This window comes from Anomaloglossus baeobatrachus, chromosome 3 (genome assembly GCF_048569485.1).
Source record: "Anomaloglossus baeobatrachus isolate aAnoBae1 chromosome 3, aAnoBae1.hap1, whole genome shotgun sequence".
Taxonomy (NCBI): Eukaryota; Metazoa; Chordata; class Amphibia; order Anura; family Aromobatidae; genus Anomaloglossus; species Anomaloglossus baeobatrachus.
Window position 1 is genome coordinate 655415392 of NC_134355.1, and position 72089 is coordinate 655487480.

The 72089-nt window shown below is 47.5% G+C and overlaps 1 protein-coding gene across 2 annotated transcripts; it reads right to left on the reverse strand.

The window, feature by feature from the left end:
* Positions 1-11126: 11126 nt before the first annotated feature.
* On the reverse strand, positions 11127-58994 carry ANKRD66 (ankyrin repeat domain 66). 2 transcript variants are annotated; one of them, XM_075338811.1, is made up of 4 exons: positions 58931-58994; positions 30542-30700; positions 15338-15566; positions 11127-11873 (listed from the first exon to the last, which is right to left on the reverse strand). In XM_075338811.1, exons 1-4 carry the CDS (start codon positions 58944-58946, stop codon positions 11627-11629), a joined length of 651 nt encoding a protein of 216 aa, XP_075194926.1. In that variant the 5' UTR covers positions 58947-58994; the 3' UTR covers positions 11127-11626. The 2 variants fall into 2 exon arrangements, with proteins under 2 accessions (XP_075194926.1, XP_075194925.1); XM_075338810.1 differs by having other exon boundaries at positions 15338-15569.
* Positions 58995-72089: the final 13095 nt, after the last annotated feature.

The following is a 72089-nucleotide window of genomic DNA, read 5'->3' on the forward strand; positions in this document are numbered from 1 at the left end:
ACTCCGGGCAGGTTTCGCAGAACCGTTTTACCTCCCCAAAGACTCCGGGCCAATAGAACCTTTGCAATATTCGCTCCTGCGTTTTCTTGACCCCTAGGTGGCCACTCATCAGGTGTTTATGAGCCAAGTCGAGGACCCGCCGACGATGCGGCTGGGGTACCACCAACTGCTCTACCCCCACGCCCCGTATTTCATCTACCCGGTAGAGTAAATCCTGCTTAAGAGCGAAATGGGGGTACCTTACCTGGGCACCGGGCAGCTGTGCCACCCCGTCAATTACTGTCACCCGACTCCGGGCATGTATTAATGTAGGGTCCTGGAGTTGGGCAGTCCCAAACGTATCCGGGGACGCCTCCAACTCCGGGATGGGTTCGACCGTCTCAGCCTCTCCTGCCAATACCTCTAGGGGCGACCTATCGGGTTCACATTCTGTCCCTATCATGGGGACCCCTACGGCAGGTGTCCCGGATTCAGGATTGTAGGGCTCAGGTCCCGGACTGACCAATATCTGAGGAGACTTAGGGGGTCCCTTCCATAAAGTCCAAAAATAGGGCAGATCCCTTCCTAGGATCACGTCATAAGGAAGAGTGTTAAGAAGTCCCACCTCATGTTGCACCTGACCGCAAGGTGCTGTGATGGTGACAATCCCCGTGGGATAGTCTCGGCGGTCCCCATGTATGCAAACCACCCCCACGGTACGTCCTGTGGCCTTTACTTTAGCCCTCAAGGTGGATCGCACAAGGGTCACTAAGCTTCCGGAATCCAACAATCCTGTAACCGGACATCCATTCACCTGTATTTGGCACAAGTGGGGCTCCGTCTCTGGGGAGACCAGGTCAGCGGTACACACCACCTGAGCATACATTGAACCCCGCCGGGTAACCCCACAATCCATGGGCTCCGTGGTGAGTGGACACTGGGCTTCCATATGTCCCACCCGCTGGCACCGCCAACATCTAATGGGGACGGAAACCCCCTTGACGGGTTGTCGTTTAGGGTACAGAACCTTCCGGACCTCAGGATTGGCGGCCGCGGCCTCAGGCGGGACGGTAAGGGACTCCTGCACTGTTGTCGGCGGTGGGTCCTTGGCCCTAGGCTTGGAGGGGCCGGACCGACGGGCGGTACGCAGAGTCTCAGTGTCCCGTATCAAGTCCTGCGTAGCCACATGCCGCTCTACCAGGGACACTAATTGGTCCAGGGTACTCGGGTCACCCTGTCCTACCCACCGTTGAACGGTGACGGGTAAAGTGCGCACAAAACGATCCACTACTACCCTTTCCACCATCTGCGCCGGGCTCAGAGTGTCAGGCTGCAACCATTTTTTTACAAGATGCAACAAGTCATAGGCCTGGGAGCGTACGGGTTTGGCTTCCTCATAGAACCACTGATTTACCCGCTGAGCCCGTACATAGGTATTCACCCCCAACCGTGCCAGTATTTCGGCTTTTAGGGTCACATAGTCAATGGCGTCCTCGGTACAGAGGTCCAGGTACGCTTTTTGGGGTTCCCCCGTCAGAAAGGGCAACAATACCTCAGCCCACTGGGGGGTCGGCAGCTTTTCCCGCTCGGCCACCCGCTCAAACACCGCCAGGAACGCTTCCACATCATCCCCCGGGGTCATCTTTTGCAACGCTTGTCTCACCGCTTTCCGGACGCTGCCGTCATCACCCGGTCCCGGGGTTGTTGCTGCCGGTCCAGCACGGATCGACTTGGCCAGGAGAACCATCTGTTCTTGATGTCTTTGTTCCTGCAATTGTAAGGCTTGCTGCTGACGTGCATTGGCCTGAACCAGCTGTTCTTGGTGCGATTTCAAGGATTGGAGCAGGTGTGCATTGGTCTGTTGCTGCTGTGCATTAGCCTGTTGCTGCTGTGCATTAGCCTGAGCCAAATGCTTTAGTATGTCCTCCATGGCGTCGCTGGGTTTGGGCCGTAGTATAGCCGCTTGAATCCAGGACATGTGCTACCGGGTCACCAGAAAAGGAAGCTACACCTCACCGGCCGGGATGCCCGCCGATTCTCCACCATATGTGAGGTAGCACGGTCGGCTGCGCAGCAGAAGACACGGGATCCAGGCATTAAGTTTCACAGCACACGGTTTAATGTCCAAACAAGAATCCACACCAATATACATGTGCCTCTCCAGCAGAGAACTCAGGGAGTTGTGTTCACTCCCTCACACACGACACACCTGCCCTTGTTCCTGTTTCCATTTAACCCTTCCTTCAGCCTGTAGGGAAACAGCATTAACCCTAGAGTGGATTTACTTTCTATCATGGAGTGAGCACAACCGGGGCGAGACATACCGGCCGTCATAGATAACCCCGGTCACAGTCTCACAAAGTCTATGGGAAACCCGAATAGTTGCCGAATAGCAACTATTTGGGCTTCCCATAGACTTACATTGCGCATAGAATATTCGCATAGCGGCGACCTATTCGTCGAATATTCGAGAAGCCAAATATTTGTGATATTCGATCATCCCTATACCTGATGTGTTCTCCTGGCTTTCAAACCCCCGGCTTGTATCTTGACCTCAGCTCTATTCTCTCCCTTTGTAACTGACAAGAATTCCTGACTCCTGACCTTTGGCTTATTTGAAGACTCCTCCATTAGTGTATTTAGTGACACCTAGTGTTACCTAGCGACACCTAGAGCATCACAGTATCTATCATTCTTCATGCCATTATACGCTATACGCATTATAGAAATATAAAAATCACAGGATGGATAGACATGTTACTGATCTGCAAATGGTGAAAAATGGAAGCTACATTTTCAAAACATCTGGATATATTCAGTCTCGAGTAAGAGCTACATATGCAGAAATCCCGGCACTTACAGCCTGGCTGCTATCATTAAGGTTATTAATGGTTGTCTTAGGAAGTTTTCTGCTGCGCTGAATACACTTGGGCAAATCATCAAGATCAGCTGCTGGCAGCTTACGTTACAATCACCGACCAAGGATGTCCCAGATGTGTTTGATGGGAGAGAAGTCCAGAGAAGCTGCTGCCACAAGAGAATAATTAGGCCACTCAGGTAGCTCACAGCAAGACGATCAACATGTGGCCAATTGTTGCTTGATCAAATCAATGTATTTCTGATATGTTAATGCGATTGGGATAAAGACTGTAGAGTCTGGCTACAGTACATTATGCCACTCGACACCATAATTCCGGGAGTAGGACTGATGTGATGTTCCCTTATAAAATCCTCTTCATGGCGTTACCCATGTGGTCTCCAAACCAATCTCTGGTTATCATTGCATCAAAGACAAAATCAGGACTCATCACTGAAGAGGATAAACCTCCATTCCAGCTTTCATTGTTTTGCTAAGGGCTATGGTAGATTTGAAAATGGTGGTGTAAGGTCAAGTAAACACAGGTCAACTGGCTCATTGCCCAATAATGAGCTACATTCAAGATTATGGAAGATTATGGTGTCGGGTGGCATATTGGATGGTAGCCAAGCCCTCTAGTTTTCATTCCAGGTAAACTTAACAGTTCTGCATTACATTTGGTGGTGGAACCAGCGGTATGGCCATTTCTCCAAGATGCCTCAGGAGATGTTTTTCAACATTGTGCCACATTCTTCCCATGATACTGTGAGCAGCCTGTATGGCCTAAACATGCTCCTGTGGCTACAGCGTCTCCAGACTTGTCTCTTATCCAGATTGTCATTGGTTGGTGATCACATAAAAGCTGCCCAAGTGCATTCAGCACAGCGGGATATTCATAGTTACCGGTACATAGTTTGAAAATAGACCTATCTCCATCTAGTTCAACCTTTCTCCACCAATTATACATTTCGTCACTCATTTATAACCGACAATGTTGTGTGTACTGAGGAAATCATCCAGTCATTTTTTTAAAAGCTGTTATAGCATGTGCCATTACTACCTCTAGTGGTAGGGCATTTCACAGTCTGACTGCTCTAAAGGGCCATTTTCACGCTGCGACATCGCTAACGATATATCGTCAGAGTCACGGTGTTTGTGACGCACATCCGGCGTCGTTAGCAACATTGCAGCGTGTAACACCTATGTGCAACCTTAAACGATCGCAAAAGAGGCAGCAATCATTGGTTGTGATACGTCGTTCATTTACCAAAAAATCGTTGTCTGGTCAGTAGCGAGTTTGTCGTTCCTGCGGCAGCACAAATCGCTATTTATGACACAGCAGGAACGAGGAACAACCTCATACCTGTGGCCGCCTGCAATGAGGAAGGAAGGAGGTGGGCGGGATGTTCGTTCCGGTCATCTCCGCCCCTCCGCTTCTATTGGACGGCTGCCGTGTTATGTCGCTGTGACGCCACACGAACCGCCCCCTTAGAAAGGAGGCGGGTCGCCGGCCAGAGCGACGTCGAAGAGAAGGTAAGTCCGTGTGACGGGTTTAAGTGATGTTGTGCGCCACGGGCAGCGATTGGCCCGACAGACGGAAGCGGGTACGCTCGCTAGCGAGTTCGCAGCGTGTAAAGCACCCTTAACTGTAAAGAACCTTTTCCTATTTATCTGCTGGAATATTTCTTCCACTTGCAGTGTATGTCCCCTGGTTTTTAGTATTGTCTTTGGAAGGAATAAAGGGTGCTTTACACACTGCGACATCGCTAGTGTTTGCTAGTGATGTCGAGCGCGATAGCACCTGCCCCCGTCGTATGTGCGATATGTGGTGATCGCTGCCGTAGCGAACATAATCGCTACGGCAGCGTCACACGCGCACACCTGGTCAGCGACGTCGCTGTGACCGCCGAACTATCCCTCCTTCAAGGGGGAGGTCACTGCGGCATCACTAAGCGACCGGCCAATAGAAGCGGAGGGGCGGAGATGAGCAGGATGTAACATCCCGCCCACCTCCTTACTTCCGCATTGCCAGTGGACGCAGGTAAGGAGATGTTCGTCGTTCCTGCGGTGTCACACATAGCAATGTATGGTGCTGCAGAAACGAGGAACAACATCGCTAGTGCCCAAACAACGATATTTTGTTTTAGAACAACCTCTCCAAAACCAACGATTTTTACCACTTTCGGGATCATTGGAGGTCGCTCATACTTGTCACACGCTACGATGTCGCTAACGGCGCCGGATGTGTGTCACAAGCACCGTGACCCCGACGATATATTTTTAGCGATGTTGCAGCGTGTAAAGCACCCTTTAGTCATGTGCCAGTCCTTTGCACTGACCACACATGTATTTATATATATATATATATATATATATATATATATGTATATATATATATGTATATAGTGCCTACAATTAGTCTTCAACCCCCTGCAGATTTAGCAGGTTTGATAAGATGCAAATAAGTTAGAGCCTGCAAACTTCAAACAAGAGCAGGATTTATTAACGGATGCATAAATCTTACAAGCCAACAAGTTATGTTGCTCAGTTAAATTTTAATACATTTTCAACATAAAAGTGTGGGTCAATTATTATTCAACCCCTAGGTTTAATATTTTGTGGAATAACCCTTGTTTGCAATTACAGCTAATAATCGTCTTTTATAAGACCTGATCAGGCCGGCACAGGTCTCTGGAGTTATCTTGGCCCTTTCCTCCATGCAGATCTTCTCCAAGTTATCTAGGTTCTTTGGGTGTCTCATGTGCACTTTAATCTTGAGCTCCTTCCACAAGTTTTCAATTGGGTTAAGGTCAGGAGACTGACTAGGCCACTGCAACACCTTGATTTTGTCCCTCTTGAACCAGGCCTTGGTTTTCTTGGCTGTGTGCTTTGGGTCGTTGTCTTGTTGGAAGATGAAATGACGACCCATCTTAAGATCCTTGATGGAGGAGCGGAGGTTCTTGGCCAAAATCTCCAGGTAGGCCGTGCTATCCATCTTCCCATGGATGCAGACCAGATGGCCAGGCCCCTTGGCTGAGAAACAGCCCCACAGCATGATGCTGCCACCACCATGCTTGACTGTAGGGATGGTATTCTTGGGGTCGTATGCAGTGCCATCCAGTCTCCAAACGTCACGTGTGTGGTTGGCACCAAAGATCTCGATCTTGGTCTCATCAGACCAGAGAACCTTGAACCAGTCTGTCTCAGAGTCCTCCAAGTGATCATGAGCAAACTGTAGACGAGCCTTGACATGACGCTTTGAAAGTAAAGGTACCTTACGGGCTCGTCTGGAACGGAGACCATTGCGGTGGAGTACGTTACTTATCATATTGACTGAAACCAATGTCCCCACTGCCATGAGATCTTCCCAGAGCTCCTTCCTTGTTGTCCTTGGGTTAGCCTTGACTCTTCGGACAAGCCTGGCCTCGGCACGGGAGGAAACTTTCAAAGGCTGTCCAGGCCATGGAAGGCTAACAGTAGTTCCATAAGCCTTCCACTTCTGGATGATGCTCCCAACAGTGGAGACAGGTAGGCCCAACTCCTTGGAAAGGGTTTTGTACCCCCTGCCAGCCTTGTGACCCTCCACGATCTTGTCTCTGATGGCCTTGGAATGCTCCTTTGTCTTTCCCATGTTGACCATGTATGAGTGCTGTTCACAAGTTTGGGGAGGGTCTTAATTAGTCAGAAAAGGCTGGAAAAAGAGATAATTAATCCAAACATGTGAAGCTCATTGTTCTTTGTGCCTGAAATACTTCTTAATACTTTAGGGGAACCAAACAGAATTCTGGTGGTTTGAGGGGTTGAATAATAAATGACACTCTGAATAAACTTTTCACAATTTAAAAAAAAAAGAAATAACATTTTTTTTTTGCTGCAGTGCATTTCACACTTCCAGGCTGATCTACAGTCCAAATGTCACAATACCAAGTTAATTCTGAATGTGTAAACCTGCTAAATCTGCAGGGGGTTGAAGACTACTTGTAGGCACTGTATATATATATGAGATCTTCTCTGAGACATATTTTTTCTAAGCTAAACAAATCCAACTTTTCCCCCTCTCGTGCTATGGGCGGCCTCCATTCTTTGCAGTAATCTAGTTGCTGCCTTTGAACTGACTAACTTGTGAAAATCCTTTTTTAAAATGTGGAGCCCAAAAATGGATCCCATATTCCAGATGTGGCCTTACAAATGATTTATAGAGGGGTAACAATACGTTGGGATCACGGGATCTAATCTCTATTTTTATACACTCTAAAATCTTGTGTGCTGTAGCAGCTGCTGTCTGGCATTGAGTGCTGCTGCTCAGCTTATTTGTAATGAGAATACCCAAGTCCTTCTCCTGTTCTGTAGTCCCGAGTTTACTTCTACTTTTAATGTATACACAGCTATAGGATTACTCTGTCCTAGGTGCATTACTTTACATTTATCAACATTAAATCTCATTTGCCAAGTATCTGCCCATTCCGACATCTTATCCAGATCATTTTGTAATATTATACTATCAAGGTCAGTTTATAATATTCTACATAGTTTGGTGTCGTCAGCAAAGCAAAACATTAAAAAGAATCGGTCCTAGCACAGATCCCTGCGGCACCCCACTGCTGACTATAGCATATTTAGAGAATGATCCATTTATGACTACTCTTTGTTTCCTATCTTTTACCCAATTCCTTACCCATCTCCTTATAGTTTCCTTGTTTCAGGAACTTCAGTATAGAGCTATTATGTGGTACAGTATCAAATGCCTTTAAAAAGTCTAAATAAATCACATCGGCTGCATTACCAATATTTAGATTTTTTCCCTCATAGAAACCCAAACATGTTGGTTAGACACGACTTATCTTTCATGAATCTATACTGGTTATCAGTTAATATATTATTTTCTCTAATATATCGCTGCATGTCATCTCTTAAAATGCCCTCAAAAACCTTACACACCACTGATGTCAGACTTACCAGACGGTAGATGCCTGGATCCACCCTCTCAGCTTTCTTAAATATTTGTACTACATCAGCTATTTTCCAATCTTGAGGTAACAATCCCTGTTACAAAAGAGTCTAAGAAGATAACATACAGCGGTCTGTCAATTACTGAGCTCAACTCCCTCAATATCCATGGATGAATGCCACCTGGCCCGGGCGATTTATCAATGCTTAATTTTCTCAAAGGCAGGCATACTTTTTCTTGTGTTAAATTAGTTATATCAGGGGGAACTTTGATTTTTGCTTTCTTGCATGATCCCTGGAACAGTCAGTTCCTTGGTGAACACCAATGAAAAGTACACATTTAATATCTCAGCCTTTTCTTTGTCCTCTGTAATAATCCTGTTATAATCATTTATGGGGCCCATACCATCCTTATTTTTTTGCTTTTGGTATTGATGTATTTATAAAAACTTGAGGGATTTATTTTAATTTGCCAGATGAACATTGATAACCTTATTAATAGCAGCCAAGGCTGAAAGTATGGGGATTTCTGCACATGGCGCTAGTACTCCAAACTGAATAAATTGATGTCTTCATTTTTTTGATCATCTACTTATCAATAACATGTCTAGCAGTCATGTGGTTTCCATAAGTACATGACTATTCCTTCTTGGTGCTGTATGTTGAATGTTGACCAGTGTATATGTAGTAAATAGAAAATAGCCCAATGCTGGAAGGATAAATATCTCTTATCCCTCAGAGATATTATCTAAAGGGTTAATCACAACTATTTCTATGAGTGCATGTTTTCATTTGCCCTTAAAGAGGTGGTAATAATAATAATAATGATATGTATTCACTTATATAGCGCTATTAATTCCACAGCGTTTTATATACATTGGCAGGTATTCTAAATTCCACAGGATAGGTGATAAGTACTAGACCAGATCTCGGCAATCTCTATCACTCCCATAAATAATCAGAGTATAACAGCACGTGCTTGACTGGAGACCTATTCAAGCTGGGGTAGAAGGCTCCTGTTCTGTTGATCGACGAGGGTCTCAATTGTCAGATCTCCAGTGATATTTGTTTTCAATTATCATTTCCAAATAGAAGCTATGGCTTCTGACGTTAATTTTATCCCCTTTATATTGTTACGTGATCAATTCTTCTGGTTATGGACATTGTGGAGGCCTCCGAGATTTTCTACTTCTGTATTAGATATTGAATTAAACATGTACTTTGTTATTGTACTTTTTATCTTAAATAAAAATTAATATTTAAAAATAAAACAAAATTAATTATCATCAATGAGTGTATCCAGGACTGCCATGTACTTATCTCCCATTACACATGTGGAAAAGTGATAATTACAATAAGAGCGATAATAATCTATACACCCCTGAGATCCAGAATAACAACAGCTTGACACTTAAGGTACATAAGGAATACAGGACACTCAGGGTGCACGATAATGATGCTGACACTGGGGGTACAGGATAATGATGCCGATACTCTGGGTACAGGATAATGATGCTGACACTGGGGGTACAGGATAATGACACTGACACTGGGGGTACAGGATAATGACGCTGACACTCACTTTACACGATGCGACATAGCTAGCATCGGCTAGCGTTGCCGAGCGCGATAGCACCCGCCCCCGTCGCACATGCGATATGTGGTGATTGCTGCCGTAGTGAACATTATCGCTACGGCAGCTTCACATGCACATACCTGCTCCTTCAAGGGGGAGGTGCGTTTGGTGTCACACCGACGTCACCGCGACATCACTAATCGGCCGGCCACTAGAAGTGGAGGGGCGGGGATGAGCGAGACATAACATCCCGCTCACCTTCTCCTTTCGGCTTTGCCGTCGGGACGCAGGTATGTCGTAGGTAGGTAGGATGTTTGGCGCTCCTGCGGGTTTACACACAGCGATGTGTGGAGCTGCAGGAACGACAAACAACATCGTACCTGCGGTCGACCCGACATTATGAAAATGACCGACGCTACACAGATCAACGATTTTCGACGCATTTGCGATCGTTTATCGTCGCACAAAGGATTTACACGTTGCGATGTCGTTACCGGCGCCGGATGTGAGTCACTAACAACGTGACCCTGACGATATTTCGGATGCGATGTCGCAACGTGTAAAATACCCCTCAAGGTACAGGATAATGACACTGGGGGTACAGGATAATGACGCTGGGGGTACAGGATAATGATGCTGACACTCAGGTTACAGGATAATGACACTGACACTGGGGGTAAAGAATAATAATGCCGATACTCGGGGTACAGGATAATGACGCTGACACTGGGGGTACAGGATAATGACACTGACACTGTGGGTACAGAATAATAATGCCGATACTCGGGGTACAGGATAATGACACTGACACTGGGGGTACAGGATAATGACACTGACACTGGGGGTACAGGATAATGACACTGACACTGGGGGTACAGGATAATGACACTGACACTGGGGGTACAGGATAATGACACTGACACTGGGGGTACAGGATAATGACACTGACACTGGGGGAACAGGATAATGACACTGACACTGGGGGTACAGGATAATGACGCTGACACTGGGGGTACAGGATAATGACGCTGACACTGGGGGTACAGGATAATGACACTGACACTGGGGGTACAGGATAATGACACTGACACTGGGGGTACAGGATAATGACACTGACACTGGGGGTACAGGATAATGACACTGACACTGGGGGTACAGGATAATGACACTGACACTGGGGGTACAGGATAATGACACTGACACTGGGGGTACAGGATAATGACACTGACACTGGGGGTACAGGATAACGACGCTGACACTGGGGGTACAGGATAACGACGCTGACACTGGGGGTACAGGATAATGACACTGACACTGGGGGTACAGGATAATGACACTGACACTGGGGGTACAGGATAATGACACTGACACTGGGGGTACAGGATAATGACACTGACACTGGGGGTACAGGATAATGACACTGACACTGGGGGTACAGGATAATGACACTGACACTGGGGGTACAGGATAATGACACTGACACTGGGGGTACAGGATAATGACACTGACACTGGGGGTACAGGATAATGACACTGACACTGGGGGTACAGGATAATGACACTGACACTGGGGGTACAGGATAATGACGCTGACACTGGGGGTACAGGATAATGACGCTGACACTCGGGGTACAGGATAATGACGCTGACACTGGGGGTACAGGATAATGACACTGACACTGGGGGTACAGGATAATGACACTGACACTGGGGGTACAGGATAATGACGCTGACAATGGGGGTACAGGATAATGACACTGACACTCGGGGTACAGGATAATGACGCTGACACTGGGGGTACAGGATAATGACACTGGGGGTACAGGATAATGATACCGACACTCGGGGTACAGGATAATGATACCGACACTCGGGGTACAGGATAATGATACCAACACTCGGGTCACAGCATATTGACACTGACATCTAAAGATTAAAAATAATACCTTGCTGATAGAAAATATCCACACGATAATTCACACAAGGACAATATAAGGAATGTGACTGTATTGCCTCCTGGTATAACATAAGATGTATGGAGTGCGTTATGTACTGTGATGACGTGTGGCTAGTAGGGGCCACAATCAGGTTAACTGTAGTGGCTGCAGGGGTTGCTATCGTGCCTGTGCCCTATATGTACAGTATCTGATACTACCGTATTTGTGTCATGATCTCTGTATACAGTCGAGATACAATATCTGTATAATGTCTCCACCTGGTGGAGAAGTGCAGCATAGCACATATCAGTATATTTCCTCTTTCATGTCTTCATGACTTTGCTGTCCTTTGCTCTCGCACGTATGTGGAATGTAATGACTTTCTCGCTGACACTTGCTGGATAATCATTGGCCTCGAGGACAGTTTTTCTTGATTAGTCCTGAAATGTTTATTTTTTTGCCCGAGCTGGCTTTTTAGAAGCTCTGACTTCTTGGACTCCCAATCTTCATCTATCTCATCCATGGGGTTAACCTCCAGGGCTGCCACCAGACGAAAATCTCTGCATTCTACTTCAGCCCTGTGAAATGCAATATCATTCATTAAAATACTTCTAAAAGACAAAATATTGCATGAGTTTTCAGATTTATCATATTCCCTCCCAGGCATTGGCCGTAGGTGCAACACAACAGACAATCTAAAAAACTGCAATACTCTACTACCACCAACAGGGGGGGGTGTCCGGATGTTCACACTACATTACCCACTACTGATATCAGGGAGATACTAATCCCCTGAAGACACAGCCAGTTTTCATTTTTTTCCATTTTTTTTCTCACCTTGCTGTTCAAGGGCTGCGATGGAGACATAACTAGTAAACACCATGTTGGAAAAGTTTTAAATGCCAATGACATAATATTCAAAGGGAATCTGTTACCATATTTGATCTATCTAACCTATTACTATGGGAATATTGGTTACCGAGTGCTGAAAATAGTCATCACTGTCTGTCTCATATCAGATGCCTTGTTGTAGATAAATCATCTTTTATAACTTTACTAGCTGTTGTACCTGGCGTTGCCCGGGATAGTCTCTGTCTCTTGCCCCGGTCTGTCTCTTGCCCCGATCTGTCTCTTACCCCGATCTGTCTCTTGCCCCGATCTGTCTCTTACCCCGATCTGTCTCTTGCCCCGGTCTGTCTCTTTCCCAGGTCTGTCTCTTACCCCGATCTGTCTCTTGCCCCGATCTGTCTCTTGCCCAGGTCTGTCTCTTGCCCAGGTCTGTCTCTTGCCCAGGTCTGTCTCTTGCCCCGGTCTGTCTCTTTCACCGTCTGTCTCTGTCTGTCTCTTTCCCCTTCTGTCTGTCTGTCTGTCTCTATCTCTCTGTTTATTTCCCTGTCTGTATTTGTCTGTCTCTTTCACTGTCTGTATCTCCCTGTCTCTTTCACCTTCTGTCTGTCTGTGTTTGTCTCTCTCTCTCTGTCTCTCTCTATCCGTCTCTCCACCGACATCATATTACCTCACACATAACCTTCTTATACTAACAATGTCTTTTGTTGCTATAGCAACCACTCACAGCTGCTATTAAAACCAGTAGTTCCAGGCTCCATTTACTTTAATGGAGGCATGTTTTTTAGAGAGTAACTGTAAAGCGCGGGGTTAAATTTTCCTGTTAAAACATAGTCTACGATATTTCCAGAGTCACATGAGGAGTCTGTGCAAAATTTCATGATTGTAAATGCGACGGTGGAGATTCCTTTAGCGGGGACACACACACACACACACACACACACACACACACACACACACACACACTGACACACATACACTCAGCTTTATAGATTAGATATTGATGAGCTCTTCCAGGCTATGGGGAGGTTGCTGTGTCAAGTCACTGACACAGAACAGGGGAAATTAAATTTGACTTCTTGCAAACACATTTTTTGCAGCTCCCTGAACTCTGCTTCATTGCAACAATATTGCAACACTGTCGGCCTGCAAGTTGGAGGCTAAATCTGAGAGGAACCTGCAGAAGTGTCATTTATAACCACACACAGCTCTGCAGAGAGAGCAGAGAGTGGCCATCACACTGATAATCCCCCTTTTATTTAAAATAGTCTCTGGAGGCGGAGTTATCTTCCAGACTGCATCCGCCCCATAGCCTGGAAGACCTCATTTAGATAAAAGATGATTTATCCACAACAAGGCATCTGATATGAGATATATAGGTAGGTCTTTTTTCAGCATTTTATAACCTGTATGCCCACATTAATAGGTTAGATAGGTCAAATGTGGTGACAGATTCTCTTTTAATACTCTTATGCATGTCACTGGGTTTTAAAAATTTTCCAACATGGTGTTTACTAGTTATGTCTCCATCGCAACCCTTGAACGGCAAGGTGGAAAAAAATGGAAAAAATGAAAAGTGGCTGCATCTTCAGGGGATTAATATTTCCCTGATATAGATAGGGGTGACAGTGGTGACAGATTCCCTTCAAGAGGTTATACTGTTGTGGATGGAGCCAACTCTGATTATAGCAGGTGTATTCAGATGCCTACTATGTATCACAGATGGCACCCACGTGATAAGAGGCTCCAAAATCTGCTCCAAACAAAAAAAGTGCACCATAAATGTATGGTAGATGTCTCCAAAGGGTTGATAGCAGCACCCACGGTTCTCTGTACAAAAGTTTAAAAAACATTCACCTAACTAATGCCTTAACATTAGTCATAGCATCCCTCAGGCCCCAATATGAATTCAGAATCTGGACCCCAAAAAGAATTCCAGTGCAGCCTGTGAAACCATCATCCAATGCCTTAAGGGGGTGTTACACGCAGCGATATCGCTGGTGAAAGCACCCGCCCCCGTCATTTGTGCATCACGGGCAAATCGCTGCCTGTGGCGCACAAAATTGTTTGGAGCCGTCACAAGGACTTACCTGCCTAGCGAAGTCGCTGTTGCCGGCGAACCGTATCCTTTCTAAGGGGGTGGTTCGTGCGGTGTCACTAAGTGGCCGCCCAATGGAAGCGGAGGAGCGGAGATGAGCAGGACGTAACATCCCGCCCACCTCCTTCCTTCCTCATTGCCGGCGGCCGCAAGTAAGCTGCAGTTCGTCGTTCCCGGTGTGTCACACGTAGCGATGTGTGCTGCCTCGGGAACGGCGAACAACCTGCGTGCTCAACAATCAACGATTTTTTAAAAAGGAACGACGTGTCAACGATGGACGATAAGGTGAGTATTTTCCATCATTAACGGTCGTTCCTTGCTGTCATACGCAACGACGTCGCTAACGATGCCGGATGTGCGTCACAGAATCCGTGACCCCGGCGATATATTGTTAGATACGTCGCTGCGTGTGACGGGGCCTTTACACAAGGACGCCCCCTAAGCCCAGGTCTGACCCAATCTGGATATCACTGTCTGCCCCACCATATGGGCAGCAGGACAGATGGATGTGCTGCCCCCAGGACTATTGCCAATTCTTCCAGGAGTCCAGGAGGTATCACCTTTAGATATGAGTGGACCAGTGGAAGTTCGGTTTGGTGGGTCTAGCCAGACTTTAGATAAAGTTCAGTTTGAGACTGGACCTGAACCCCAGTGGTAGGCACTAATTGGGTCTCCACCCCCATGCAGCCATAAACGGATCACTTTCAGGGGTGTTTTTTTATTTTTTTTTGGGTGCACACTACATCTGATCATGTTGTTGTTACCCCCAGTGTGAGCCGATCTGCAAGCGTCTTGCACTGGGCTGAGCACCGAGAGTACCCGAGCACAGCGATGCTCGCACGAGTGGTCTGCATATGGAAAGCACCCGAACCCCGAGTCCAAACTCTGTTGATTTTGTAGAGTTTGTGTTAGGTACAAACACCAAACACAAACCTCGGGTTTGCTCATCTCTAGTCACCTTTTAACATGAGTTTCCAAGACATGCGGTGAAGGTGAAGGTGGTCAGTTATTGATTGACAATAATAAATGAGGGATTGTCTAAATTCCACATGTTCTATGTAGATTCTCTGCAAATTCAAAGCAGAATTGTAACCTTACGTGTCCAGAAACTTTACGCAGTCTTTGTGGCCGTAAATCTCCGCAATTCTTCTGGGTGAGTCTCCATGAATATCGGTGGCATCGATAGGTGCGTGTAAGGAGTGAAGGGTGCGGAGGACGCTTAGCTTTCCTGACTCTGCAGCAAAATGTGCAGGTGTCCATCCAATGTCCGTCCTCAGACAGGGCCGGGCCCCATAATCCACTAACAGCTTCACTGTGTCCGACTGCCCTGCTGGGAGCAGAGAAGCGTGTTCAACGAGATATTGGTGATGTGTGATTCTTGGATAAAACCTTTAAGAAATTACTTTATAGAGAAAGTAGAAATAGTGCACACATGTCAATGAATACAATACATATATCCTCAAATACCATGGGTAAATCATTAGTCTATAATATAATGACAACCAGAGTGTCCTATAATAGTATTGTGACATCCTGGGCAAGCCAGGGGTCACAGGTCATGACACCACCACACCCTACACCCCGGATAGGTACACCAAAGCTACACAGAAATCCTTGTTGCCTTCCTCCAGGGGCTGATGTCCACACCAGGGGGTGGGCCAGGTGGTTGGCTCCGCCCACCGAGGAGTTCACAGCCCTGGAGGCGGGAAAACCAGGCGAGTTAAGCTAAGGAAGTGAAGGAGTGAGGAGTTGAGTAGAGTGTGAGATGAGTTTAGGAAGTGAAGTGAAGTGGTAAACGAGCCAGAGAGAGGAGTAAAAGTGGAAGAGAAAGTGACAGTTGAGGAAGCCTGAAGTTGGTCCGGGTGTGTGCCCCGGACTGAGACAGCAAGGTCAGCAGACGGCGGTGACCGTCTACAGGAGAGGCTACTCGGAGGTTGCCGAAAGGACCGTGGACGGGTGGTGGCCCGGCGGTACCGGAGCGGTATACGAAGAGAAGCCAGCACCATTGGCAGGGGCCTTACGGATCCCGGCAAGGCTAGGATTCGCCGTGAATTTGCCAAATCCGTCAGTGAAGGGGACCTCCTGGGTCTCCCAACAGCTAAGTCCCGATTGAAGGCAACAGTCCAACCGTTGGAGAGAGACACCGCCACCGCCAAGGCATCAGTTTCTCAGGGCCAGCGCCTACGGGCAAAAGAGGGGCTCCTCCGGCCCATATCCAAGCCGGGGAGCGGGTTACCGGTGGGAACCCATCGCTACCAACATAGACTTAGGTGCAGGAAAAGGGACCGTCACCGTCAACTACTGGGGAAAAGCAACAGCAGCCGTCCGTGGGAACCGTCTTTCCAGCCATGTGTTTTACCGAGAACTGTGTCCCCGTCTCAGGCTGAGTGAGTACCACAGTGCCGTGAGGCACAGCGCTGCCCCCGCGTCCCTGCACCCCACCAAGCCCTGCACCGGCCCGCCATCCCTCATCCTCCAACTCATCACTGGGCCCCGGGACGACCACCCCCTACCCACGGAGGGGAGAACCAACAACTTTGCTGCTCCCTGTCACCGCTCCTGGGATCCCCATACAGAGCAGCGGTGGTGTCCATACAATCACCACAACCGTGGCTGGCGTCACGGACAATAAACAATCCCAAAAACCAATCCCCTTTCACTCACGATCGAGGAGCGCCGCTCGAGTCCCCGGGATCCGGCCCATCGCTCGAGCCACCGAGCAGCAGCAGGCCGCAGCAGCAGCGACAGCCGGACCCGAGCAGTGGGAGAGCGCAGCGTCCTCTCCTCCGCCCGCGACAGTAGCAGCTTCTACAGCAATGCCAACCATAGTGCCCCCATAACACCATCAGCTTCTACAGCAATGCCAGCCATAGTGCCCCCATAACACCATCAGCTTCTACAGCAATGCCAGCCATAGTGCCCCCATAACACCATCAGCTTCTACAGCAATGCCAGCCATAGTGTCCCCATAACACCATCAGCTTCTACAGCAATGCCAGCCATAGTGTCCCCATAACACCATCAGCTTCTACAGCAATGCCAGCCATAGTGCCCCCATAACACCATCAGCTTCTACAGCAATGCCAGCCATAGTGCCCCCATAACACCATCAGCTTCTACAGCAATGCCAGCCATAGTGCCCCCAAAACACCATCAGCTTCTACAGCAATGCCAGCCATAGTGCCCCCATAACAGTGCCAGCTTCCACAACAGTGCCAGCCTTAGTACACGAACTAAAGTATCAGCTCCTACAACAGTGACAGTCATAGTGCAGCCATAACAATATCAGCTTCTACAACAGTGCAAGCCATAGTGTCCCAATAACAGTATCAGCTTCTACAGCAGTGCCAGCCATATTGTCAGTGATACTGGTATGGGTGTACTATCGCTGACACTGCTGTAGAGGCTGATATTGGTATGGGTGGACTAAGATTGGCACTGTTGTAGAAGCTCATACTGTTATGAGTGCATCAGCTTCTACAACAGTGCCAATCCTAGTACACCCATACTAATATCAGCCTCTACAACAGTGCCAACTATAGTGCACCCATAACAGTATCAGCTTCTACAACAGTGCCAAGCCTAGTCCACCCATACCAATATAAGCCTCGATAACAGTGCCAACCATAGTGCACCCATAACAGTATCAGCTTCTACAACAGTGCCAAGCCTAGTCCACCCATACCAATATAAGTCTCGACAACAGTGCCAACCATAGTGCACCCATAACAGTATCAGCTTCTACAACAGTGACAGCTATAATGCACCCATAAAAGTATCAGCTTCTACAACAGTGCCAGCCATATTGTCTTCATAACAGTATCAGCTTCTACAATAGTGCCAGCCATAGTGCACTCATACCAGTATCAGCCTATACAGCAGTGCCAGCCATAGTGTCCCCATAACAGTATCAACTTATACAACAGTGCCAGCTATTGTGCACCCATAACAGTATAATCATATTATTGTCAAACAGAGTTCATTTATATGTATTATACTATCTTCAAAACAGAGTCACCCAAACTGCCCCAGTAGAAACGTCAAAATCAGGATAGAGGAAAGGGTTAACCCACGCTACGGAGAAGATTCCGGAGGTCAATTCTTCGTGATTTTTATTTTTCAACGCGTTTCATAGTCCAACTGACTTCTTGTTCAGGAATCAAAAACCATTGATGTACATCAAGAACTGATACACAGAGCACGCTTATATTCAGGACGCTGAACTTTGAAAAAAGGCGCACAGGCAACAGACAGTCACCTGGTGCGTCTCCAAAAACATAAATACAAAAAATAGTGTAGGAACCAGTGAGAAAATTTAGCAGTGTTAAACAAGGAAGATAAACCTGCAATTCAAGGAAAAATGTAGAAAAATAATAATAGAAAAAAATAGAAAAAAAAAATTCATGGTAAAAAGGGAGGGGGAGATGGTAGTGAACCAGTGTCAGCGTGCTATGATTGCAAATGATTGAGTGCTGAGTTAGTGTTGTGAGCTAATAGGTGACCGATGAAGTGTAAGTTCCTGGGAGGTAAAAGAAGAAAAGAAAGTGTGTTTATGTGATAGTAGGAAAAAGGAGAAATAAGGAAAAACCAACTAAGGTGGTCCAGTGTAAAAAAACACACACATCTGCAGCCAAGCATGAGTGTGTATAAGTATATAAGTTTGGGTCCCAGAGACTGCAAATTAACGGAAGTTCGTCCTTTTGTTTCCAAAGGATTAATAAAAAAAAATGGATATCGGATTGGAAAAGGAAAAAAAGGAAAAAAAGTGTGTAACTTATAAATTTATATATTACATGTATTAAACAGTAAGAATCTGTAATAAAGAAATTCCTGTGAAGAGCGAAGATTAAATGTGTTAAATATATCTAAAGTATTAATAAAAAGTTATTCTACCCAAGGTGTTTATTAAAAAAAACTATATTTAAATAAAGGCTGGACACATGTAAAATAATAATAATAATAATAATAATAATAATAATAATAATAATAATAATAATATTAATAATAATAATAATAGGGAGAAGTAAAGAAACATAAACTACTGCTAAGAGGGAACCGGAGAGACGGCACAGAGTTATCGGCTGCCAGGTCATGAAAGTGTAAGACATACTGCGCATGTCGGCCAAGGGTAACCTGAGGACAGAGGAATAGTCTCCATGCCATGACAGCCCCGCGCGAAGGGGAAAAGGTTGGGCGAGTCCTGTCTGTTCCCTTAAGCCTCTTTCATACATCAGTGATTCTGGTACATTGTGACAGTTTTTATATGTACCAGAATCATGGACATATGCAGACCCATTATAATCAATGGGTCTGCACACACATCAGTGATTTTTCACTGACCATGTCTCCGTGCAGCGTACACGCGTGTCAGTGTGCTCCCCCGCATGGAGACATGTCCATTCCTTTCTGGCATCACTGATATCACACGTACCAGAAAAACACGGATATTGAAAATAAAAAGCATTTTTAACTCACCTTCTCCAGCCTCTGCTGGCTGCTGCTTCAGAGCCAGCTAGCTACTGTCGTGGATATTCATGTATGCAGGCACAGCCGACCCGGAAGTAGCTGCAGCAGGGTCAGAGGCGGCCGGATGCTGCATTGCGGTATTCTTCAGCACCACAGACAGCAGGAGCGGGGACAGGTGAGATTATTTCCATGTGCAATCACGTATCACGGAGAAGAGATCACAGATTGCACATGGACAACCCACGTGTGCCGTGAATCATGGCACACGGAGAGACATATGCGTTTTTAACACGTCAGTGAAAAAAATCTGTTTTTCACTGACATATGAAACAGGCCTTAGGATAGAAATAAGGAAAGAAGGGAAAAGTGGAATATGTGACGTGAAATGAACTGCTAACATATCTATATATATAATTGCCTTATTCTGTCTGTCTCTCTGTCTGTCTGTCTTGCTGCAAAATTCTGTCCTTACCGCGACAAGCGTCTCATTGGCCGCTCGCCCAGGCTCCACCCCCCACACGGATTGGCCTCTCGCCCCGGCCTCCTGGACGCATTGGCAACTCGGCCACGCCCCGCCCCCCTCACGCACTGCACGCTCGCTCTGGCCCCGCCCCTCGCAGACGCAGTGGCGGAACATACACACATAAGAACAGACACACACACACATCAGATCACACTCACTCTCACACACACACCTCACACACACACCTCACACACACACATCAGATCGCATCCACACACTCACAACATCCCGTGATATCTCTTGCTTCTCGGCGGCGATACTGTGCGTGCAGTGACCTTCCAGGACCTGCCGGAGGATCACATGGCCGGAAGCATGTGGTATCTCCGGATGTTGTGATTGTGTGAGCGCGTATGTGCGATATCGTCAGTGTGTGTGTGTGAGTGTATGCGATCGGATCTGTGAGTGTCGGCAGAGGAGCACTGTGTGCAACACAGCTGCTGGGACCGCCCACCAGTGGGCACAGGGAGAAGTGGGGTGTGTGTGTGAGTGTATGCGATCAGATGTGAGCGTGTATACTGTCTGATGTGTGATTGTGGAGCACGATGGGGAGTGCGCAGCATGGGGGATGGAGCACGATGGGGAGTGCGCAGCATGGGAGATGGAGCACGATGGGGAGTGCGCAGCATGCAGGATGGAGCACGTTTGGGAGTGCACAGCATGGGGGATGGAGCACGATGGGGGGGTGGCGCAGCATGGGGGATGGAGCACGATGGGGAGTGCGCAACATGGGGGTGGAGCACGTTTGGGAGTGCGCAGCATGGGGGATGGAGCACGATGGGGAATGCGCAGCATGGGGGATGGAGAACGATGGGGAGTGCGCAGCATGGGGGATGGAGCACGATGGGGGGTGCGCAGCATGGGGGATGGAGCACGATGGGGGGTGCGCAGCATGGGGGATGGCGCATGATGGGGGGTGCGCAGCATGGGGGATGGAGCACGATGGGGGGTGCACACCTCCCCCCAAAACACACACATCGCCACACACGCACTGCACAACACACCACACACACACTGGGAACCACAAACACTGCCCTACACAGACACCCACACACACAAACAACGCCGCACACACAACACCCAACACACAAACACCGCGGCACACACAAATATACGCACATACCGCACAACACACACATTGCACAAAACATACCTCCCCCCAAAACACACACACACACCCCACACCCACACAAACAGTGCAACACACACACGCTACAGACACACAGCGCTCTACAAACAACGCAACACACGCAACACACAAACACCGCTCTCACCCCCCGCCACACCCAGAACATTTACAGCGCCCTACACAAACACTTGGTAACCACACACAACAACATCTATATATATATTATATATATATATATATATATATATATATATATATATATATAACAAAAATCATACATTAACTACACAATACGTAAATTCTAGAATACCCGATGCGTAGAATCGGGCCACCTTCTAGTATTTTATATATATATTAATATTAAGAATCGTGTGGATGAGAAACAAGTGTTAAAAGCCGGGTCGTGAAAGAGAAGAAATTAGTATACATGTAAGCTAAGAATAAGGGAAAAAAAAGAAGGTAAAAGTCCAAAAACAACTATTCTGGAAGTTGTTATTGTTTTCAGAATAGTTGTTTTTTGACTTTTTCCTTCTTTTTTTCCCTTATTCTTAGCTAACATGTATACTAATTTCTTCTCTTTCACGACCCGGCTTTTAACACTTGTTTCTCTTCCACACAATTCTTTAACACATTTTTAACTAGTTCTTTAAACTAATTTATTTACTACGGGGGGATCTTCTCTCCCAAGGGAATAGATTGAATTCACTCACTATTTTACTCCCTGCATGGGTCTGTCAGCACATTGTGATTTTTCCTCTGTCCTCAGATTACCCTTGGCCAAAATGCGTGGTACTTCTTTTCTTGCACTCTCATGACCTGGCGGTCGCTAACTCTCGGCGGTCTCTCCTCTTCCCTCGTAGCACTTGTTCATATCACTTCACCTCTCCCTATTATTATCTGACATGATCTTAGTTTCTCTCCTTTTGTATATAAATTTTATTTAATTTATTTTTTTATATAAATTTAATTTTTAATATGAAACACCTTTAATTGATAAACACTTTACTAAACACTTCAAATACATTTAATATATAATTTAACTGTTTCTAAATACATTTAATAATTTAATATATGTTAGCAGTTCATTTCACATGTTACACATTCCACTTTCCCCTTCTTTCCTTATTTCTATCCCTTAAGTGCGTTTTACACGCAGCGATATCGCTAGCGATGTCGCTACCAAAAGCATCCACCCCCGTCGTTTGTACGTCACGGGCAAATCGCTGCCCATGGCAAACAATATCGCCGGTACGTGTCATACGTACTTACCTTCCTAGCGACGATGCTGTGGGCGGTGAACAACCTCTTTTTTAAGGCGGAGGTTCGTGCACCATCACAGCGACGTCACACAGAGGTCCCCAAACGAAGTGGGGGGCGGAGACCAGCCGCACTAACGACACGCTCACCTCGTTGCCGGCAGGACGCAGGTACGTTGTTGTTCGTCGTTCCCGGGGTGTCACATGTAGGGATGTGTGCTGCCGCAGGAACGACAAACAACCTGCGTCCAGCACCATCAACGATATTTGGGAAATGAATGATGTGTCAATGATCAACGATAAGGTGAGTATTTTTGATTGTTAGCGATCGCTCATAGTTGTCCCACACAACGACGTCACTAACGAGGCCGGATGTGTGTCACGAATTCTGTGACCCCAACGATATCTCGTTAGCGATGTCGTTGCGTGTGAAGCGGCCTGAGGCTATGTGTGCACGTTGCGTATTTGCATGCAGTTACGCTGCGATCTGCACCGCAGCATAACTGCATGCGTCCTGCGTCCCCAGCATAATCTATGAAGATTATGCAGGAGATGTGCGCACGTGGCGTATTAGAGCGCAGCGCTTCGGCTGCTGCCCGAAGCGCGCGTTCTAAGAAGTGACATGTCACTTATTCCGCGCGCTCTGCATGCAGTCCCCGCTCTGTCTATGGGAGGGGCTGCACTCAGAGCGCATGGAATCGGCTTTTTTTTTTTTTTCATTACAGACTCTTTCTGCAGCAATTTGAAGCGCACGTGTGCTGTTCAAATCGCTGCAGAAATTTCTGCAGGGACAGAACGCTACGTGTGCACATAGCCTTAAGGCTGCTTTCACCTTTCGTTTTTACCTACGTTCTCTGGTCCCGTCGGAGCTTCCATCCGAACCCCCCGTGCAAAACAAGTTTTGGCCGCATGCGCCGAAGGGGCCATCGACTATGATGGTACAGATGGAGTCACTGTGTGCTCTGTCTTGCACCATTTTCGGGCGTATACACTTTCTGCAGGCGAACACCCAGACGTAGAAGACTACATTTGGGTGTCCACCTGCATGAAGCGTATACGCTCGAAAATGGTGCAAGACAGAGCACATGCTGACTCCGTCTGCTCCATTATAGTCAATGGCCCCGTCGGCGCATGCGTCCGAAACCCGTTTTGCGGGGTGTTCAGATGGAAACTCCGATGGGACCACTGAACATAGGTAAAAATGAAATGTGAAAGTGGCTTACGGGAGTAGACAGAACTCACCCAACCTTTTTTCCCTCGCGCGGGCCTATCATGGCATGGAGACTATTCCTCTGTCCTCAGGTTACCCTTGGCCGGAAAGCGCAGTATGTCTTGCACTTTCGTGACCTGGCGGCTGCTAACTCTGTGCCATCTCTCCGATTCCCTCTCAGCACTAGTTTATGTTGTTTTACTTCTCCCTAGTATTATTTTACATGAGTCCAGCCCTTTTTTTAAATATAGTTTTTTTTTTTTAATAAAGAAACACCTTGGATAGAATAACTTTTTATTAATGCACTTGAATATATTTAACACATTTAATCTTCGCTCTTCACAGGAATTTCTTTATTATAGATTCTTACTGTTAATACATGTAATATATAGATTTATAAGTTACACGCTCCACCCCTTTTTACTTTTTTTTTTTTCCTTTTCCAATCCGATATTCATTTTTTTTTATTATTCCTTGGGAAACAAAAGGAGAAACTTCCGTTAATTTGCAGTCTCTGGGACCCGAACTTACCGTATTTTTCATTTTATAAAGACGCACCGGATTATAAGACGCACCCCAAATTTAGAGATAAAAAAAGGTAAAAAAGATAAAAACAGGGTCCGTCTTATACTCCGGTGTGGTCTTACCGGAGGGGGGCAGCAGTGGTGGTGAAGCGGGTCACAGGAGGCAGTGGTTGTGCTAGCAGCTGCGGCAGGTCAGTGGCGGCAGCAGCTACGGTGGGCCCATGGCGGCAGCAGCGGCAGTGGTCAGTGGCGACGGCGGCAGCGGTCAGTAGTGGAGCAGGCCGTTGCGGTGAGTGTCCTAGTGTCCGAGGTCCCAGTTCAAATGATGGCGTCTGGAGCGGTGCATGCACAGATGGAGCTCTCATCCAAGGAATCCATCTGCGCATGCATTGACTCCCGGCGCCACCATTTGAACTGGTACACTCACCGCACAGCCACTGTAGTCTGCACAGCCACCTTCCCGCACGCACGCATAGAGTGGCAGCCAGCAGGTCTCCTGCACATAGAGGCAGCCATGCTCCAGGACAGAGAAGGAACCGCCACCCACAGGCACCCGGCCGCCTGAACGCACCCGGTCGCCGCACAGAAAGCCCCCCCCCGGTAAGCTATATTTGGATTTTAAGACGCACCCCTCATTTTCCTCCCAAATTTTTGGAAGGAAAAGTGCGTCTTATAATTTGAAAAATTTTGTATATACTTGTACACACTCATGCTTGGCTGCAGAAGTGTGTGGTTTTTTTTACACTGAACCACCTTAGTTGTTTTTTCCTTATTTTTCCTTTTCCCTACTATCACATAAACACACTTTCTTTTCTCCTTCTACCTCCCAGGAACTTACACTTCATCAGTCACCTCTTAGCTCACAACACTAACTCACTAATCATTTGCAATCATAGCACACTGACACTGGTTCGCTACCATCTCCCTCCCCCCTCGCTTTTTACCATTCATTAATTTTCTTCTATTATTTTTCTACATTTTTCCTTGAATTGCAGGTTTATCTTCCTTGTTTAACACTGTTACATTTTTTCACTGGTCCCTACACTATTTTGTGCATTTATATGTTTTTGGAGACCCACCAGGTGACTGTCTGTTGCCTGCGCGCTTTTTTCAGATTTCAGCATCCTGCATATAAGGATGCTCTGTTTATCACTTCTTGATGTGCATCAGTGGTTTTTGATTCCTGATGAAGGAGTCAGATTCTGAAACGCGTTGAAAAATAAAAATCATGAAAAATTAACCTCCGGAATCTTCTCCTGTTTCATCTCCACGGCAGCGTGGGTTAACCCTTTCCTCTATCCTGATTTTACCATTATAACTACTGGGTCTGCGGTAGCCTACGTGGTGATTTACTTTTTTTTTTTTTTTTTTAAATCAAATACTTTTTTATTAAAACAGAATACATACAACAGTATAACAAATCGGCATCCAAATTAAGTTTATCATATCTATTACCCCTTTCCCTCCCCCTCCCGCCCCCTTCCCCGGCAGCAACCCTCCTCCCCGATACTACATCCCATTAAGTACACACTTAGAATACCCTCCAACTGCAGCATAGCAACCATCCCGTTCATCCCGCTGTGCAGGAGGAACTACTAGTAACACAAATAAAACAAAACACACACATCAGAGGTCTTTGACGGCCATCCCGGTCCCAAATCAGTTTACTGGTCCATCACTCGTCCTATTCACATTGCAGCCAAGGAGACCATAGCTTCTCAAACATTTTAACATTCCCCCTTCTTTCATACACTCCCTGTTCCAGCTGAAGAATACATTTCACCCTTTTAATGTACAATGTACCTGGCAATTAGCTTTCTTGCCGTATACAGCAGCCTAGCAATGGCAATTTTCATAGTATTTTCCACCCCAAGCTCCTCAACATATCCCAATAGGCATATCAATGGTGTTTCAACCAAAACAACTACCCCTTATCTTGTATAAAAGTATAAATTTTATTCAAAACACATAATTAACAAAGTGCAGGTTAAAAGACAATCTATTAGTGCATAATATATAGTCAGGGGAGGGTCCTTGGGCACCTTCCCTGTCCTCTCCCTTCCTATCAGTGGGGGTCGGCACCCTTATGTAATACGCCGTGGTGCCCCCACTCAAACGTTGACTGATCCTAGATGGCCCTTTACTATATTCTGTTTCGTGCCGCTAGCCTTAATGAGGGGCCTTACAAAAAAGTATAGTGATTCACACTCATACCACTCATTATACGAATATATTGGTATCAGTTAGACTGATAATATGCCGACTGATACCAATATATTCGTATAATGAGTGGTATGAGTGTGAATCACTATACTTTTTTGTAAGGCCCCTCATTAAGGCTAGCGGCACGAAACAGAATATAGTAAAGGGCCATCTAGGATCAGTCAACGTTTGAGTGGGGGCACCACGGCGTATTACATAAGGGTGCCGACCCCCACTGATAGGAAGGGAGAGGACAGGGAAGGTGCCCAAGGACCCTCCCCTGACTATACATTATGCACTAATAGATTGTCTTTTAACCTGCACTTTGTTAATTATGTGTTTTGAATAAAATTTATACTTTTATACAAGATAAGGGGTAGTTCTTTTGGTTGAAATAGTATATTCTACCCCTACCGGAAGGGAAAAAAATCTTCCTGAGGGTTGTTAGCATATCAATGGTGCCCTGGGAAGGACACACCCATATGTTCTTCCTATCTTGTGGATAACCTTAGTCCAAAAGGAGACCAGTCTCGGACAAGACCACTTCATATGAAAAATACCTGCGTCAGATCCCCGACACCTTGGACACTCCGAATTCCTTTTCAACCCCATTTTAAACATCAGTAAGGGAGACCTATATACCCAGTGAATCACGTATAGGTGAGATAGTCTGGCCGGTTCGCTCATAGAGAGTTTAGGTACATACTCCAGGATACTCTCCCACACCTCCTCCGTTATCGTCCCAACTTCCTCCTCCCATTTAGATTTAGTTTTTTAAGTGGGTAGTCTAAAAGAAAGGTATGTAGTATATCTTTATACGTGCCAGAAATTATCCCTTTAGTGCTTCCTCCGCCCTTACACACATATTCCAGTACCAGGTCAGTCTGTATGTCCACACTTTTTTTAGCCGCTTGGGCTGCAATCGCATGTTTTAATTGACTGTAGTGGAGCCAGCCGGACGCCGGTAACTGAAACTCACTCTGTAACTGCGGGAACGATTTCAGAATTCCTCCGTCCAATATCTGATGCATGTATATTACACCCTTGCGTCTCCATTCCTCAATATTCCCCATTTTCTGAATCTCCGGGAGATTACTGTTATCCCAGATTGGTGTAAACTTAGTTAACCGGGTCACCCCTCTCACCCTTTTCAGCTTCTCCCAGGTCTTGTTTATAAGTGCCATTGTAGGTGACGTTTCACCCAAGATCCCCACCGCACCATCCTCTAGTCCCATTACCAATGGACTTCTACCAACTATGTATTCCAGGCACTTCTTTAATGCCCCCATCTTTCTGTCGATCAGACCACCCCCTGAGATGTTGACATTGCGCCGCCATAGAATACAATTCCGGATTTGGGATTGCTAGACCCCCCTCATCTTTCGGCCTCTGTAAAGTCTCTAATCGCACCCTGGGCTGCTTTTTACACCACACCAGGTCAGAAACAGCGAATTTATCCCTTTAAAACAGCGAGTTTATCCCTTTAAATCTTTTCTTTGAAATACAAACAGGGGCATTGTGCAGTATGTATAGGAGTTTAGGCATTACTACCATCTTTAGTAAATTAACCCTTCCAACTACTGACAAATGTAGCTTGTTCCAGGCATCCACTTTGGCTCTCAATTTTTTAAGAAGCGGCCATAAGTTCACCTGTATGTATTTTTCTACTGGCAGAGGTATCTGGATACCTAGATATTTAAATTCGTCCACACTCTTCAATTTGTTAGCCCCAGTATCATCATTTGTCCAGGTTACTTCCCCATCCACTTTAAAGAGGCTCGATTTAGACCAATTAATGGTCAGTCCCGAAACTTCTCCAAATTTCTCTATTATCTCCATGGCATGATCCAATGAGGCTGACGGATCGATTTACTATACTTTAACGGTAGTTGTGACCCTCACAACCCCTCGAAGTGAGTGTTTCTGAGCTCTTTTATTCTGGTTCCACTGGGATAAGACACCATCTGCGCCCTTGTCTCTTCCACATATTATCTTACCTGTAGAAATGTCAGCATCAGTGTTGTCAGACGAATGTTAGAGGGTTTGCATAATACCTACAGCAACACCAACCCTATAACATTGCCAGAACCACTACAACGCCACCAGATATATTTCAGCAAAGTTTTTTATTCCTTTATTTAGATTCAATTTCATGCTATTAACACTGATATTAGCACATAATATCTGTTACCAGGTTTTTCCTTTGTAATCTGAGAGCAACATAATGTAAGAAAAGAGACCCTGAATCCAATGATGTGTCACTTAGTTTTCTGGATGCAGCAATTATGACACAATCAAAGCACAGAAAGCTATCCCGCCAACACCACAGCTCCCTGTATACATTGTCTATAGAAGGTGAGCTGCTAATCAGTGCTGAGGGGGCGTGGTCCGCCTCGCAGGAGCATGAGCTAAAGTACGGGCAGTAGTAATTACCTGGTGATAAAAACACTCAGTTTTTAAACTACAGCACATACCCTAATAAATGACACATACAGAAATAAGTGCCTCAGCCCCTAACTCAAGCTGTGCTCAGATTATATAGCCAAAAAAGCTGACAGATTCACTTTAATATCATCTAATAAACCTTACTTTTATGTCATGTTAGAAAGGAAATAGGTGTTTAGTGCAACTACAATTAAGAATAATTCTCCCTTCCAGATCATTTTACTTAAAGTGCACCAATCATCAGGATTTTCCTATATAACCTAAAGCCAGTGCTATACTGGCACTATCAGGCTGATTCTATATATACCTTTAGTTGTCAGCTAGGATGTATAGTTTTTGAAACACAAGCAAGTAAAGTTTGTAAAATGAGCAGCTTTTCGAATGGCAGCAGCTGCCGATCAGCTGGGGTGGGTTTTGATAGTGATTCTCATCTGTTATTTATGCTAATTCTCTTATAGAATCTTTTTACTAAGTGTGGCACCCCTGAAGCTTCAGTCGCCACAGAGGTACTGCATCTCAGCCAGAGGTGTGGTATTCCATCCTGGGTAAGGAGGTTGTCACAACGGGTTCACATAGAAGCACAACACCCAGGCTCAGAAACACCTCATCAGACATGGCAAGGGCGTGATTATACCTGAAGCCAGGCTGGGGGAGTGGAGTCATAGGAGTTGAAACACAGTATTACAAGTGGGAACACAGTGTGAAGTGTGGGAGGAGAAAGAGGAGCAGTAGAGGAGCGAAGACCTGTGGCCTGGAGCTGATAGCTGAGGTGGGTATTCATAGTGAATTCTGCCCCCTGCCTGTCCGTCCTCCCCCTGTTATTTATGCTAATTCTATAATAGTATAGTTTTACTAAGTGACTAGAAGGACCTGTGTTGATGTCATACCCATGTGACCAGAAGGGGCAGGGCCTCAGCCAACAGAAAAATAATGTTGCTTCCTGATATCAACTATGTTGGCTGAGGCCCCACACCCTTCTAGTCACATGGGTATGACATCAGCACAGGTCCTTCTAGTCACTTAGTAAAATGATTCTATAATATAATTAACATAAATAACAGATAGGGGTAGGATGGACAGACAGGGGAGCGGGAATCACCCCAGCTATCAGCTGATTGGCAACTGCTGCCATTCAAAAAGCTGCTCATTTTACAAACTTTACTTGCTTGTGTTTCAAAACCTATACATCCAAGCTGACAAATAAAGGTATGTATAGAATCAGCATGATAGCACCAGTATAGCACTGGCTTTAGGTTATATAGGAAAGTCCTGGTGATTGGTGCGCTTTAACTAGTGGTTCATCTTTTGTTTATAGATGATTATAAGGTTGATGACATCCTTGGGGTTAGCAATGTGAAGTTATATGGGGTGTACTTATTGATGTACCATACTCAATGCATGTTTTCATTTCCTTTCATACTATTGAGCATAAAGTGAGGACACCTAAATGGCATTATTGGGAACCTGATCATTTACGGCAAAATTGCATGTTAAATCATGTCTTAAACTGGTACCAATGTGGTTGGGCCTTGTGTACAGTATGGATCTACCTTTTGTTGCTGCCCAGTGCAGTGCGGTCCTGTCGTTCCAGTCAATATCTTTATGATTTGGGTCATGAAGACCTTTCTTCAAGATCTCAGAGACCAAATCATAATCCCCGAGAGCAGCCGCTTGGTGGAGTTCAGTGATGTCCGCCATCTGGTAAATTCCTGGTTACAAAGAGATAAAGTTTAAATAATTTAAAAAATACTATATAGAGATATTATATTGACAAAACTATTGTGCCCCCTCCGCTTTTTTTACATCCATTTTACATGTATACACATACAGTGCCTTGCGAAAGTATTCAGTCCCCTTGAATCTTTCAACCTTTTCCCACATTTCAGGCTTCAAACATAAAGATAAAAATGTTAATGTTATGGTGAAGAATCAACAACAAGTGACACAATTGTGAAGTTGAACAAAATTTATTGCTTATTTTAAACTTTTATAGAAAATAATAAACCGAAAATTGGGGCGTGCAATATTATTCAGCCCCTTTAAGTTAATACTTTGTAGTATGTGTCTATCAGTTTTGCACATCGAGAGACTGAAATTCTTGCCCATTCTTCCTTTGTAAATAGCTGGAGCGGAGTGAGGTTGGATGGAGAGCGTTTGTGAACAGCAGTTTTCAGCTCTTTCCACAGATTCTCGATTGGATTCAGGTCTGGACTTTATTAATGGTTATTAATGGTTTATTTGTGAACCATTCCATTGCAGATTTTGCTTTATGTTTGGGATCATTGTCTTGTTGGAAGACAAATCTCCGTCCCAGTCTCAGGTTTTTGCATACTTCAACAAGTTTTCTTCAAGAATGGTCCTGTATTTGGCTCTATCCATCTTCCCATCAATTTTAACCATCTTCCCTCTCCCTGGTGAAGAAAAGTAGGCCCAAACCATGATGCTGCCACCACCATGTTTGACAGTGGAGATGGTGTGTTCATGGTGATGAGCTGTGTTGCTTTTATGCCAAACATATCATTTGCAAATCAAAACAAGTCTGTGGATCCTCTGTTAGGAGCCTCTAAAATAGCCAGATATCCCTCCGGGAAGGACTTAGCCAAGGGGCGACTCTTTTTAGGAGACCATCATAACCACCATATTAAGTGGCCCTTTTAGTCAATATCCAACTCTTTGACGAGTTTAAAGATATGACAAGGGAAATACCAAGGCCAGGTATCCATCCACAGACAGCTGTTTCGGGGTGTTGCCCCTCATCAGTGTGGAGTAGGGATTCTGGCTAGGTGGGGGCAATGCCTAGTAGACCAGGAAGACAAAACAATCACTGATCTCGGGGAGACCAGCCAGAGAAAACACTGCCGGCAGCCAACAATGGCGCTCAACACAGTGAAATCCTAGGTGCATTGCCCCCTGGGAAGTATACAAATCAAAAAAAGTCTGTGGAGCTTCTATTAGGAGTCTCAACACATAAAATAGCCAGATATCCCCCCAGGAAGGACCTAGCAAGGATTTCACTGTGTTGAGCGCCGTTGTTGGTTGTCCACAGTGTTTTCTCTGGCTGGTCTCCCCGAGATCAGTGATTTTTTTGTCAAACATATCATTTGGCAATGTGCCCAAATTGTTCAATTTTGGTTTCATCTGACCAGAGCACCTTCTTCCACATGTTTGGTGTCTCCCAGGTGGCTTGTGGCAAACTTTAAACAACACTTTTTATGGATATCTTTGAGAAATGTCTTTCTTCTTGCCACTCTTCCATAAAGGCCAGATTTGTGCAGTGTATGACTGATTGTTGTCCTATGGACATACTCTCCCACCTCAGCTGTAAATCTCTGCAGTTCATCCAGAGTGATCATGGGCCTCTTGGCTGCATCTCTGATCAGTCTTCTCCTTCTTTGAGATGAAAGTTTGGATGTACGGCCGGGTCTTGGTAGATTTGCAGTGGTATGATACTCCTTCCATTTCAATATGATCGCTTGCACAGTGCTTCTTGGGATGTTTAAAGTTCTGGAAATCTTTTTGTAACTAAATCCGGCTTTAAACTTCTCCACAACAGTATCACGGACCTGCCTGTGTGTTTCTTGGTCTTCATAATGCTATCTGCGCTTTAAACAGAACACTGAGGCTATGTGCCCACGTTGCGTATTTGCATGCAGTTACGCTGCGTATTGCACTGCAGCGTAACTGCATGCATCCTGCGTCCCCAGCACAATCTATGAAGATTGTGCAAATTCCTTCCCCATGTTGCGTTTTAGAACGCAGCGTTTCGGCTGCTGCCAAGACGCTGCATTCTAAAAAGCAACATGTCACTTCTTTTGTGCATTTTGGTTGCAATGTCGGTCTCTCTCTCGGTCTGTCTGTCGGTCTCTCTGTCGGCCGGTCTCTCTCTCTCTGTCGGTCTATCCCTCTCCCCCTCTTTCATATTCACAGATCACCGGCGCGGCACTGCACGGCTATCACACTGCGCCGGCTTCTCCAGCTCTTGAAAATGCCAGCCGCTCATTATTCCATCTCGTATTCACTGCTTCCCCTGCCCACCAGCGCCTATGATTGGTTGCAGTCAAGACACGCCCCCACGCTGAGTGACAGCTGTCTCACTGCAACCAATCACAGCCGCCGGTGGACGGGTCTATGTAGTGCAGTAAAATAAATAAATACATAATTAAAAAAAATGGCGTGAGGTCCCCCCCAATTTTGATACCAGCCAAGATAAAGCCACACGACTGAAGGCTGGTATTCTCAGGATGGGGAGCCCCACGTTATGGGGAGCCCCCCAGCCTAAAAATATCAGCCAGCAGCCGCCCGGAATTGCCGCATCGATTAGAACAGACAGTCCCGGAACTCTACCCGGCTCATCCAGAATTGCCCTGGTGCGCTAGCAATCTGGGTAATAAAGAGTTAATGGCAGCCCATAGCTGCCACTAAGTCCTACGTTAATCATTGCAGGCAACTATGAGACACCCCCAATGATTAACCTGTAAAAGTGAAAGTAAATAAACACATACATCCAAAAAAATTCTTTATTTGAAATAAAAGACAAAAAAACACCCTCTTTCACCACTTTATTAAAATCCCCAAACACCCCTCCAGGTCCGGCGTAATCCACATGAGGTCCCGCGACGCATCCAGCTCTGCTACATGAAGCTGACAGGAGCGGCCGTAGAACACCGCCGCTCCTGTCAGCTCCACGCAGAAACTGAAGTGAATCGCGCTGTCAGCGGAGACATCACTCGGGTGGAGGACTCGAGCTGGCCGTGGGTAACCTGAGTGACGGCACCGGTGATCGCGCGGCTCACTTTAGTCACTCAGGAGATTTGCGGTCAGCGGTGAGTCCTTCAGCTGTGATCGCAAATCAAGCCGCGGCACACAGACAGAGCCGTGCGATCACAATGAAGTCGGGTGAAGTTCATCTGAGTTCATTCTGACCGTGTGGAACTGTCTCGCAGCCAGCCATGCTCTTTTTAACAGTGCAGTCCCACTCAGCTCTGCTGCAAGTCTATGGGGATGCAGCAGAGCCGAGTGGGACCGCACTGACAAAAATGTGCATTCTGGAAGCATCCAGAACACATGAATTCAGCAGGAATTCTGCAGTTAGGCTATGTGCCCACGTGTGTGCTCTCTGCAGCGCAGCATTTTGTCACTGCATGTCCGCTTCAGAGTGCAGCTGAAAAGCTCCGTTCTGAAACTTTGGTGACTGTAGAATTTGTGCGCTCTGGATGCTGCCTCTCCCTATAGACAGAATGGAGACAGCATGCAAAGCGCACGAAAGAAGTGACATGTTGCTTTTTAGATTGCAGCGATTTGGCAGCATGCAAATCGCTGCGTTCTAAAATGCCACGTGGGCATAGATTATGCACAATCTTCATAGATTGTGCTGGGGACGCAGGACGCAGGCAGTTATGCTGCAGTGCAGATCGCAGCATAACTGCATGCAATACGCACACATGGGCACAGAGCCTTACAATGCGTCTCAGAACGCAGCTTTTCGGCTGCGTTCTGAGACGCACATGCAGTGACTTAGACGCTGCATAATAGAACGCAACGTGGGCACACCTGAGACTATTGTGACGCCCTGGCAAAGCCAGGTTGTCACAGAAAGAGTTAATCCTCCTTGGTAACCTGATCCCACACACGTGCAGCAGGACAAACCACCTCCCCCAGTGTGAGAGCAAAACAGAGCAGGAGGGGAGGGGCTGGAGCAGAGTGTGTGGAGAGAGAGACAGGAGAGGAGTCTGGAGTTGTAGCTCCCGGGCTGCTACAGAACCGTGCTCCAAAAGGGCCGGGACAGGCTGTTAGTGAGGAAGGGGCCAGAGGTAGCCGGGGCAGGGTAGCGGCCCGCCGGTATCAAGGGTGACCCGGATCACTGCAGGGGAGTGGACTCCCCGTTCCCGGCTGAGGAGAAAGAGAAAGAGTGTAGAAAGAGTCACCTGGCTGCAGGGAAAGAACAGGGGCTGCTGCACCGTGTGTGGGACACTAACACCCTCCGTACCGAAGGCTGCGGACTCCGGCAGTTTCTGGTTAATTCCTGACTGTGTGAATTTTCTTGCAAAGCGAACTGTGAGTAACAACATCCCCCGGTCCAACCGGGTGCACAGCTCTCAGACGGTCTCCATCTCCTCCCTGCACCACCTCACCGGGGTCCCGGGACACCAACACCCTACCCGTGGAGGGAAATCACCACCTTGCTGCCCACCACTATCCCCGGGATCCATTAACCGGCAGCAGCGGTGCTCCGTTACCTCGCCGCACACCACGGGTGGCGTCACGGACAATCTCCCTTACCTAATCCCCTTCTTACTGTGGAGCCTGGGATCACAGACCAGGTCACGCCACCGTGATACCCACAGAAGTGACCCCGTGGCCCGGATCTGAGTACCCCTTGTCCCTGGGCGACACACTATCACAGAGCAGGTGCATTTATGCAGAGAGTTGATTACACACAGGTGGCTTATATTTATCATCATCAGTCATTTAGGACAACATTGGATCATTCAGAGATCCTCAATGAACGTCTGGAGTGAGTTTTCTGCACTGAAAGTTGTCGCGGGCGGGGAGGAGGGTGTCAGCACACCGCGCTCACCCCTTCTGCTCGGGTCCGGCAGCTGCTCCTGGTGGCTCGAGCTGTGGGCCGGATCCCGGGGTTTCTCGAGCGACACTCCTCGCCCGTGAGTGAAAGGGGGGTGTTTGTTGGGTGAAGGGATTGTTATAGTTCGTGACCCCACCCACGGTTGTGGTGATTGCACCACCGCTGCTCGGTGTGGGGGTCCCGGGGATGGTGATGCGGAGCAGCCAGGTGTTGTGTTGCCCCTCCGTGGGTAGGGGTTGGTGATCCCGGGGCCCGGTGATGAGATGTAAAGTGTAGGGCCTGGAGGGCGCAGGGACGCGGGGGCAGCGCTGTGCCTTGCGGCACTATGGTACTCACTCAGCCTGACACACGGACACAGTTTGTACGGTAAACCAACGACTGGTAGGACGGTCCCACAGACGGCTGCACCTGCACTCCCGGTAGGTGACGGTGATGTCCCTCTTCCTTGCACCTGTGTTGACTGATGGTAGCGGTGGATTCCCTCCGGTTACCCGCTCCCCGACTGCAATCTGGGCCGGAGGAGCTCTACACTTTGCCCGCAGGCGCTGGCCCTGAGAAACTGGTGCCGTGGCGGTGGCGGTGTCTCTCCAATACGGGTTGGGCTGTTGCCTTCAATCGGGACTTGGTTGTTGGGGGATCTGCGTCCCCGTCACTGACGGATTTGGCAAATCTGGCGACTCCTAGCCTTGCCGGGGTCCGAGAGGCCCCTGCCCTGGTGCTGACTGTCCTTCGGAACACTGCTCCAGACCACCGGGCACACAGCCAACGGGGTCCTTCCAGGAACTTCCAAACGGTCCCCTTCCAGACGGTCACCGGCGTTGCTGACCTTGCTGTTCTGGCCCTCACAAAGCTGGACCCTTCAGGCTGTCTTTCTCCTCTGTCACCTTACTTGCTTTTTCTCCTTTTCTACTTTCACTTTCACTTTCTTAACTCCTCCACTTTAGCTCCTCACTCCTGCTCCTCCCTGAGCTATCTGCCTGGTTACTTCCTGCCTCCAGTGTTGTGAGCTCCTCGGTGGGCGGAGCCAACCGCCTGGCCCACCCCCTGGTGTGCATCATCAGTCTCCTGGAGGAAGGCAACAAGGATTTGTGGTTAGCTGTGATGTGCCTACCTGGAGTGTGGGGTGTGGTGGTGTGTGACCTGTGACCCCTGGCTTGCCCAGGGCGACACATTCCCCCTTAGCAAAATGCAGACCATCCGCGGGCTGCCGTCCTACACCGGTTTTATTTTTCTGTAAAAGGGGTAACAAGGGTTAAGCAAACATAAATACATTTTTAATCAAAACTCTTCCCAAGACGGGAGGCACATTTACTTTAACGTTGCAACGGTATACGGTCACGGTTTCCGCTCTCTCCCACCCAAGCAACCTGGCCCTGATGCTGCCCCTAAAACCCAGGCAGCACCCCTTGACCCACAGTCCAGCACAAGTTACCCGAGCGGGATCTGTCCTTCCCCTCCAGAGGGTGGCCACCGGTTCCTTTGGTGGCTGGGCCCTGGCCTGCTCTACTCAGGGCCCTCCCTCCAACCTGCCTCTCCGGAGGCGGCATAGCGGAAACGGTAACGGTACCCAACATATTTACAAGCCACTTAACGTTTGTGGTGCCCTGCAAGTTCACGGGCTTGTCCATGGATAGTTCCCATGCAAATAAACTTTAACGGTCCCCACGGGGACAACGGTGCCGGCTCCTGCCGGTTCAATCACAAGCAAATCAGGTAAAGTACTCGGTATAATTATTTTCTTCTTATCATTTCAAACTTTCAAACTTTTTCAAACAAACAGCAACACTCTTACATTTGCGGACCCCTTTCATTCATAGAACGGTCTCCCTGTACCTAAGTGGGGGTCTACCTAGGTTGGAACGGGTGGACCTTCGGGGCCCGGTGTCAGTGGTGCTAGACAGTGGGGTAGAGGGAACAATCGGTTCCTCCTCCCTGCTATAGTGTGGAGCAGGCGGAGGTGCAGGGGGGCTGGGTACAGGTTCATCCCTGGGCACCGGCACTGGTTCTGGCTCACGGTTGACCGCTTCCACTGCTCCTTCATCCACGGGTTGTGGGAACAGTATCACTGGAAGAATCACCGCGCCGTCCTGTGTAGGCCAGTCTGCTGGGAAGTCACCCATTACAGTGTGGATTACCTCTGCTGCCTTCTCCACTGGTGGAGGAACCGGTACTTCAGCCTCTGCCTTCAGCGCTGGGGGGCATTTTTTTAGATGGTCCCGGGAAACTGTGGCTAGGGTGTCCCCTTGGTCACGACTGATCTGGTAAGTCTTCCCGTCTCCCCATTCTGTGGGTTGTATGACATAAGGGACTTGCTCCCACTGATCATCCAGCTTGTGGGTCTTCCTCTTCCGTTTCAGCACCACATCCCCTGGCTGGAAAGGACCTGCGGGCGCCTTCTGGTTGAACCGGTGCTCCTGCTGCTCTCGACTTCGACTGAGGTTTTTCTCCACATACTCCTGGATTTGCCGGTACTGTGCCCTCCTCCGACTTTCCCACTCTGCCGTTGAGGGGAGTGCTTCCGGGGCTTCCAACCCCATCTCCAGATCCACCGGCAGGCGGCCAGGCCGAGCCCTCATCATATATGCTGGGGTGCACTTCGTCGAGCTGGACGGGATATTATTATACATGTCGACCAAATCAGGTAGCTTTTCCGGCCACATGTTCCGTTCTTCCAGCGGTAGCGTCTTGAGGAGCCCCAGGACCAAGTGATTCATTTTCTCGCACATGCCGTTGGTTTGGGCGTGGTACGGAGTGGTCCGGATCTTCTTGCAGCCGTACAACTGGCAGAATTCGTGAAACACCTCTGCTTCAAAAGCCGGGCCTTGGTCAGTCAGCACCTTCTCGGGGTACCCATGGGGTCGGCAGAAATAAGCCTGGAACGCTCGAGCAGCGGTTCGACCAGTTAGGTCCTTAACGGGGACTACCACCATAAATCTTGAGTAGTGGTCTACCATGGTCAATGCGTAGGTGTACCCACTTCGGCTAGGGGCGAGCTTGACATGGTCCAGGGCGACCAGCTCCAGCGGCTGATGGGTGACTATGGGATGTAACGGTGCCCTCTGGCTAGTCTCGTCCTTTCTCCTCAGTGTACAAGGACCACACTCTCGACACCAGGCTTCCACCGATTCACGCATCCCACTCCAATAGAACCGCTCCCTCAACAGCATCTCCAGCTTCTTCCACCCGAAGTGGCCAGCACCATCATGGTATGCCCGCAGGACAGTAGCGACCTCAGCTTGAGGAACGATCAACTGGCATATCTTCTCATGGGTCTTCGGGTTGATCAGCTCACGGTACAGCCTCCCTTGGTGTAGGTAAAGCCGTTTTCGTTCTTTCCACAAGCGTTGAGCTTCGGCTGGAGCGGCAGGGTCTATTCCCATAGCACCTTGTTCCACCAGAGCCTTGACAAGGCGGACAGCCGGCGCTTGGTCCTGGGCGTCCTGCCACTCTTGACTGGGCCGCGGGTCCAGATCCACCCTTTGCTGACAGACTTGTACCCTCTCAGTAGGCAGCTGGTGAAACGCAGGCAACTCGATCTCCTCGAGGTCGTCATCCTCGCACCCCTCTTCTGACAAATGGGGCATCCGGGAGAGTGCATCAGCATTTATGTTGACACGACCAGCTCGGTACTTTATGGTGAAATCATAGTTGGCTAGCCGGGCTACCCACCGCTGCTCCAGCGCGCCCAACTTGGCCGTGTTCAGGTGAGTCAGCGGGTTGTTGTCCGTAAACGCTGTGAATTTGGCTGCCGCCAAGTAGTGGCGGAACCGCTCCGTGATAGCCCACACCAACGCCAATAGCTCAAGCTTGAAGGAGCTATAGTTCTCAGGGTTCCTTTCGGTCGGCCGGAGTTTTCGGCTAGCGTAGGCAATCACCTTCTCCTTTCCACCCTGGACCTGGGATAGGACCGCTCCTAGCCCCACATTACTGGCGTCCGTGTGGAGGATGAACGGGCTCCCATAGTCAGGGTACGCCAGGACCTCTTCTCCGGTCAAGGCCGCCTTCAACTGGCAAAAGGACTCCTCATGCTTGTCCTCCCACAACAGTGGGGCCCCAATGGGTCTACCACCTTTGGTCTGTCCCACGAGGAGATCTTGCATGGGGGCAGCCATCTTCGTGTATCCCTTTATAAAGCGCCGATAGTACCCCACCAGACCCAGGAACTGCCTTACTTCCCTCACTGTAGTTGGTCTCGGCCAGCTCTGGATGGCAGTAATCTTCTCAGGGTCGGGGGCGACACCATCCGCACTCACCACATGCCCTAGATACTGCACTCTGGGTTTCAGCAGGTGTCATTTTGAGGGCTTCAACTTCATCCCGTACTGGGCAAGGGACGCGAACACCTCGGCCAGGTGCTCCAGATGGGCTTCATACGTCTGGGAATAAACAATCACATCATCCAAATACAGCAGGACGGTCTCGAAGTTTAAATGTCCCAGACAGCACTCCATCAACCGTTGGAAGGTCCCAGGGGCATTGCACAGCCCAAACGGCATGCTATTGAATTCGCAGAGTCCCATCGGGGTGGTGAAGGCGGTCTTCTCCCGGTCCTCTGGGGCCACGGCCACTTGCCAGTATCCGCTGGTGAGGTCAAGGGTCGAGAAGTAGTTTGCGGTTCTCAGTGCAGCCAAAGACTCTTCAATACGGGGTAAGGGATAGGCATCTTTATGGGTTATCCGGTTGATCTTCCGGTAGTCCACACACATCCGCATGGTACCATCCTTCTTCTTGACCAGTACCAACGGAGCGGCCCAGGGACTACAGCTGTCCCGAATAACCCCTGCCTCCTTCATATTCCTCAACATATCTTTGGCACACTGGTAATGTGCAGGGGGAATAGGTCTATACCTCTCTTTGATAGGGGGATGTTCACCTGTGGGAATGTGGTGTTGAACCCCCTTGAACCGCCCAAAGTCTAGGGGGTGCTTACTGAAAACCTGTTCGTACTCCTGCACCACCCTGTGTACCCCGGCCCTGTGATGTGTAGGGGTATCATCAGTGCCTACATGTAGCTGTTGGTGCCACTCCTTTGTGTCCCCCTGGGGTGGGGAAGTGCTGGGGGTAGGTGGGAGTGTGGATGGACTGGCTTCCTGGATAGTGTGAGGGTCCAGGGTGAGCAGCTTGGCAATGGTGGCATACCGGGGGAGCCTGACTTCTTCCTCCCAACAGTTCAACACTCTCACGGGCACTCTCCCTTTCTTCACATCTACCACCCCTCGGGCGGCCACTACTGTGGGCCAGTGCTCGGAGGGCATGGGCTCCATCATCGCAGGGTAGTCACGCCCCTGAGGCCCTACTGCTGCCCTACACCAGATCATCATCTCACTCCTAGGGGGCACAGTCAATGGCGCAACATCCATCACTCTCACTCCACCAATCTCCCCTCCTGTTGAGCTTACATGCTGGCGGTACATCAGGGGGCGGATCTCACGCTGCACAGCCCTCTGCCGGCTCCCCGCCGCTGTGGCGGCTAGCTGTTGCAATAGGTTCAACACATCAGCCATGCAGTGTTCCATCACATTGGTTCCAAGCACTATTTTCGGGTTATGATCACTGGGTTCATTCATGATCACAATCATACCCTGGTGTTGCAGTTCAGCTTGCCCCACTGTCATAGCCACTTGTTTATACCCCACCTGGGTCAATGGAAGTCCATTAGCGGCAATCAAATTTATACTATTGTCTGGAGGTGCCAGCTCGTCTGTGGCCCAATACTGCCGATACAACGTGTACGGTATGGTAGTTACCTGTGATCCAGTGTCCAAGAGAGCCATCACTGGTATGCCATCCACAGCCACAGGGATGATAGGGCGGGCCCCGATATATCGGTCTCGCTAGTCCGGGGGGGCCACGGTGTTCTACTCCTGAGGATTGGCCCGGGGCCCCAGGGGTTGCTCGTTTAACGGGCACTGTCGGTAATAATGGCCCGGCTTACGGCACTTGTAGCAGATTGGAGGTCTGCTCCGCGGGTAGTTAGCGCTTCTCCGCTGCATCCAGGGACTTGGACTGCCAGTTCTTCCACGGTGCTGCTCGGGGCTGCAGGTATTAAGCAGGTTGGTTTGGCCGGGGCCGCCACAACTGGAGCTGTCTCAACGGGCCACGGGACGGGTTCCAGGACTTCAGCAGCTGGGGGCTGTAGTGCCTTGATAGCCCGCTCCTTTAACACAGCAAAGTCCACATCAGGGTGTTCCAGGGCCCACAGCCGGAGTTGTTTACGATCCTCAGGGGACCTCATCCCCTGCGCAAATTGCTCCACTAACATCTTGTTGCTATCCGCCTCGTCAATAGAGTTCACCCGCTTCAGCGTGCGGAGGGCGGTCTGCAGACGTAGAGCATAGTCCCGAATGCTATCTCCAGCTCGTTGCCGGCACTGGTAAAACTGCATCCTCAGCTCAGCTTCAGTCCGGGTCTCGAAGGCAGTCTGTAGCTTCTCGAAGATGGTGGCTACAGAGAGCCGGTCCCCCTCGGCCCAGGTCTCCGCCTCCTGCTCCGCCGCACCGGTTAACTGGCCTAGCACTATCGCTGCACGTTGCTTATCAGTCAGGGGATACAGCTCCAGCAACGGGTTAAGCTTTTTCCGGAAGGCCTGTAGGGCATCCGGTTTCCCGTCATACCGCGGTAGCCAGGCAGCTCCGGGCGCATAGGGCAAGGAGAATGGCATGACCTGAGCAAACGCGGGGGCCACGGCACCTCCCGCCGGTACGACCGGGATCTGGGCAGGCCCATTCCCATCCGCGGGTGCCGCTGCGGCTGCGACCACCGCTCCTCCAGCGGCTCCGTCGGGCGCAGACATCTTGTTTCCGTCCCCCTTAGCTCTTTCCGGCCCCTCCTCTCTCGGGGTGGAGTTTTGGCCTTCGCGCCTCTACTGCTCGAGAAGACGCTCGAGCGGGAACTTTTCGCGCCAAAGATGGCGGCTTCTGAAATTTTTCTGCCGGATGCCTCCGGCGGTAACAAGGCGCACCTCTACCTGACGGCAGAGCGGTAAGATCCTGTTCGTGACGCCAAGTTGTCGCGGGCGGGGAGGAGGGTGTCAGCACACCGCGCTCACCCCTTCTGCTCGGGTCCGGCAGCTGCTCCTGGTGGCTCGAGCTGTGGGCCGGATCCCGGGGTTTCTCGAGCGACACTCCTCGCCCGTGAGTGAAAGGGGGGTGTTTGTTGGGTGAAGGGATTGTTATAGTTCGTGACGCCACCCACGGTTGTGGTGATTGCACCACCGCTGCTCGGTGTGGGGGTCCCGGGGATGGTGATGCGGAGCAGCCAGGTGTTGTGTTGCCCCTCCGTGGGTAGGGGTTGGTGATCCCGGGGCCCGGTGATGAGATGTAAAGTGTAGGGCCTGGAGGGCGCAGGGACACGGGGGCAGCGCTGTGCCTTGCGGCACTATGGTACTCACTCAGCCTGACACACGGACACAGTTTGTACGGTAAACCAACGGCTGGTAGGACGGTCCCACAGACGGCTGCACCTGCACTCCCGGTAGGTGACGGTGATGTCCCTCTTCCTTGCACCTGTGTTGACTGATGGTAGCGGTGGATTCCCTCCGGTTACCCGCTCCCCGACTGCAATCTGGGCCGGAGGAGCTCTACACTTTGCCCGCAGGCGCTGGCCCTGAGAAACTGGTGCCGTGGCGGTGGCGGTGTCTCTCCAATACGGGTTGGGCTGTTGCCTTCAATCGGGACTTGGTTGTTGGGGGATCTGCGTCCCCGTCACTGACGGATTTGGCAAATCTGGCGACTCCTAGCCTTGCCGGGGTCCGAGAGGCCCCTGCCCTGGTGCTGACTGTCCTTCGGAACACTGCTCCAGACCACCGGGCACACAGCCAACGGGGTCCTTCCAGGAACTTCCAAACGGTCCCCCTCCAGACGGTCACCGCCGTTGCTGACCTTGCTGTTCTGGCCCTCACAAAGCTGGACCCTTCAGGCTGTCTTTCTCCTCTGTCACCTTACTTGCTTTTTCTCCTTTTCTACTTTCACTTTCACTTTCTTAACTCCTCCACTTTAGCTCCTCACTCCTGCTCCTCCCTGAGCTATCTGCCTGGTTACTTCCTGCCTCCAGTGTTGTGAGCTCCTCGGTGGGCGGAGCCAACCGCCTGGCCCACCCCCTGGTGTGCATCATCAACCTCTGGAGGAAGGCAACAAGGATTTGTGGTTAGCTGTGATGTGCCTACCTGGAGTGTGGGGTGTGGTGGTGTGTGACCTGTGACCCCTGGCTTGCCCAGGGCGACACAAAAGTAAAGGGGATGAATAATATTGCACGCCCCAATTTTCAGTTTATTATTTTTTTTAAAAATAAGCAATAAATATCGTTCACCTTTACAATTGTGTCCCACTTGTTGTTGATTCTTCACCATAAAATTTTAGTTTTTTTTCTCTATGTTTGAAGCCTGAAATGTGGGAAAAGGTTGAAAAATTCAAGGAGGCCGAATACTTTCGCAAGGCACTGTGTATGTCTTCAGGTGATACTAATATGAATACATTAGGAACATTTACTGTGAACTGTAAAATGATAAAAATTGCTGTCATAGCATTCTGTACAAACTTCTCCATCTTCAAAAAATTCATAGACATATGAAAAAGTGCCCTATTTTTATACACCTCTAAGAATATGAATCCTGTAATGTAGTTAGGGTATAGGAAACCAGTAAACAATTATAATTAAATATTTTGAAGGTAAAAAAAAATATTCTCCCTATAGAGAAACCATGTGGTGGTTCAGCAAAAAAAAAAAAAGATATCAAATCATATAAAAAGAAACAGTGCACAAAGAACTAAACAGCTTGAGAATATAAAGTTTATTGAGAAACAAAACAACATCTAAATGATAACTAAATACATAAACTTGGGATAAAATGAAGTGAGTCAGCCAGAAGGTGGCAATGAAGCACAGAATAAACAGGTAAAAAAAAGTCTACAAAGCGTATGTTATAAATGTAACTGAGAAACATAGGTGGATAGTAAATATTAGTGAACACCCTGTGGCAGAATAATCAGAAAAAAGACACCTATATGCTGAAATATGACAAAAAAAAAAAAAGGTAGATCATGCAAAAGTAGCTGAAAACGGTAAATACCTCCGCTGTGGTGCAGTGACACTTCCCTGGGTATTCACATATTTGCCAAGTATGACCACCCACACTAAGGCGGGCTTTGGACGTTGCGACATCGCAAGCCGATGCTGCGATGTCGCACGCGATAGTCCTCGCCCCCGTCGCAGGTACGATATCTTGTGATAGCTGGCGTAGCGAAAATTATCGCTACGCCAGCTTCACATGCACTCACCTGCCCTGCGACGGTCGCTCTGGCCGGCGACCCGCCTCCTTCCTAAGGGGGCGGGTCGTGCGGCGTCATAGCGACGTCACACGGCAGGCGGCCAATAGCGGCGGAGGGGCGGAGATGAGCAGGATGTAAACATCCCGCCCACCTCCTTCCTTCTGCATATCCTACGGGAGCCGCCGGCGGCAGGTAAGGTGATGTTCCTCGCTCCTGCGGCTTCACACACAGCGATGTATGCTGCCGCAGGAACGAGGAACAACATCGTACCTACCGCATTATGGAAATGTCGGAGAATACACCGATGATACGATAACGACGCTTTTGCGCTCGTTCGTCGTATCATCTAGGATTTACACACTACGATGTCGAAAGTGACGCCGGACGTGCGTCACTTTCGATTTGACCCCACCGACATCGCACGTGCGATGTTGCAACGTGCAAAGCTGCCCTAAGAAAATAAGAACATTCTGACACACAAACAAAAGAACAGTAGGGGGCGCTGTGACAAGTATGTAACAGCGAGAAGGTAATATTTAGCCATGCTTGAATTCATTGAAGTTAGCTATGAATTGTTTGCCACTGACACAACATTTTAACTGAGGGGCCTTTTCCAACCTGTATACAGACAGTTAGGGGTGCTGACTCAGCGGTGACCTGCCACCTGCTCGATTGACAATATCACCAGGGGTCACATAACAAAGAAAAGCCTACAGAATGATAAAGCTCAGCATGGCGTTTTGGGAATGTGGCTATTATTTGTCTCCATATTAACCAAAAAGAAGGACCAAAGATCCATATCTGTTTACACTTTGAGCAATGCAGATTCCACCATATTACTCATATATGAAACCAAAAGGGGTGTCTCTGCACATAAGAATTTCATCCAATATCCATCATGGTTAGAAAAAATATCAAATTTTATTTAGTCATAATTGAAGTACAACATTATATTATTTTATTATTTGCTGGTATACACAGAATTTAAAAGAACCCTACCCCATAAAAACAACCAAAGAAAACAACTGGTGCGTTGTGGAACAAGACATAATATCAAAAAGTTCATGTATCATACATACATATAGATTCCTGGGTATAAGTAGGCAAGGGCACATCCAATGATTGCCCACAACTATATTAAGGTGCCAATAAAGCTCAATATGTTTTTAAATCTTAAACCTGCAGTTTACATTCCATATTGTGGCCAAATCTATGATTCATAACTACATGGATGGAATAAGGCTATTTTTCAGTTGACAAAGTTGATATATACATCATTTATAAGGGACACAATCTTCAAAAACAATATATATGTATATAGTACAATCCAATACACAGGGGCACAAGGCTTCCTGTTAAGGGAAAAAGGAACTTTCCAGATATTATTGAAATTGTGTTATTACATAGGGTATATCCCAACATTTAAAGGTGTTTTGTATTTTATCAACCTGATATTTGCCTTATGTTATAAATGAATTACACCCATCAAGGTTGAAATAATTCAGAGGGCCAAGGTTGATGTCCCCAACAGGTGAACCACAACGCCCAGCACCTCAATATAAACACTGGTGCGTTTATGGGACAACCATGATGACAGTGCTACCCATATCACATATATAATTATGAGTTGCTAGATGTAATTATAAATAGGTGAGGACACCTCCAGAGATTTCCCACAAGATCTTATATCAAAGGCAAAAAACACCTCCATTAAGGTTTAGAACAAATCAAAGTGCCATAGTTTGTATACCCAGGTGACGGACCACAACGCCCAGCACCTCGACGCGCGTTTCGCCTCTCGCTTCGTCAGGAGGTGCTGGGGTAGCCGTGGAGTCACTCTTATATAGTAAAAGCCCACCTGGTGTCCTAGTACGGCGCGCGCCGCACAGCGGAGGTCGCATCGCCCACTTCCGCCGGCGTCCCGGAAGGCGCTCTGCGCATGCGCAAAGAACAACCCGTAATTGGGCGCCGGCAGAGGGGGCGAGGCAGACTCCGATGTGCAGAGCGCGCTCTGACATCAGTGTAGCCGAGTGGCCATATTAGATGGGGGCAAAAGTGCTGGCAACATTCAAACCAAATCCACATGCATGTTGTAGCTTTCAGGGCGGTGATTTTAGTTAACAATTGTATATAACATACAACCTAAGCGCATGTGAGAAGGAAAACCTTGAAAACCATGACGAATTCAATATGAGTTATCCGGGAAGCATAATTAGACATGTTTATAAACATCTGACCTCTAGTGGACAGACCCTTGTACAACATCAAAATATGCCCAATGATAAGTAAAAAGGGGGTATGATACACAGATACCAAAACTCATATATTAGCAGATATTCACCCACCACATTGACATATGTAGCAACAATCGCAATATAAATGTAATGCTTCCAGATGTATAATCCCTCATGGTATAATTCTCATAATCCAAGGAAGCCTTCTCATGCAGTTGTCACTTCATTCCGTCCCTATGCAACATACATGTAGAACCTTTAAACCTTTTTTATAAGACTTTGCCCCCGTTGGCTCCCTCTCCGCCATGTGGTCCCCCTGCCCTCATCCTCTGTTTTGCTGACTTTTTTGTCCTCATCTTGCTGGCCTCCTTGATGTGATCAAATATATACATATAATATGTATTTTTGATTTGGTACTGACTATTGATTCTGTTACCGGATTGCCTGCCGCTTTGTATCTTGCTTTTTAATAACTCTTTGGTCACTCTAATTATGTTTTTTTGTACTTTTTTGTTTTCTTTTTATGTAGAATGTTCTACATGTATGTTGCATAGGGACGGAATGAAGTGACAACTGCATGAGAAGGCTTCCTTGGATTATGAGAATTATACCATGAGGGATTATACATCTGGAAGCAAAAATCATTACCCCATTACATTTATATTGCGATTGTTGCTACATATGTCAATGTGGTGGGTGAATATCTGCTAATATATGAGTTTTGGTATCTGTGTATCATACCCCCTTTTTACTTATCATTGGGCATATTTTGATGTTTGAATGTTGCCAGCACTTTTGCCCCCATCTAATATGGCCACTCGGCTACACTGATGTCAGAGCGCGCTCTGCACATCGGAGTCTGCCTCGCCCCCTCTGCCGGCGCCCAATTACGGGTTGTTCTTTGCGCATGCGCAGAGCGCCTTCCGGGACGCCGGCGGAAGTGGGTGATGCGACCTCCGCTGTGCGGCGCGCGCCGTACTAGGACACCAGGTGGGCTTTTACTATATAAGAGTGACTCCACGGCTACCCCAGCACCTCCTGACGAAGCGAGAGGCGAAACGCGCGTCGAGGTGCTGGGCGTTGTGGTCCGTCACCTGGGTATACAAACTATGGCTCTTTGATTTGTTCTAAACCTTAATGGAGGTGTTTTTTGCCTTTGATATAAGATCTTGTGGGAAATCTCTGGAGGTGTCCTCACCTATTTATAATTACATCTAGCAACTCATAATTATATATGTGATATGGGTAGCACTGTCATCATGGTTGTCCCATAAACGCACCAGTGTTTATATTGAGGTGCTGGGCGTTGTGGTTCACCTGTTGGGGACATCAACCTTGGCCCTCTGAATTATTTCAACCTTGATGGGTGTAATTCATTTATAACATAAGGCAAATATCAGGTTGATAAAATACAAAACACCTTTAAATGTTGGGATATACCCTATGTAATAACACAATTTCAATAATATCTGGAAAGTTCCTTTTTCCCTTAACAGGAAGCCTTGTGCCCCTGTGTATTGGATTGTACTATATACATATATATTGTTTTTGAAGATTGTGTCCCTTATAAATGATGTATATATCAACTTTGTCAACTGAAAAATAGCCTTATTCCATCCATGTAGTTATGAATCATAGATTTGGCCACAATATGGAATGTAAACTGCAGGTTTAAGATTTAAAAACATATTGAGCTTTATTGGCACCTTAATATAGTTGTGGGCAATCATTGGATGTGCCCTTGCCTACTTATACCCAGGAATCTATATGTATGTATGATACATGAACTTTTTGATATTATGTCTTGTTCCACAACGCACCAGTTGTTTTCTTTGGTTGTTTTTATGGGGTAGGGTTCTTTTAAATTCTGTGTATACCAGCAAATAATAAAATAATATAATGTTGTACTTCAATTATGACTAAATAAAATTTGATATTTTTTCTAACCATGATGGATATTGGATGAAATTCTTATGTGCAGAGACACCCCTTTTGGTTTCATATATGAGTAATATGGTGGAATCTGCATTGCTCAAAGTGTAAACAGATATGGATCTTTGGTCCTTCTTTTTGGTTAATATTGTGTTCTCTTTTTTGGATCTAGATCTCAAAATGGACTATAAAAGTCGTGATGGTTGCTGGGCCTCACAGATCGGTGAGATATTTGGTGGCGGCACCGGACAGAGCAGTGCTCAGTTTTCATTGCCAAATCGTGAGTTACAGACAAAAATTAAAGATCTGCTGAGGAGGCGGATGAGGGCATGGTGGAATAAAGCATCCCTGGAACAATACTTATCTCGAGGGATTACGCCCAGGGGACTCAGAATTCAGGTTTTTCCCTCATTCGAAATTTCAGATGATGTCTTTAGGAAAAGATGGGAGGAAGCCTGTAGTCTTTGCTCTCGCACAATGCTTGAACTTTTGATCGGTCTAGACAAGAAAAAAATAGAATCCCTAGAAACCGAAATTGAACAAGTAAATAATGAAATTAGATCTAAGATGTCCAAGGAGGCGATTGATGCCCTTGAGAAGGACATACATAAAGAAAGTGCAGAATGGGAGAATGACATAAAACAATTCAAACTCAAAAAGTTCCAGCGGGACATTACGGATCATGAAACTAATAATGTGTTCAGATGGCATCAGACGAGGAGATTCGGCTCAAGATCTAGATCAAGATCCCAACAGAGAAATAGTTCTCTTTCTTCTGATGACCGCTCAAGGAGCCCACATCCCAATCTAGATCATATACCATCTAATGACCCCCCCGAGAGATCCGGTATGGGAGGAGTAATGACACGCAACTCTTCTAAGAAGAAGGCAAACTACCCAATGGGAGGCTTGAAGGATTCTGCTCCTAAGGATAATCTCAAGGTAATTAACCTTTCAGATAGATTACTCACTCAAGAACAACTTGAAGTGTTACAGTTGGGACTCTCATTTTCACCAGTGGCCAAATTTGACAGCTTCATGGCTATTAAAGATGTTCAACTGTTCAGCCGTAAGCTCCTATATAAAAAACATTTCGCAAGAAGTAGGGATGGAGGAGATTTGGCTGGCCTATCTGAACAAGATAGGGAGATTGTCAGCCTTTTGGAATCGTTACTGGCTGAACAAGTTGAACCAACTGGGGCAAAATTTCCACAAACAGTTAAAAAACGATCCACGGCCTTTCCTCCTTTGTCGTCCTGTCCCACAGTAGAACTCTTCACTAGATTAGTTGTTCAGGATTTGCGAAAACTTCCTGAGGTACGATCATATGACAACTTGAATCCAAACCAACGAAAAGCAATTAACGAACTATCTAGGATGAGGGACATTGTGGTAAAACAGGCCGACAAAGGGGGCAACGTCGTGGTTTGGCCCACTGTTAAATATGAGCATGAGGCATTCAGGCAACTGAATGACCGATCTTGTTATCGGAAATTGGACAGTAATCCAACTGTCTCATTCTTAAATGAATTGGAGGGGATTTTGAAAAAAGCCCTTGAAGATAATATCATACCACAATCAGTCTTTGATGGATTAATTAACAGGCTTCCAACAACACCGACCATATACTTTCTACCAAAGGTCCACAAGGACATTGAAAATCCGCCCGGTAGACCCATCGTTTCGGGCATCAATGGTCTATGTGAACCCATATGTGTCTTTCTGGATTATTACTTGAAGCCCCTAATGATGGATCTGCCTTCGTATATAAGAGACTCCACTGACCTTTTGGTCCGTCTGCAGGAGTTACATCTGGACAGTGATACTATAATGTTCACTGCAGACGTGGAGTCTCTTTATACGTCCATCTCTCATAGAGATGGGTTAAGGGCAGTAGAATTCTTTCTATGTACCACATCCCTTGACAGGTCGTTGATTGATCTCCTCCTCACCCTGCTTAGATTCATCCTCACCCACAACTACTTCCTCTTCAGGGGGCGCTACTATCTCCAGGAGAGGGGCACTGCTATGGGGGCGTCTTGTGCGCCCTCGTATGCGTGCCTCTTCCTGGGGTATTGGGAACGCCTGATACAATTCCCTGAGGAGGACTGTGGCTCAGTACTAATGTGGGTGAGGTTTATAGACGATGTCTTTGCTATCTGGCAGGGTGAGCGGGAAAAGCTTGATTCATTCATGCTGGCATTGAATGATAATGTTTTCAATATAAATCTGACTTACCATTCCAGCATGGATTCTATTGAGTTCTTGGACGTAAGGGTTGTGAAGGACGAGGGCGGTTTAATACGAACGGACATCTACAGAAAGAGCACAGCTGTCAATTCTCTCCTGAGTGCCAAGTCATCCCATCCGCCACAAGTCATCAACTCAATCCCAACAGGTCAGTTCCTTAGGGCTCGACGCATATGCTCAAATATTGACCTGTTTGAGGGGCAAGCCCTGGATTTGAAAAAACGCTTTAAGAACAGGCATTATACTAACAGGGCAATCCAACAGGGATATGACAGGGCTAGAGCGACCCCTAGGGATGACCTCCTGGTTCCATCGAAAAAGAAGAAAACGGATGACCAAGTGAGGCTAATTACACCTTATCACTCCCAATGGCGCAAAATGAAGGAAGTTGTAGAGAGGTATTGGCCCATCTTATTGTCTGATAAAGACTTGAAATCTGTCTTATCAGATAGACCGCAAATCACTCCTCGAAGATCCAAAACATTGGGGGATATGATAGTGAGGAGTCACTACATACCACCACCCTCGAATTTTTTGGAGAGGACTGGGGGTCCTAGATGGGGCTCCTTCAGTTGTGGAGATTGTGGGGCTTGCTCACAAATGGAAAGGACCTTTACCTTCCATAATTCTGCAAACAACAAAGAGTTCAAAATCGTCCACAATATCAACTGTAGGACGACGTATGTGGTTTACCTCTCGTGAGTTTAGAGTAAGGATCCTGGAGCACATTAGGGACATAAAGAGGGCTGCTGGGGTGGTGAAACCTGAGGAACTTGAGCTATTGAAGAACATCCCGAAGCATTTTAGGGAGAGTCATAATTGCAATTGGCGGCTTCTTAAGTTCCGGGGGATTGATAGAATATATCTGAGTCCCAGGGGGGGTGATCCTAAGAGAATCCTGGCACAGAGGGAGGTTAGGTGGATCACGGTTTTGGAGACGGAGAAACCGAGGGGGTTAAATGATTCTATCTCCTTTAAACCTTTTTTATAAGACTTTGCCCCCGTTGGCTCCCTCTCCGCCATGTGGTCCCCCTGCCCTCATCCTCTGTTTTGCTGACTTTTTTGTCCTCATCTTGCTGGCCTCCTTGATTTGATCAAATATATACATATAATATGTATTTTTGATTTGGTACTGACTATTGATTCTGTTACCGGATTGCCTGCCGCTTTGTATCTTGCTTTTTAATAACTCTTTGGTCACTCTAATTATGTTTTTTTGTACTTTTTTGTTTTCTTTTTATGTAGAATGTTCTACATGTATGTTGCATAGGGACGGAATGAAGTGACAACTGCATGAGAAGGCTTCCTTGGATTATGAGAATTATACCATGAGGGATTATACATCTGGAAGCAAAAATCATTACCCCATTACATTTATATTGCGATTGTTGCTACATATGTCAATGTGGTGGGTGAATATCTGCTAATATATGAGTTTTGGTATCTGTGTATCATACCCCCTTTTTACTTATCATTGGGCATATTTTGATGTTGTACAAGGGTCTGTCCACTAGAGGTCAGATGTTTATAAACATGTCTAATTATGCTTCCCGGATAACTCATATTGAATTCGTCATGGTTTTCAAGGTTTTCCTTCTCACATGCGCTTAGGTTGTATGTTATATACAATTGTTAACTAAAATCACCGCCCTGAAAGCTACAACATGCATGTGGATTTGGTTTGAATGTTGCCAGCACTTTTGCCCCCATCTAATATGGCCACTCGGCTACACTGATGTCAGAGCGCGCTCTGCACATCGGAGTCTGCCTCGCCCCCTCTGCCGGCGCCCAATTACGGGTTGTTCTTTGCGCATGCGCAGAGCGCCTTCCGGGACGCCGGCGGAAGTGGGCGATGCGACCTCCGCTGTGCGGCGCGCGCCGTACTAGGACACTAGGTGGGCTTTTACTATATAAGAGTGACTCCACGGCTACCCCAGCACCTCCTGACGAGGCGAGAGGCGAAACGCGCGTCGAGGTGCTGGGCGTTGTGGTCCGTCACCTGGGTATACAAACTATGGCTCTTTGATTTGTTCTAAACCTTAATGGAGGTGTTTTTGCCTTTGATATAAGATCTTGTGGGAAATCTCTGGAGGTGTCCTCACCTATTTATAATTACATCTAGCAACTCATAATTATATATGTGATATGGGTAGCACTGTCATCATGGTTGTCCCATAAACGCACCAGTGTTTATATTGAGGTGCTGGGCGTTGTGGTTCACCTGTTGGGGACATCAACCTTGGCCCTCTGAATTATTTCAACCTTGATGGGTGTAATTCATTTATAACATAAGGCAAATATCAGGTTGATAAAATACAAAACACCTTTAAATGTTGGGATATACCCTATGTAATAACACAATTTCAATAATATCTGGAAAGTTCCTTTTTCCCTTAACAGGAAGCCTTGTGCCCCTGTGTATTGGATTGTACTATATACATATATATTGTTTTTGAAGATTGTGTCCCTTATAAATGATGTATATATCAACTTTGTCAACTGAAAAATAGCCTTATTCCATCCATGTAGTTATGAATCATAGATTTGGCCACAATATGGAATGTAAACTGCAGGTTTAAGATTTAAAAACATATTGAGCTTTATTGGCACCTTAATATAGTTGTGGGCAATCATTGGATGTGCCCTTGCCTACTTATACCCAGGAATCTATATGTATGTATGATACATGAACTTTTTGATATTATGTCTTGTTCCACAACGCACCAGTTGTTTTCTTTGGTTGTTTTTATGGGGTAGGGTTCTTTTAAATTCTGTGTATACCAGCAAATAATAAAATAATATAATGTTGTACTTCAATTATGACTAAATAAAATTTGATATTTTTTCTAACCATGATGGATATTGGATGAAATTCTTATGTGCAGAGACACCCCTTTTGGTTTCATATTATTTGTCTCCAGTCTTGATGACCAACACCTAGCACAAATGTCACACCAGATCTTCCGTAAAAATGCTTGAGTTTCTCATAGCATTTCATTATACTCGGTAAATGAGTCGAGCCTGTCCAAGCGTCAAAATGCTCTTTCTGAGTACCAACACCTAAGCATTGTAGTGCTCGCTCTCAACTAGTGAGGGTCCATCACCTTGGTATACCCTCCGGTGAGCTGTTCTGAGCTACAGAGGCCTGTTGTAAACACTGAACATAGCTGCTGCTCCATTCAATGCGTTGCAGCTACTGCTGAGTACTGCAGAACAGCATCTGTAGTGCCTCTGAAGCCATCAGGGCACTACTAGGTACTGCATCCTGACTACCCCAGGGAGCTGGAAGCTCAATGCCGGTACCACCAAAACACATAAACATCCCGAGTGTCTCTCTCCCAATCAGGGGTAACTGATTAGTCCGGGACCCAATGGATGGCCACCCAGGGGTGGAGCCAGTCACCTAGACCACCTGGTGGGAGGGAACGGACAGACAAAGGAGTGACAGTTGAAGGGGACGCACGTGTTTCCAGACAGGGTCGTGTAGCAGTGACCTAGGTGGTGTAGGAGTGTGGTTGCCAGGGAGGGTACAGCCAGGTACCCCTGGAACCAGAGAACCGATGTGGCACAGGGCCAAAGGTCAGGCTAAAGCTTCAGGCAACCTGACAAATACCTGCCCAGTGAGGGGACCTTCAAGGACCTCACTGACCCAAGAATCTGGGGGCACCAGCAGTAAAGATTGAGCCAGGGACCAGAACAGAACACCGACCCTACAGGGTTCACACTGCCCGCCGTACGGACCAGAGACTGCCGACAGACAGTAGGGGACCCACAGACGCTCCAAGCTACGGGCTTCCACCAACCAGTGAGAGGTGCCAGGGAAAGAGGCCACCAGGTTACCACACCGGCACTGGAACTACAGGGACCCACGGTCTAAAACAGCCATCCTCAGCGCAGCTTGTTTTACTCTGTGAATAAAACAACAGTTGCACTGCATCCACAACGAGTGGTCTCCCTTCTTTCTGAACCGGATCCCACCATCCACTCCCTGGGGCCCGGTCCTACTTGCGGAGGGCCTGCCATCCAGGCTGCTATCACCATCAGCCTCAATGGTGAAAGACTGGGCAGCGGCGGTTCCATCACCATAACCGCAACCCGCAAGTGGCGTCACGATATAAACTCTTTAATCCCCTCTGTACGTAATCCCCTTTAAAAAGCGGCCCCCCCCCCCCAGACAGAAAGCGTATGACCAAATAGGACTCAGGCTACCATTATATAACCAGCTATATTTCTGACTGAGTCCGGAAACTCCATACATCTTGTGTGTGTGAGGACGTCTTTAAGTTTCAAAGATATATGCTCTCTTGTCCCACAAACTTAAATATTACTGATTTACTTAAAATTTGTACCTTTGTTTTCAATATAACAATAAAGATATATTAAACATAAAAAGCGACCCCCCCAGGGTCACGGAACCGGGCATCGGCCGTTACACAACCGTGACACAGCATCCCCGTACATATACGGTCCGGGACAGAGTACCCCATAGCTCTAGGGTGTCACACATCTACTCATGGGAATTAAGAGAACAGGAGCTGATCTGCAGTACCCAGCAACGGCTTCTACACATTCAATGGAGCTGTGCAATGTATTTGTGATCAATCACTTTACATTTGGCTGCTGTCAAAGCTCATGGCAGTTGATCTGTAGAGGTGTCTTACCCCGCCGATCTGACATGAAGAGAATTGATAACTTAAAGGCCGCTTTACACGCTGCGATATCGTTACCGATATCGCTAGCGTGCGTACCCACCCCCATCGGTTGTGCGACACAGGCAAATCGCTGCCCGTAGCGCACAACATCGCTCGGACCCGTCACACTACTTACCTGCCTAGCGACGTCGCTGTCACCGGCGAACCGCCTCCTTTCTAAGGGGGCAGTTCGTTTGGCGTCACAGCGACGTCACTAAGCAGCCACCCAATAGAAGCGGAGGGGCGGAGATGAGCGGGACGTAACATTCCGCCCACCTCCTTCCTTCCGCATTGCCGGCGGCCGCAGGTAATGTGAGGTTCCTTGTTCCTGCGGTGTCACGTGTAGCGATGTGTACTGCCTCAGGAACGACGAACAACATCGTTACTGCAGCAGCAATGATAATTGGGAATAGGGGGGCATGTCACAGATTAGCGATTTTGAACATTTTTGCGACGATTCAAAATCGCTCATAGGTGTCACACGCAACGACATAAAACGACCGGATGTGCGTCACAAATTCCGTGACCCCATGGCAGCGATTTGCCCGTGTCGCACAACAGATGGGGGCAGGTACCCACGCTAGCGATATCGGTACCGATATTGCAGCGTGTAAAGCGGCCTTTAGACACAGCCAGGGCAACTAAGGAGCGGCTCCATAACAAGCATTTCAAGGTGCTAGAGTGGCCTAGCCACTGAACCCAATAGAAAATCTTTTGAGGGAGCTGAAACTCAGTGTTGCCCAGCGATAGCCACGAAATCTGAAAGATCTGGAGAAGCTATGTATGCAGGAATTGCCAAAATCCCTTCCACAGTGTGTGCAAACCTGGTCAAGAACCACTGGAAATGTCCCAACTCTGTAACTGCAAACAAAGGTTTTACCAAAAATTAAAGGGAACCTGTCACCAGATTTAGGGCCTATAAGCTGCTGCCACCACCTGTGGGCTCTTATATACAGCATTCTAAGATGCCCAGGCTGCTGTGTAGAACGCAAAAAACACTTTATAATACTTACCTAAATGGTCAGTGCGGAGCAGATGTGTTGGATGGGGGGGTCTCCGTTCTCCGGTACCGGCGCCTCCTCTTTCGGCCATCTTTGTCCTCCTTCTCCTGAAGCTAGTGTGGATGACGCATCCTACGTCATCCACACAAGCTGACACTGGGGTGCTGCGCAGGCGCACTTTGATCTGCCCTGAACAAAGTATTGTAGTGCACATGTGCGGAACCTCAATGCCAGCTATTGTGGATGACGTCGGATGCGTCATCCACACTAGCTTCAGAAGAACGAGGACAAAGATGACCGAAAGAGGAGGTGCCGCACCTGGAGAACGGAAACCATTTGACCCATCTGCTTAGCACCGACCATTTAGGTAAGTATTATAGTGTTTTTTACGTTCTACACAGCGGCCTGGGCTCTTATATACCACTGGTGGTGTCAGCAGCTTATAGGCCCCAAATCTGGTGACAGGTTTCCTTTAAGTTCTGTTTTTCCATTGTATTGTTTTTTGTTATTTTTCGTTTTATAAGACGCACCGGATTATAAGACACACCCAAAATTTAGAGGAAGAAAATACTAAAAAATAATTTTTAATGTTAAAATGAGGGTCCGTCTTATAATCCTAGTGCATTTTAATCCTAATGCTCACCGGGGGGAACGGCTGTGGTGGAGCGGCTAAGGAAGGTCACAGGAGGGAGGGCGATGCGGTGTGCTCCGAGAAAAGGGTGTTGGTGGCTTAGGAGGGTTGGTGATACTACGGGATCGGGGGTGTTGCGGCGGCAAGCACCATTGATCTGCTGGCGGGCTGCGGGGGTGTCGCGGCAGGCACCATTGATCTGCCAGCGGTCTGAGGGGGTGACACTACAGTGGAGCGACTCTGAAGGGTCACAGAATGGAGGGTCACATGACGGGATGTCTCGGCGGCGGGTGCCATTCGTCTGACTGAGCGTTCCAATGAATCGCTCGCAGTTGACGAGATGGACTTGAAGAAAATGGCTGCAGAGGCGGCGTATGTGCAGATAGGACTCCGCGATCATTTTCTTGAAGTCCATCGCGTCAATCTGCGTACGTGCTGCCTCTCCAGCGATTTTCTTGATGTCCATCTCGTCAACCGTGGGCGATTCCTTGGAGCCCGGAGTCAGCTCAATGCACCCACCATCGAGATACCCCATCCTGTGACTCTCCTAAGTTACTCCACTCCAGTGACACCCCCACAGCCACCACGACACCTTCGCAGTCCTCCTGCATATAAATGGCACCCACCGCGACACCCCCAAGCCCATCCTGTGACCCTGCCTCCTATAACCCCACTCCACCACTGCCGCCTCGATAAGCCATATCCGTTTTGAAGGACGCATTCCCCATTTTACCTCCAGTTTTCGGGGGAAAAAAGTGTGTCTTACAATCCGGAAAATACGGTACTTATTTCATGCAATAAAATGCAAATTAATTATTTAGAAATCATACAATATGATTTTCTGGATTTTATTTTGGATTCTGTCTTTCACAGTTGAAGTTACCGGTGATAAAAATTACAGACCTCTCAATTCTTTGTAAATGGAGAAAATTGCAAAATTGGCAGTGTATCAAATACTTATTTTCCTCACTGTATGCCACTGTTATATGGATATATCGGGTTTGTAGGCTGGGACCCCAATTGATCAAAAGTATGAGGGTTCATAAATATTACGTTGAATTGTAATGAGCATATGTGACCACTGATGACCACCATTCCAGAAGGCAGGGGGATGGAGCAGTGGTCTCACATACTCACTACTACTCCTCTTACTCAGGCTTTGGAACCCCTGTTAGTGTTTAGTTGGGGTTCCCATGGTTGGATATAATATATGTCATTTATGACATCTTCTTTAAACCCCATTTACACATAGCAATAATGGTTTCTATTTGCTAGTTTCTAGGTGATCATACCGACTACAGATACAGCAATTCAGTGATTCAGAAATATTGTCACAAAAGTGGTTCCTTACTGTGTCCTGCAGTCATAGAGAAGCATTGTGAAGTTTCCACCCAGATCTTCAGAGTGAGGAGATGAGAATATTACCGGAGTTCAGGGAGGGCCTCTTTTGTTGTTGGAGGCCACCATGGAAACTCTCTCCTCCCTATTATGTGACTGCAGCCTCTCATTGCTCCTCCATGCTGGTAGAAATCTCTGTAAATAATTGCATAAACTTCCATGTTACGGAAACCTGATAAATGCTACGTAATCAGTTAATTTTGGATTATCAGACACTCAAAATTTGTTTACATAAGATTTTTCCTGCCAGTTTTTTACTTCTGCTTTTTACGGCTGCAAAAATCGGACACCACTCGGACCAATGCACTAGTGTCTCATAGAATCATAGAATATTAGAGTTGGAATGAACCTCCTGGGTCATCTAGTCCAACCCCCTGCTCAAAGCATAAACATAAAGGGGATGTTCTGCTAAAGGTTAACAGTCTGGATACTTATAGGGTGCACACCGAACGCTGTCAGGATTAAACGGTATTACCAGGGAGAGGGCAGTCACGTAACCATAAGTATGTGGTTTGCATAGTTACGGCTACATTCCAACTAGACATGCTTAGCCTCGCTCAATATATTTGATATATTTGAATTAAGAGAGCTCAAGTATAGTTGAATGTGGACGGAAGTATGCAAATTGAAGCTTGTGTTCATATTAATGCCCTCTCCCGCCGCAAACACCAGACCATATATGTACAGGGTGCAGTGCGCACCCTATGAGGATTCAGAAGTCTGCAGTCATAAACAGTTACTGCAGACTTTTTCCAGAAGACAAGACAACTCCTTTAGGCTATGTGCCCACGGGAGAATGTTGCTGCGGATTTTTCTGCATCAAAATCCATGGCTTTCCCGCAAAATCTGCACCTTTTCAAAGGTGCGGATTTACCGCGGAATTGCCGCGGATTTTGGTGCGGATTTTTTTTTTCCCCAATTTTAAAGCCAAAATCCAGATCAAAATCCGCAACAATAATTGACATGTTGCAGATTTTTCCGGATCAAAATCCGCACCAAATCCGCCGCGGAAAAATCCGCAGCATGGGCACAGCATTTCCAAAATACCATAGAAATGGCTGGGAAGTGCCGCTGCTGCAGACTTTCGGGAAATCCGCGGCTTTTCCGCAAGAAATCCGCGGCAAAATCCGCGCATTTTCCACAGCGTGGACACATAGCCTTAAGTGCTCTGTCCAACAGCAATGACCTGGAATGACTTCTGCATTTCAGTATATGAATACGTGAATGCAACAACTTTAAGGGGAAGTTCAGATGTAAGGTTGTGGTGACATACCATAGCAGCTAGTTGTATCAACTTCAATCATAACTGTGTACCACTGGGAGTCACATGAGGCGGACATACACACACACACACACACACACACACACATACATACATACTGTACGTACATATACTCAGCTTTATATATTAGATATTAAAACTACCTTCTCACCCCCTGTGGGTGGTTATTTGTCCTTCCTCATTCTCGGGTCCTCTACCAGAGGCCTGGAAGTTTGAGGGTTCTGCGCAGGATCTTAGTTGTTCCCAGCACTGCGCTTTTCTGGACAGAGAGTTCAGATGTTGCTCCTGAAATCTGTTGCAGCCATTTTTCCAACCTAGGGGGTCACTGCTCCAAGTGCTCCTACGTAGTGTAGTGGTTAAGTGCACTACCTCCAACATGTGAGACTGTTCAAATCCTGGTCCTGCCATGTGGAAAAATAAATATAAAAATAAAATAAATGACCATATACCTTAGGAAAAAGCCTCCTAACACTATAGCATAGTGGCTAATTGCACATATACCAAGCCAAGACCCCCTAACACTATAATGCCTACCTCAATAAACATAGATCGTGTCACGAACAAAGAGAGTCATGCCGACTCGGACATCACCCGGATTAACAAGGTTCGCATCAGATATTGAGGAACCAGGACAACCTATTGATAAAATGGGCTACTGGAACAAACCATACATGGACAAGGCAAGAGAACCTGGGTCTGATATTATTATATTATATATATATTATGATATATTATATTATTATTATTATATTAATCATAATATATAATATATTATTATACAGTTAGGTCCAGAAATATTTGGACAGTGACACAATTTTCGCGAGTTGGGTTCTGCATGCCACCACATTGGATTTGAAATGAAACCTCTACAACAGAATTCAAGTGCAGATTGTAACGTTTAATTTGAAGGTTTGAACAAAAATATCTGATAGAAATTGTAGGAATTGTCACATTTCTTTACAAACACTCCACATTTTAGGAGGTCAAAAGTAATTGGACAAATAAACCAAACCCAAACAAAATATTTTTATTTTCAATATTTTGTTGTGAATCCTTTGGAGGCAATCACTGCCTTAAGTCTGGAACCCATGGACATCACCAAACGCTGGGTTTCCTCCTTCTTAATGCTTTGCCAGGCCTTTACAGCCGCAGCCTTCAGGTCTTGCTTGTTTGTGGGTCTTTCCGTCTTAAGTCTGGATTTGAGCAAGTGAAATGCATGCTCAATTGGGTTAAGATCTGGTGATTGACTTGGCCATTGCAGAATGTTCCACTTTTTTGCACTCATGAACTCCTGGGTAGCTTTGGCTGTATGCTTGGGGTCATTGTCCATCTGTACTATGAAGCGCCGTCCGATCAACTTTACGGCATTTGGCTGAATCTGGGCTGAAAGTATATGCCGGTACACTTCAGAATTCATCCGGCTACTCTTGTCTGCTGTTATGTCATCAATAAACACAAGTGACCCAGTGCCATTGAAAGCCATGCATGCCCATGCCATCACGTTGCCTCCACCATGTTTTACAGAGGATGTGGTGTGCCTTGGATCATGTGCCGTTCCCTTTCTTCTCCAAACTTTTTTCTTCCCATCATTCTGGTACAGGTTGATCTTTGTCTCATCTGTCCATAGAATACTTTTCCAGAACTGAGCTGGCTTCATGAGGTGTTTTTCAGCAAATTTAACTCTGGCCTGTCTATTTTTGGAATTGATGAATGGTTTGCATCTAGATGTGAACCCTTTGTATTTACTTTCATGGAGTCTTCTCTTTACTGTTGACTTAGAGACAGATACACCTACTTCACTGAGAGTGTTCTGGACTTCAGTTGATGTTGTGAACGGGTTCTTCTTCACCAAAGAAAGTATGCGGCGATCATCCACCACTGTTGTCATCCGTGGACGCCCAGGCCTTTTTGAGTTCCCAAGCTCACCAGTCAATTCCTTTTTTCTCAGAATGTACCCGACTGTTGATTTTGCTACTCCAAGCATGTCTGCTATCTCTCTGATGGATTTTTTCTTTTTTTTCAGCCTCAGGATGTTCTGCTTCACCTCAATTGAGAGTTCCTTAGACCGCATGTTGTCTGGTCACAGCAACAGCTTCCAAATGCAAAACCACACACCTGTAATCAACCCCAGACCTTTTAAGTACTTCATTGATTACAGGTTAACGAGGGAGATGCCTTCAGAGTTAATTGCAGCCCTTAGAGTCCCTTGTCCAATTACTTTTGGTCCCTTGAAAAAGAGGAGGCTATGCATTACAGAGCTATGATTCCTAAACCCTTTCTCCGATTTGGATGTGAAAACTCTCATATTGTAGCTGGGAGTGTGCACTTTCAGCCCATATTATATATATAATTGTATTTCTGAACATGTTTTTGTAAACAGCTAAAATAACAAAACTTGTGTCACTGTCCAAATATTTCTGGACCTAACTGTATATATATACTAGAAGGTGGCCCGATTCTACGCATCGGGTATTCTAGAATTTACGTATTGTGTAGTTAATTATGATTTTTGTTATATATATATATATATATATATATATAGATGTTGTTGTGTGTAGTTACCAAGTGTTTGTGTAGGGGCTGTACATGTTTTGGGTGTTGTCTGGGTGTGGCGGGGGGTGAGAGCGGTGTTGTTTGTGTGTTGCGTGTGTTGCGTTATTTGTGGAGCGCTGTGTGTCTGTAGCGTTGTGTGTGTGTGTTGCACGGTTTGTGTGGGTGTGGAGTGCGTGTGTGTGTTTTGGGGGAGGTATGTTTTGTGCAATGTGTGTGTTGTGCGGTATGTGCGTATATTTGTGTGTGCCGCGGTGTTTGTGTGACGCCCTGGGCAAGCCAGGGGTCACAGGTCATCACACCACCACACCCTACACCCCAGTTAGGAACACCCAAGCTACCAAAATCCTTGTTGCCTTCCTCCAGAGGCTGATGTTCACACCAGGGGGTGGGCCAGGCGGTTGGCTCCGCCCACCGAGGAGTTCACAGCTCTGGAGGCGGGAAGAACCAGGCAGTGTAGCCCAGGCAGGGCTTGAGTGAGGAGTAAACAAGTAGTTCAGCTAGGAAAGTGAAGTGGTAAAGGAGGGAAGTAAGAGGAGCTGAAGTAAAGTGGAAAGTGACAGTAAGAAAGCCTGAAGCTGGTCCGGGTGTGTGCCCCGGACTGAGACAGCAAGGTCAGCAGACGGCGGTGATTGTCCGCAGGGGTCACTGCTTGGAAGTTCCTGGAAGGACCGCGGACGGGTGGTGACCCGGCGGTCTGGAGCAGTGTACAAAGAACAGTCAGCACCAGGGCAGGGGCCTCTCGGACCCCGGCAAGGCTAGGAGTCGCCACAATTTGCCAAATCCGTCAGTGAAGGGGATGTCTGTCTCCCAACAACCAAGTCCCGATTGAAGGCAACAGCCCAACCATTAAAGCAGAGACACCGCCACCGCCAGGGCACCAGTTTCTGAGGGCCAGCACCTGCGGGCAAAGAGTAGAGCTCCTCCGGTCCAGCTTGAAGCCGGGGAGCGGGTTACCGGTGGGAACTCATCGCAACCATCAACAACATAGGTGCAGGACAGAGGGACATCACCGTCACCTACTGGGGAAAGCAAGTGCAGCCGTCCGTGGGAACCGTCTTTCCAGCCGTGTGTTTTACCGAGAACTGTGTCATCGTCTCAGGCTGAGTGAGTACCACAGTGCCGCAAGGCACAGCGCTGCCCCCGCGTCCCTGCGCCCACCAAGCCCTGCATCTCCCACCTCATCACTGGGCCCCGGGATCACCAACCCCTACCCACGGAGGGGCAACACAACAACTTGCTGCTTCACACCATCACTCCCGGGATCCCCACACCGAGCAGCGGTGGTGCTAACAAATCACCACAACCGTGGGTGGCGTCATGGACAATAGACTTTATCCCAAAACCCAATCCCTTTCACTCACGGGCGAGGAGTGCCGCTCAAGAACCCCCGGGATCCGGCCCACCGCTCGAGCCACCACTGAGCAGCAGCAGCCAGACCCGAGCAGAGGGGTGAGCGCAGTGCTGACACCCTCCTCCCCGCCCGCGACATTTGTGTGTTGGGTGTTGTGTGTGTGCGGCGTTGTCTGTGTGTGTGGGTGTCTGTGTAGGGCAGTGTTTGTGGATCCCAGTGTGTGTGTGTGGTGTGTTGTGCAGTGCGTGTGTGGCAGTGTGTGTGTGTGTGTGTGTTTTGGGGGGAGGTGTGCACCCCCCATCGTGCTCCATCCCCCATGCTGCGCACCCCCCATCGTGCTCCATCCCCCATGCTGCGCACCCCCCATCGTGCTCCATCCCCCATGCTGCGCACCCCCCATCGTGCTCCATCCCCCATGCTGCGCACCCCCCACGCCAATGCGTGCAGGGGGCCGGGGCGAAAGGCCAATCCGTGTGGGGGGGCGAAGCCTGGGCGAGCGGCCAATCCGTGCGGGGGGCGGAGCCGAGGCGAGGCGAACGGCTAATCCGTGTGGGGGGGCGGAGCCGAGGCGAGCGGCCAGCGGGGGGGCGGAGCCGAGGCGAGGCGAACGGCCAATCCGTGCGGGGGGGGGCGGAGGCAAGGCGAGCGGCCAATCCGCTGTTTGTCACCGTAAGGACACAATTTTGGAGCAAGACAGACAGACAGACAGAATAAGGCAATTATATATATAGATTAATGTTATACATAATATTATATATTATTATAATATATTATATATATATTATATTATATATTATTACATATTATATTACATATATTATATCATATATATATATATATATATATATATATATATATACACAGAGAGAGAGAGATATACACACACACATTTTTCCAAGCATGTCGTTGAGGGTGTGAGAGGTTTGATGGGGGGAGCCTGGGCGGAGTCTCAAGGGGCCCAAATGTTTTGCCAGTATGGGGCCCTGAAATTCCTAGTGGCGGCCCTGATCACGACCACAGTTATACCAAACCCAAAAATGGAAACAGAGTCTTATTCCATTATTAACAGCTGTTGTGTTCAGACAGAGCTGCCTGCTTTGAACAATTTTTTTTTTTAAACAAATGCTTCAGATTCATGGGATACACATTGAGCAGCATGGGTGAGACGCTCCACGTCAAATAAACCAAGGTGTGTACAGAGTGCCGTGTCGTTGTGAATTTCTGTGAAACCTGATACTGCGTTGCATCATGCAGCTTTGCGTAGCTGTCCAAAACCGTTGCATACAATCTCTTAGTTGCCACACTACCACCAAACCCAAAAATGGAAACAGAGTCTTATTACATTATTCAAATCTGTTATATTCAGACAGAGCTGCCTGCTTTGAACAATATTTTTTTTCAAAATAAATGCTTCGGATTCCCGGGATAGACACTGAGCAGCATAGGTGAGACGCTCCAAGTGTAAATAGCTGAGACTGGCTATAGCAAGTCTAGCTCGCGAATCTCCAGCTCTATTCCAAATCCAACTACGAGCTGCAGCAACTACCACTGGTGCAGAAAATTGTCTCCTGTGTGAGAACTGATAAAACAGGCAGTAAAAGAAATGGTGCCCTGCTGAAAGCGCAAAGTAGGCACCTGAGGATCATGTCCATCTTTGGTCAATGTCACACCCTTGAAAACTAGAAAAACTGTGTGAACTTCAACAAGTCAGGCACCTGTCACTTCTGATTTTTGAGCAATCTATTGGATGAGGTTACCTGGCCCATCTCTGTTTTAATTGTGTGCTGTGTGGTAGATCTTGGGCAATGGGAGCTGTGAGTGTGCACCAGGTAAAGAGCCTGTTTAGGGACCTTTTTAAACATTGAGTGCTGTCTTTGTTGTGAGAGTTAACCTGTTAAACAGTCTGTTTAGGGGCCTTTTTTTACAATTCGATGGTTTGTGGTGGAACTGTGGGTAACTGGGAATACAGGCTACATGGGGCTAATTTTTTAAACTTCTTGCTCTGTGGGGGAAGTCTGGCAATCTTGGCTATCTGGGGCAACTCTTTTGAGGCCTAAGGTTTAAAACATACGTTCTGTTGTTAAAGGGAACCTGTCACCAGATTTGGTGACTATAAGCTGCTGCAGCAACCACCAGTGGGCTCTTACCGTGTTTTTCCAAAAGTAAGCCCTCCCCCAAAAATAAGCCCTAGCAGAGATTTTCAGCATTTTCGGAGCAAGGCTTAAATATAAGCCCTACCCTAAAAATAAGCCCTAGTCACGGTTCAATAATGAAGTGTCCAGGCAGCAGTAAAAAGTTAAAGATACTGCAGGACACTTCATTATAGACAGCGGGCACCCCGCAATGACACTCACCAGACACCGAGCAGAGGACCTGAAGTGATCGCACACCCACACACATCAGATCTCACCCACACATCCGATCTCACACACACACAATCAGATCGCACACACAAACATCCAATCTCACACACAAACATCAGATCGCACACACAAACATCAAATCACACACACAAACATCAAATCACACACACAAACATCGCATCACACACACATCGGATCGCACACATACTCACCACATCCAGTGACACTAATCTCTTCTCGCCGGCAGAATCCTGAGAGTCTGTGCAGTGGAGCGCAAGGACATGCTGCAACAGGACCTGTGGACACATGTGACTTCCTCCCATCTTTGTCCTCCTTCTTCTGCAGTCTGGGTGCATGACGCATCCTACGTCATGCACACAGGCCAGCAATGAGGTCCTGTGCAGGCGCACTACAATACTTTGATCTGCCTTGCTCAAGGCAGATCAAGTGCGCCTGTGCAGGACTGCAATGTCACCTGTGTGTGTAGCGCCCCACGGGGCAGGTATTTTAACCTACTCGTCGCCAGGCCAGGAGTGCAGATTCTCTGCGTCGTCACGGAGTGGCCTGACCTGGTTTCGTTGCCCTGAGGCGTACAGGAAGGGAAAGATGGCGGTGGACGGGAGGCAGAAATGGAGGATGATGGTGGTAGTCGGAAGTGGAGGATGGGGGTGACGGTTAGGAAAGTCTATCGGATGATTGTGACGCCACCTGTGGTACGTGGCAAGGTATGCAGCCGCCGCTGCAGAGTCTCTCACCGGGGCAGATTTTGGGTGCAGTCGGGATGGTGCCGCTCCCCACAGCCAGAGTGGGATTACCCCGGGGAGGATGATGGAGGACGGGGGTGGTGGTTGTAGTCCCTGTTGGCGCCGCAGCGCTGTGCGATGGCGCCAGTTAAAGGAGAGGCAGAGGCAGGGGCTGCGGTTCCAAGTCTCTTTACTCACAGGTTGTTCAAGCGCTGCCCCAGAATACCGATCTCTGCCACGATGGGCTCCAGGCGATCCCTGATTCGTCGGCGGTCACCGCCAGTACCCGTGAAAGTCTGTTAGTGAAGTGTCCCTCAGTTGCTATCTGGAACCTGGGCCGAGCCTCCTGCTCCAAGCTGCAGGCCCACGAAGAGAGAGAAACACTAACTCCACTTGTCAGTGCTAGGTATTATCCCAAGCTGTGCCCAGGAAAGTTCCGAAGGTTCTGTCTCTAGTGTATTGGTTGCGTCTACTTCGACCTCATATGGTGCCCGCCCCCAGTGGTTGTCCTAGCGACTGGAGAAGTCCCATGCTTCGTGATGGCTAACTATCCTGTCTGCCCTAGTCCAACTCCCTGTGAGTAAGCACCTTACTGTTGTATATGTGTGTTTTGTGAAGGCACCGGCAGGTTAACCCCCTCGTGACTCAGGATAGATATTACCCCTGAAAAGTGATGTAGTACCCTGTGGCACCAGAAGCCCAGGGGCGCCACATTCCCCAGTAGCAAATGGCAGCACTACCAGGCTGAAACATTTTACAAAGATTACCGCATTTTTATTATGTATTAAACCAAAACAATTTTTCTTCCCTTTTTGGGAGGCACAGCAATTCAAACATTTCAACAATATCAGTCACAAGTCATATCAACTTTTCAAAGAGCAGCATAGTAAATCAACCTTAATTTTAACTTTTTCTTTATGCAAGTGTCGCGGGCGGAGGAGGGGACGCCGCGCTCTCCCACTGCTCGGGGTCCGGCTGCTGCTGCTGCTGCGGCCGCTGCTGCTCAGTGGCTCGAGCGATGGGCCAGATCCCGGGGACTCGAGCAGCGCTCCTCGCCCGTGAGTGAAAAGGGGATTGGTTTGGGGGATTTATTGTCCATGACGCCACCCACGGTTCTGGTGATTGTGTCGACACCACCGCTGCTCTGTATGGGGATCCCGGGAGTGGTGGTATGGAGCAGCTAGATGTTGGCCCTCCCCTCCGTGGGTAGGGGGTTGGTGGTCCAGGGGCCCGATGATGGGGAGTTAGGATGGTTGACAGGCGGGTTATGGGGCCTGTTGAGGTGCAGGGACGCAGGGGCAGCGCTGTGCCGCACGGCACGGAGGTACTCACTCAGCCCAAGGATGATGACACAGTTCACGGTAAACAAGCGGCTGGTTGGACGGGTCCCTCGGACAGCTGCGGTGTTGATGTTCCCTGCAAGTTAGCGGTGACTGTCTCTTCCCTGCACCTAAATACGGTTGTTGGTAGCGATGGATTCCCACTGGTAACCCACTCCCCAGCTTGGATATGAGCCGGAGGAGCCCCTCTTTTGCCCGCAGGCGCTGGCCCTGAGAAACTGGTTCCTTGGCGGTGGTGGTGTCTCTCCAATATGGTTGGACGGTTGCCTTCAATCGGGACTTTGGCTGTTGGGAGACCCGGAGGTCCCCTTCACTGACGGATTTGGCAAATTGTACGGCGACTCCAAGCCTTGCCGGGATCCGAAAGGCCCCTGCCAATGGTGCTGGCTTTTCTTTGTGTATCGGTCCGGTACCGCCGGGCCACCACCCGTCCACGGTCCTTACGGTAGACTCCAATAGGCCACTCCTGCAGACGGTCACCGCCGTCTGCCAACCTTGCTGTCTCAGTCCGGGGCACACACCCGGACCAACTTCAGGCTCTGTTGCTGTCACTTTCTCCTGCATTTCCCTTTCACTTCAACTCTCAAACTACATTGACTGGTTTTCCCGCCTCCAGGACTGTGAACTCCTCGGAGGGCGGAGCCAACCGCCTGGCCCACCCCCTGGTGTGGACATCAGCCCCTGGAGGAGGGCAACAAGGATTTGTGTTCTGACCTTGGTGTGCCTGCAGGGAATGTGGGGTGTTTGGTGGTGTCATGACCTGTGACCCCTGGCTTGCCCAGGGCGTCACATTCCCCCTTAGCAAAACGCAGACTGTCCTCGGGCTGCCCGTCCAACACCGGTTTTATTTTCATTTTTTTTTTCTGAAAAGATAAAAAACAAGACATACAAGACGATGCTGAAGTTGGTTTCTTATTTGTCCAGTTTCTTATTCGGGGCTGAAGTTGGTTTCTTATTCGTCAGTTTCTTATTCGGCAATTTAGTTTTTTCAGTTTTTTATGCATTTAACAATAAAAATAACATGACAATAATAAAATACAATGCACTGATGGGCCCTAATATAAATACACTCAAAATCAGCTGCAAAAATTATACAACTGGCAAAAAAATGGGCATCAAAGTGGGCACCAAAGTATGTTAGTGAAAGGGTTAAATGGCTTTGGGCCACTGATCTAACACCAGAATTGCATATCTAGTGATGCCTCTAATCAAACTGAAGTGACTCCAGCCTGGCCCAAAGGGGTTCTGGGCATCAGAACTGGCAAAGTGGGCACGCAGCCAATTTTCACAGATTTGAATAAGTAACTGGTGTTTTTGAGGGGTTAAATGGCTTTGGGCCACTGATCTCACACCACATTTACATACCCAGTGATGCCACACATCAAATTCAGATCACTCCAGCCTGGCCCAAACAGGTTCTGGGCATCAGAACTGGCATCAAAGTGGGCAAAACCCCAGTTTTTACAGATTTGAATAAGTAACTGGTGTTTTTGAGGGATTAAATGGCTTTGGGCCACTGATCTCACACCACATTTACATACCTAGTGATGCCAAACATCAAATTCAGATCACTCCAGCCTGGCCCAAACAGGTTCTGGGCATCAGAACTGGCATCAAAGTGGGCAAAAACCCAGTTTTCACAGATTTGAATAAGTAACTGATGTTTTTGAGGGGTTAAATGGCTTTGGGCCACTGATCTCACACCACATTTACATACCTAGTGATGCCACACATCAAATTCAGATCACTCCAGCCTGGCCCAAAGAAGATCTGGGCATCAGAACTGGCATCAAAGTGGGCACACAGCCAATTTTCACAGATTTGAATAAGTAACTGGTGTTTTTGAGGGGTTAAATGGCTTTGGGCCACTGATCTCACAAAACATTTACATACCTAGTGATGCCACAAATCAAATTCAGATCACTCCAGCCTGGCCCAAACAGGTTCTGGGCATCAGAACTGGCATCAAAGTGGGCACACAGCCAATTTTCACAGATTTGAATAAGTAACTGGTGTTTTTGAGGGGTTAAATGGCTTTGGGCCACTGATCTCACACCACATTTACATACCTAGTGATGCATCACATCAAATTCAGATCATTCCAGCCTGGCCCAAACAGGTTCTGGGCATCAGAACTGGCATCAAAGTGGGCACACAGCCAATTTTCACAGATTTGAATAAGTAACTGGTGTTTTTGAGGGGTTAAATGGCTTTGGGCCACTGATCTCACACCACATTTACATACCTAGTGATGCATCACATCAAATTCAGATCATTGCAGCCTGGCCCAAACAGGTTCTGGGCATCAGAACTGGCATCAAAGTGGGCACACAGCCAATTTTCACAGATTTGAATAAGTAACTGGTGTTTTTGAGGGGTTAAATGGCTTTGGGCCACTGATCTCACACCACATTTACATACCTAGTGATGCCTCACATCAAATTCAGATCATTCCAGCCTGGCCCAAACAGGTTCTGGGCATCAGAACTGGCATCAAAGTGGGCAAAACCCCAGTTTTCACAGATTTGAATAAGTAACTGGTGTTTTTGAGGGGTTAAACGGCTTTGGGCCACTGATCTCACACCACATTTACATACCTAGTGATGCCACACATCAAATTCAGATCACTGTAGCCTGGCCCAAACAGGTTCTGGGCATCAGAACTGGCAAAGTGGGCAAAACCCCAGTTTTATAGATTTGAATAAGTAACTGGTGTTTTTGAGGGGTTAAATGGCTTTGGGCCACTGATCTCACACCACATTTACATACCTAGTGATGCCACACATCAAATTCAGATACGTCCAGCCTGGCCCAAACAGGTTCTGGGCATAAGAACTGGCATCAAAGTGGGCAAAACCCCAGTTTTCACAGATTTGAATACGTAACCGATGTTTTTGAGGGGTTAAATGGCTTTGGGCCACTGATCTCACACTACATTTACATACCTAGTAATGCCACACATCAAATTCAGATCACTCCAGCCTGGCCCAAAGAAGTTCTGGGCATCAGAACTGGCATCAAAGTGGGCAAACAGCCAATTTTCACAGATTTGAATAAGTAACTGGTGTTTTTGAGGGGTTAAATGGCTTTGGGCCACTGATCTCACAAAACATTTACATACCTAGTGATGCCACAAATCAAATTCAGATCATTCCAGCATGGCCCAAACAGGTTCTGGGCATCAGAACTGGCATCAAAGTGGGCAAAACCCCAGTTTTCACAGATTTGAATAAGTAACTGGTGGTTTTTGAGGGGTTAAATGGCTTTGGGCCACTGATCTCACACCACATTTACATACCTAGTGATGCCACACATCAAATTCAGATCATTCCAGCATGGCCCAAACAGGTTCTGGGCATCAGAACTGGCATCAAAGTGGGCACACAGCTGAATTTGATGTGTGTCATCACTAGGTATGTAAATGTGGTGTGAGATCAGTGGCACAAAGCCATTTAACCCCTCAAAAACACCAGTTACTTA

Bases quoted from the DNA above. Each gene is read 5' to 3' on its own strand.
- ANKRD66 (XM_075338810.1), bottom strand. The intron at 15,570-30,541 runs GTAGATCCATAC...CTCTGCTCCCAG, and splicing joins GCACTGGGCAGCAACAAAAG to CAGGGCAGTCGGACACAGTG. The intron at 11,874-15,337 runs GTAAGGTTACAA...TGCATTTCACAG, and splicing joins TGCGTAAAGTTTCTGGACAC to GGCTGAAGTAGAATGCAGAG.